This window comes from Uloborus diversus, chromosome 4 (genome assembly GCF_026930045.1).
Source record: "Uloborus diversus isolate 005 chromosome 4, Udiv.v.3.1, whole genome shotgun sequence".
Classification (NCBI taxonomy): domain Eukaryota; kingdom Metazoa; phylum Arthropoda; class Arachnida; order Araneae; family Uloboridae; genus Uloborus; species Uloborus diversus.
In genome coordinates, this window is record NC_072734.1 from 89,782,094 (window position 1) to 89,854,182 (window position 72,089).

Consider the following 72,089-nt stretch of genomic DNA (forward strand, 5'->3'; position numbering starts at 1 on the left):
GTAAACTTTTCTGAAAAGGCGTTGGTAAGCACTTTTCTCCCCCCCCCCCCCCCCCGCTCATGATTTAATAAACAATAACAATAATATATATCAGCGAAATGAACTTAGAATTGCAAAAGGGATAGTAAGGGTGGGGGAAAAAATATGATCGCTTCAGCTAGGTTACCAACTTCAAAATTATCACCATTTAGGGTCTGGCGTTAAACCTTTATAATGACTTGATTAGAAAATATTCTCATCATTTTACCAGCTGGTCAATATTTGCGTTTTTATGGTGCAGTGCGATGTTTAACTGGAATTTTGGGAGAAAATTATATGGGTTTGATTTTTCGATGCTAACAAGGATGATTAACTTTAAATAAACTTTTACTTGCCTTTTTTTTTCTTTAGATGTCTACATTTTGAAAAATACAATCTTTTAACATCCGATATGATAATCATATTTTGTCCTTTTTTCAAGCTAACTTCGCTTGATTAGGATGCAAATAAATAAAAAGTCTATTTTTGTTAGAACGCTCATTTCAAGTTTTTAGAGCAAAATTCCATTTTCTTTTATGAGTCAAAAATTTAAATGCGGATTCGATGGTTTGATTAATTAATTTTTTTTTTTTTTTTGCTTCAACTGTGTCCACAGATATTAATGATATGTTTATCATAGCACTCTAAAATGCAATTTTAAAATAATTTTATGAAAAATATTTCTTTTACAAGCCGTTTTTATACTTTTGATGCCTTCACTATAAGAATAGCGATATCTTTGCATCTGCTATGGGAATCCAATTTTTTGAATTTTTGATGTTTAGTACGCTTTGTTAAGTGGTAAACAAATAAAATTTCTTTTTATTTTTGTTAAAATCACGGAATTTATAAGTTTTAAACGAAATTCTGTGCTTTTTAAGAGTGTCTTGGGTCAAAAAGTTAAATGCTAAACCCTTGTCTGTTTTTTTTTTTTTTTTTGTTACAATTATTTTAAGTGCTGTACAGAAATATTTCTAGTATAATTTAACATAATGTAGAATGGTAGATAAATATTGCTACTTGAGAGAGCGATTCCCCCCCCCCCCCGCCAAATACTAGAAAAACACACCAGAATGATTCTCAACACAGAAGAGGAAAACACTCAACTTTACGTTTAAATGATGCAGTTTGTGCCCTCTCTAAATTATAAAATTTTGTTTTAACCAAAAAAAAAAAAAAAAAATTCCTTTTTTTTTTGCAAAATTATTTGATTTTTTGCAAAATTAATTCACTTTTCACAAAATTATTTGATTTTTCACAAAAAGCGGACCCTGTGAAAAATCCTGGACAGACCCCTGCATATAAATAAGCATAAATACATACTTATTGAAGTTGGCCTGGAAAAAAAAAAAAAACAGAATATACAAGAAGTAGCAACAGTCCATGGAGACAAGTGAAGTTGTATTCTCATTTTCTTTTCAAAAGTTTTTAGATAGCTTATCAGGGTTGGTGTAAAATCTTTTTTTTTTGAACAACTCCCTCCCCCTTTAGATTTAAAACAGGTTTTTTTTTTGTTTTTGTTTAAACCGGGTTTATTTGGTTTAAACACTATTTGTAAGAAAAACAATTCTATTTTTGGAAAATCTTAATTGTTATACCTAATTTCTTCATAATTAAATAATTAAGAGTAAAATCTTGTAATTTCATTTCCTCATACTTAGAGATTTAAATGCGAGTACTATATTGTTTGAAAATCTTTAACTATTATAAAAAATACAATATGTAAATGGGTCTTGGTATACATCATCAAAGAAATTACTGTAATAGTTCAGAGATTACTAATTACAAATAACTAAGAATAAATTCTTGCAAATTAATTTCCTCATAATCATACCTATCGACTATAATATAAATTAAAAAAAAAAAGTAAAATTAAAATCATGCATTCTTAAACATAGAAAAGATCTTGCAGTATCTACAAATAAATCATAAGCCTGATTGATGTACATTACACAACTTTAAAAATCAAAAGATCAATGCATATTTTGTTTAAAGATTTAAAAAAAAGTTACAAATCATGAAATTTATTTACCTAATGTATCAGTGACAACAATTATAGAAACAGGACAAGTAGTAGTATCATTATGTTTTTTCCTTTGTAAGCATTACTTAATCTGGTTTAATGCCTTTAGGAATACAATTGTTTTATTAAAGAAAATAAAATTAATTTTAATTAAGTCTCAGTACAAACAAATGAAAATACTCTTGTAACATATTTTAATAATGAAGACTCATTAAAATTAATGTTTATTGATTCTTCCACCATTCAAACCTGAGACTTCTTTTATTATATATATCGGGATCAAAAAAGTTCTTTGAAAGGTGAAAATTTGGTATTAATTTTTTTTAAATAAGAGCACTAACTATATGAATATTTTGTTGTTTTCATAATTTATGCATCGTCTATCGGGGATGCAAAAAGTGAGAAGGTATAAGTGCAATTTTATGCATATTCTACTTGCATTACCTTAAAAAATATAAGTTTCTAAGTTTATTAAATCTGTAATTTATCTAGAAAGATTTGCTATTTGCTTTGCAATAATAAGATTTTACTCTTTGCAATAATATGCAAAATTAATGAAAACATTTGGAGAAAAACAATGAAATTTTTGAAAAAAAAAAAAGTTTTTATATAAAAAACACTTGGTTTAAACCAAACAACCATGTAGCTTATAATTTTGAACTGTTAGAAAAAAACTCATAACTTACAGTTGTTGTAACCTTTTAAAGATAAAATTATATACGTAATAAGATCCAAAAGTTTGGGGACAAGTTGTATTTAGCCTTATATTAAATAGTTCACATCACCGAAGAACATCCACCTTCAAAATAGTACTCTTGAGCGACTATGCACTTCTGCCAACGTTGGCATAACTTTTGGCAGCACTCCTGGAAGGCTTTTTCACAACATCCTCCAAGGACTCATGCAATCCTTGGAGGATGTTGTAATCTTTTAACTTCATCGTGGTGAAGAAGGAGACTTCCATGTTAAGGATGCAGGCTTCGATTGGATTTCAAACAAATAACGCCAGGTTTTGTTGGACTTAGCTCCGTGTGACTTTTACCTATTCCCAGCAATTAAAAAAAAAAAAATGCAGGGACGGCGCTTATTTTCCTCTGATGAAGTTAAAGATGCATTGCAGGTGGCCTTACACGACGTCATGAAAAATGGTTTCCAGGAGTGCTTTCAAAAGTTATACAAATGTTGGCAGAAGTGCATAGTCACTAAAGGTGACTATTTTGAAAGTGGATGTGCTTCAGTGATATGAACGATTCAGTCAAGTTTAATATACAACTTGTCTCCAAACTTTTGGATCGTACTACATACAGTCGACTCTCAATAATTTAGTGTTTTCAATTCAAAGTTGTCTCTATAGCTCGAATGTACTTCTTTTGAGTCTTAAGTTTTTACAAAAGTTTCGTTTTCATCTTACGAGAAGAATTCAGCCAAAAAGATAAGAAAAAAAAAGTTTATTTTTCTTTTACCACATTGCTTTGCTTAGCTTGCATGAGAACTATGAATAAACAGTAGTAGTTAATAACTGCTTTAAGAGCTGTAGTTTCATAAACATCAATGATAACAAAGCTAAAGCAACCAATGAATAGGATCATTTTGAAATCTTTGTTGATATGGCATGACACTTTTATTGAATATTTAAGAAAATGTTACTACAAGTGAATCTTTGTTCCATAGACTGATTGTGTAAGCAGTTTGTGGAGTCTGCTTTTGCAAACCATTTACAACTAATCAGCAAATATCAGATTTTTCAAATACTTTACTGCAGTAACTGGAAAATTTTGAAAATGTGGAAAAGTTTCAACTTTTTCGTTCATAAAATCTTTTTTGATTTATGTGTAAATATTTTAAATATTTTCTAACAAGAATTGATAGTTGAGACAATATTAAATTTTTGACTTACTTTTTCTAGTTTACAGTACATATGCAATATAGTAACAAGTCTCATATGGGTCATTCTCCAGAAAAGGTAACTTTTGAACGCAAATTTTTTTCAATTTCGAAATGTTTTGTTTTCATTTTTTTTTCATTCTTACATGAAAATTTACTAGAAGCAACCACAAACAATGGCCCACCTAAGTTCCCATTACTTTACTCATAAATAATAAAATTTTTTGAAAATATCTTGTTCACGGAAAAGAAAAAAACTTTGAATGTTTAAAAATAGAGGCAAATTTAATATCAAAGTAGTAATTTTGTTAATTGTGCAAACAATGAGCTATTTTAATGATTACTAAGAATCTAATACAGTTGGATCTCTGTTTAACGACGCTCTATTTAACGACGTTCTCTATTTAACGACGGCTGTTCAAGGTCCCAGATGGTCCACTGTAGTGTTAAAAGCATTCTATTTAAGGATGTTTTTTACTTACGGACGATTTTTTGTGGTCCCTTGAAAGTTGTTAAACAGAGAGCCAACTGTATTAAGCTCTCTAAAATAAAATATGGCTTAATTAATAGTTATTTTTTTTTAGTTCAAATGTGTGTTAAAAAATACACTTGGTTTTTAAAACAAAATCTATATCTTGTTTTTCGACAAAAATCTCACAACTTGTTTATGGCTGAAAATAAAGAAGTGGGCTTCCTTGTATCATGGAAAATAAAATTTGATGTCATTACTGCCATGCGTTAATCAGGAATGGCATTTTGTGTTTAGTAACGGAGGTGAGAATTTATTGTGTGAGATGACTCCTTATTCTACAAAAACGAACTAAAAAACATTAAAAAAATAAATATAGTTATATAGTTAATATTTGAGACACTTGTGAAAGTAATAATAAATAAAAAAGTATATATAATGAAACAAGTTATTTAGCAACATAAACTGTCACACAAGGTGTGACAAGCCACAGAAGTGAAAATTCACATGTTGTGAACCAAAAATACACTAAAATAAAAAATATTATTAAAAAATTGTTGGCAGGTTTAAATAGATTATTTTTGACAAAATTAAAAACAGGGTGGCGACAGGAACTGGAAAAAAAAGTTCCCTGACTTTTCCCTGATTAAGTTCACCAAATTTCCCTGATTTATGTTACCAATGATAATGCTTTTCTTTCTTTGCCCTACTTGAAAAGCATTGCATATTAAATAAAATGCAGTGTTTAAAACGGTTTAAACTGTTGATTATAAATATATTTTGAAAAGATGCGTCTTTTTTTTTTGGTAAAAATTGTACATTAAATTATCGACAAGATGTTGCTGCAAGAATAACAAGTGATAGTTAAAGTATGGAAATAATGTAGTTTTACTTACATAAATAATACTGCCATGTGTAGGTAAACGGCAGTATCTGCAGAAATTAGTTTTCGAGGTATTTGAAGAAATGTGTGGTGGATTCAATACTAACAATAGGAAAATGCTGAAATAAGACGTCTTTTTTTCACGCCTCTTTTTCGCGGAAATCAAATTAGCGAGTATGTACAGTAAGGATAACGTACAATAGATGACAAAAAAAAAAAAAAAAAGTGCAGTTTTTGCCCTTTACCTGCACATTACAAAATCAACATATTTATGTAAAACAAATTAAAATCTTTCAACAACCAGTCATATTGAGCTATTCTCTAATCAAGAACTTAGGTTTTAATGAATGAATACAGCATTTTAACTATTAAAAAATAATAAAAATATTTACTTATGTACACAACTTAATTTCAAATGATTTCATTAGTTATCAGAAAAAAATCTTAGATTACTTTAGTAACAAACATTGAAACGCAAAACCAATCATTAATTTCAAAATGTATATGATTTTGAAACAAAAGTTTTTAAGTCTGAAAAAAAAGAAAGGGAGCAGTCGGCATGACAGCTTCTTCTTTGCCTGTAGGGTTGTTTATTTTACATTGCATGCAATGCGTGAAGGAAAATTCAAGCTAGGTAAAATAAACAACTTTATAGACACAGAAGCAATCTTATCTTCTTAATTAACAGAAGCTCATCCTAATTGAATACCTTGACCTTGAGGAAAAAATATACACAAATATGAGGTACTGTATAATCGCACCGCATTAATTTTATTTTTAAAAACAAATAATTGGCAGAAAATTCGTAGGGAATCAAAGTACTTCATTTTTCAAGGGAAATTTTTTTTTTTCTTCATTTGATGAATTTTCCCTGAATTTTTGTTATTTTTTTAAAAATTGATATTTCCCTGAGTGATAAAGCTCCCTGACTTTTCCCTGATCTCCCTGATTTGTCGCCACCCTGTAAAAAACATTGTTAAATGAATTGTTCCTTAAAGTTTTTACTGTAAGAGGCGTGTGACAAAAAAGTTAACACTTTTTGAAGAATGACCCATATGCGATACTATGCTCCAAAAACTAAACTCAGTGGGTGCAAGGTACACTGTGCCTATCTCTGTTTACAAGACCAAGAGCTCTGGAGTGCAAGGCAGATTATTTGTTTCACACTTTTATTTCATTGTATTGGTATTTGCTGTTATGGGATTTTACTGAATTGTACAAAACACATATAATGCAAATAATATAAAGAATCTTACCAATAAAATAAGTTGATAAGCCCTGAGAAATCAAGATTTTGATTGAGTAACTGAAAGAAATATTTAAATAATTATAAAGGTAGTTTTACAAACAGTTCATCTGATTAATTAAGAAAAAAACTAAATTCTCTTAAATTGCTTTACACATTCAAAAAAGTTGGATATTCAAATGAAATTACTCTAATTCAAAGATGGTCTTAAAGATATCTTCATATTTTTAAGTCAAAACAAAGCACATTGATTCCTTCTGCATTTAAAATAAGGGCAAAATGTTTTTGCACAAGTATACAATAAAATTTGCATAACATGCAAAATTAATTATTGGTTTCAACTTCACATTAAAGTAAAACACTTTCATAAAAAAAATCAAGAATTGAAAAAATAAATTTAAAAATGCAATAAAGAAGTTAGTTTGAATAGTAGAATGCTGGTGGTCGAGGCGGGTAGTTATAGATATGTTACTTGATTGAAATTAGGATCTATTTTAAATCATGGTGAGCAAGAAAAATTCCAAATCATCAATGGTTTTTGGACAACTAAATAAAATACATTATAATGAGACCAAAACCATGTTTTATTGTTTCCAATTATTAATTTCTATAACCTACTCAAATTTTGGGATCGATGAAACTAATGGCGAACTAATTTAAATACCGATTTAAATTGGGTTTTTTTCATAAAAACTAATTGAACACTTAAAAAAAAAAAAAGATCTCTCGGTAATAGAGTTATCCCAAATGGCTTCAAATGCTCTGTTCATAACCAGTCAGACAATGTGAATACGGAAGAGCATGAGGAAAGAACTTAAAAAGGATACCCAGCTTGGTTTTCTTATGTATGGCCCCTTAGATAATCTAATTTATTTATTTATAATCTGAGAATACATAAATACATAAAGCCCCAAATTGTTCCTACTTTCAAATATTTTTTCCTTGAATAATTGGATAATCCAAACTAATGTTTAGTCTCCTCAAATTTTCCAGTCACCTAAAATTTAAATTATGATTTTAATTAGAATTATTTAATGTAGTTTTTGGTTCAATCAGAATCTGATCAGCAAAATCCATAAGAAAAAAAAACTTTTTTAAAAAACAACAAAACCTTAAGTTTTAAAATAAGAGTTTAAGAAAAGAAATTGATTGACTACAAACTGTGAAGAGCTTTGTTGAATTGAACTAACTTTAGAAATGAACTTTTTCATTCCATAAATGAAGAAGATTTTGTCCATGAAGTAAACTTAACTAAGCAAAGTGAAACAACCAGTTATCACACAATTATTTTAGCGATTCAAAGTTGAAATTAATGAAGCAAAAGTGTATGGCACTTAGTTACATTGACAAAAATTTTATTTACTAATTTATTTTTTAATTTCCATTTTCAAGGTGTTAGTAGAAAAGTTGAAAAAGATGTTATTGGTAACAAGAAAGCAGAGATAAGTTTCTTTTTATTACTATTCCTTTAATAGATTCCCGAATCCCGTATAACTGGCTCAAATGAGACCAAGGGTAACCGGGATAAAAGAAATATTATAGGGGAAAGTAAACTATTATATGCATTTTTAAAAAATGTGTTATAGCATTGATTGCCTCAAACAACTAAAAGCAGTTTCTTAAGTGAATTTCTAAAAAGCTGTTGAAAACCATTAGGAAGAATGTATAAAAAATTCACTCATGGTTTTACTGCTTGGGGGGCGGGGGGGGGGGGGGGAGTAGTTCGACGGCTTTATGCATAATTTGGGCATTTTATAAAAGCATTACATTAATGAATGAAGCTGATGTCTATTGTTCCATACAGCAAAGTATCATTTCTAATGCATTGGACAGGGTCTAGATTGTCATCCGTTTTAGAGTCATAGCCATCATGAACCACATCAGCAACCCCTTGATTATTACAAATCAGTTGAGAAGAGAGTTTTACATAGTTTATCTAACATAAGCTCTAGTCACCTATCTTTATTTTGAAGGTTTTTTTTTTTTGTAATTATAGTACATAATAAAGAACTTTTTTTTACAACTTGATTTTTGATTTTCATACTTAAAAATTAATTACACCTGGTTAAAGCAGAGATCCGGTTAATCATAAGCCAGTCGATAAAAAAAACCTAAAATTCATTTCTGATTAATTAAAATTTTCACAATCAAGAATTACAAATTTATTACAGAAGACTATCATAATGCACACCTTGGGGGCAGAGGTTTTGCATTAGATACATCAGCCGACAAAAATCAAATATAATATTCAGCCTCCATCAATTTTGCACATGTTTTAACTGCAGTGAATATTAAAGCTTAAATTATGCAATTTAATCCTTATTCACAAACAAATATGTTTCATAATCAAAAGGAAGTGTATTATCCTGCACTTTCACTTTCTTCAAGGTTTGCATAACAGCTGCATTTTCACGAACACTCTTGAACTTTCTTTTCACTGTGAAAACTAATTTTCATTTAAAAGTTTTCAATTAGAATTAAATTATGAATAACTATTTCAAACTATAATTTGCCAAATTGGTTATGTTTGCAAGGTAGAATTGAAGCTTTTTATAGCTGCAAAACTTATTGTTTACATCTGAAAAGTTGTGCAGCTTATATAGGGAATTGCATTTTATAGGTTACCATTTTAAAGTACCCCGGGTATAGGTGATTTTTTTTTTGGCGTTCATTCTACTTGGCAATTTTTTTTTTTTTGAAAAGGAATGATTATGATGAAATTATTTACTGTATGGCAACATTTTAACTTTTCAAAAGAAATCTAGCAACACATGTACCAGGCTTAACAACCATTTCATTTATCAAAATAAAAAAAATGTGTTTGTAGCGAGTGATAAACTTCTTTCTAGAAAAATTTGCAGGAAGTTTAGGAAAATTTTTGTTTGGATTTGATACAAGAATTTTCCTAACAGAAAACTCAAAAAATAAGTAAATTTTAATATTAACAAAAGAATTATAGTACTTTTAGTTACAGGGGGTAAAACGGGTATAGCTAAAATTTATATAATAATTATCCAAGTTATAAACATTGAATTCATGAAGATTGAATAAACAGGAAGTACCTTTGCGAGAGGTACTGTTTACGTTTGAAAATTTAATTTCTAAAAAAGGCTATAAATAAGTACTCTGAATATATCAGTTCTATTTATTAATTTAATTATTATAACATATGCCAATTTGTTGTTTAAGGTATTAAATTTTTTGATCATTATAATAGTTCATTATTAAGGGTTAGTAATTTACACCAGGTTAATTATTATATAAGGTTCATTGATACATATTATATGACATAGTATGTATTGATAGCTAATATATTATTGTCTTTTTTTATATCATTTTCAAACCAACATGTCCAGAACATAACCTAAATGCAACCTCACACCAATCATTACAGAATTCTAATGTCCCATAGCTAAGTTGTATTGAAACAAATAATTTTCCTGCCACACCTCTTTTTTTTTGAAACAGCTAAGACAAGCAATCATTAACACCCTTTCGCCACAGCTATATTCTATCACTTGGGAGGCTATGAACAATTTACAAAAAAAAAAAAAAAAAGAGTGCAAGCAAAAATGGGAAAGTTTTAACTACAGAGAAGGTGGCTGCAAGATTGTACTCGGAACAAGCACGATAAAAAAAAAAAAAAAGATAAAACACCAATGGAGTAAAAAGTGCGACTCTGTGGTTCTCCTAGTTGTTAAACCAAGCCAATGGCGACTGGGTTGTTGTTAAACTTGTGGAAGAATTCTATTCAAATTCACGGGTTTAATTACTAAAATCTCAGCTGAAAGTGAACATCCTGAGAAAGTTTGCTAGAAAACCATTTTCCAGATCACCCTATATGTTCCTTGAAAAAGATGACATTACTGATAAGCAGGCATCACAAACTTTAAAAATACTATGTGAAATTAACCAAAATTCAATTTTTTTCAGCTTTTTCTGCACATTGCAATGTTTTGTTTTAGCCTAGTTATTTTTTTTGTTATAAACGTGTACTATGCAGCTCTTTGTTGGAAATGCATAATGCAGTTGTATTTCAAGTTCATTAACAACCTCACCACCACAAGGAGGTGGCTGCATTTCGAGTTTCATCTGCCCTTCCCATCTACTCAGCCAAGTTATTTACGTATTTTCGATTACTATATGACTTTAAACACATTATGTGTACTAGATATGTGACATATCTACTTTTGAGTACAGGTTTGAAGTTGAATTTTGAGTCAGTTTTAGCACTGATGATTACAAGTATAATGTTTGTCTTATAAATGTGCTCTAAATACCAATTTACCTACTCTTTAACCAGTTTCATTACCTTGAGCAGCCGGAGTGTGAAATGGCTACTATGTCAATTTGTAGAACTTGTTATTGGTCACATTGTTCATGGCAGTGAGTGACAGTTAAAATATAAAGATGTTGAATCAGAGAAAGGCATAAGAGGCAAAAGATCAGGTAGACGCAAGAGTAGGAAGAGCAACTTTATACTTACGATCATAATACCAAAACTGAATCATTAGTACAACTTCATACCCTGGTCAAACTTTGAAATTCGTTTAAAATCATGCAGTAAGTGTAAATGTAAGTCTTGTAATGACTATCCTTTTTGGTTGTGTGGATGGGAAGGGCAGAGTGAAGCATGAACAGCAACCACATCCTTGTGGTGGGTTCTCGATTTTTGATGCATTAAATAAATACATTTGCATTTCCAACAAAGAGATGCACAGTGCACATTTATTGAGGAAAAAAATACACTGGATCATAAAAGGAGAAATATTGCTATATAAGAAAAATGGTTTTAAAAAAAATCGATTTTTGGTTAATTTCCCGAAAATGTACGGTTTATTCGCGTAGTAAAAACTGTAAAGGAATATAGTTAATCATAAAAATATGTGACTGAAAAGAGTGTCAAAAGGAAGCATTTAAGTGGTTTTAGAATAAAAATTTCAAATATTTGTATTTTCATAAACATTTTTGGAAATTGTCATTTTTTGGCCTTTTTTTTCTAATCTTTAAACTTGTTTCCTGGTAGCTAAACCTTAATATTTTTCAAATATAATACTAGAAATGAATTTCTTGGGAGCAAATACAGTGCATCCGAAATTTGCAAGTCAAAGTAAGAAAAAAAAAAGACATACCCTACCTTCAGAAGAAAAAATATTTGCAGCCAAAAGAATTAAGAAAAACAAAATTTCATAATAATTTCGACTTACCTTTAAAAAAACACCAATGCATTTATAAATGGCTTTAAAGCATTTACCTTAATTCTCAATCGAAGTGCTACTATGCTGTATTACACCATGAGGACTTTCCTTTTTCTTAACTGCTGGCATCATGGCCTAAGTAAAGCTATTGAATGAAGAATTTTGTAACAAAGTTAGTGATGCAGTATTTGAAATGAACATTTTAATGATAAATAGTACCTTCATAATATCCATTTTATATTGTTGCAAATATATTTAAAAAATTGATCAAGCTAATCCAGTCAAACCTAGTTTACACTGCACCCGAAAGTCTACCATTTTTTGAAATTCATAAATTTGTGGCATATAATGTTGATGTTCAGCGAATTTTGATTTCACCAGTGCTTTAGTGTGGAATTCTGGCTTTTTACAACACTATGCTGCTTAGATACAATCAAACCTTTCTTTTATGACTGAAAAAAAATCCAGCATCTTAAATACTTGAAAAATATTGGAAAGGATCATTGTCGGAGTTTCTGACAAGCAATAAAAGATTTTTACTACAAGTCCAAGCATGCCATCTACTTTAAGAACTAACAGTGGGTAATAGTACGGAAGTCCTAAAAGTGACAGGTTTTAAGAATCTTTGACATGAGGAATAATAGTAAGTAATGTTTCCCAAGACCAAAAAGGGGCTATTCTTTTTTTAATTTTATGATATACTACATGAGTGGATTGTGATGCAAATCTAACTGCTCGTGGTGCACCATGGTAACTCTTGAGTGGCTAAAAGATCTACAATTTCGCATGTCTAAGAGCAGTAATACTCTCCGATTTTAGAGCTGCTCTGATGCTTGTAGCTGATAACCGCCACTTGATACATTACATACTGGATTCAGGGGTGCCCACCACCCCTAAGAGCAAGGGCGCATTCCCCCCCCCCTTAAAAGGAAAATATGCATTAAAACAACCTTTCAACAGAATTTCAATGGCGCAGTTTGCGCCATGACCTCCCCCCCCCCAGGTGGGCATCCCTGCTGGATTATCATCATCACCTCTGGAATCTAGCGACTCAAAAAATCTTATAGTCCTGCAGTGGATTCTTGCTCACAGTGAAATACCTGGTAATGAGATTACAGATTACACGGCCAAAAGGGTGCTCTAGTCACGGAGTATTCCTCGACCAATGTCTTTTTGAGAGTGGTTGTAATGTAATATGTAAATGACGATTAATGCTGAATTAAGTGTGTGCAAACTAAACCAAATTTTATACCTTGCACTTCCAGCTTTGAAATTGTTCATAAAAACATTGAAAATGTTGCCAATAGATAGCACCACATTGTCCTGCTGCTGGCAGTTTGCTTAATGTAACGATTAACGTAGAAAAGGTATGTCAGTCGCATCCAAAAACATCAGTTTCAATGTTTTTTTCTAACATAAAACAATTTTTTTCATGTTTGCAAATTTCTATTTTGCTTCTGATTTCTTAAATGTTACTATATAAAAACATTTCATAATGATTAATTTATTTCAATCATCGAAATCAGCAGTAAAAATGACTTTTTAAATCAAGTCGGCCAGAAAATATACTTCGACATAGTTCTAAATGTTTCAATCACCTTATCCATTATTGTTTGATATTTAAATGTCGACCTATGTCGTTTCTACGTCAATCAATATTTTTGTGCCAGTTGGGCCAGAGTTCGACATTTGCTCAAAATTTTAATATTGAGGAGAAGAATCCGCTTCCCTCGCTCTGGGTAACCAACGAATGTCTCCTCCCAAGGTAAGAAAATTATATTTACAATAAAATATCCCTCTATTGCGGACGAATTTTTTTGTCCGCAATAGAGAGGTGTCAGCAGGACAGGGGTTTAATAATATTATTTGCATTGGAACTGGGGAATTAAAAATTGTCTGCATAAGAGGGGTGTCCGCCTTTGAGGGGTGTCTGTTAGGAGGGGTTTTATTGTATATAATTTTGTTAATTAAAAATATTTCTTTCATTTGCATTTCATTCCAGCTTTCTTTACTACTAATTATGCTTATAAGTTGTTCAATGCGGCACTTATGGCAGGTGAAGCGCATATATTAATTTTTTTTTTTTGAGAATATATTTCGACATGGCCCTTACTCCCGAAAATACGGTATATCATTTGTTAGAGTAACTTTGTTGTTCACATAAATTTTAGCCAGGTTTTTGACAGAAATTTATGTTTTTGTCAATGTTAAAAACAGTATCAAAAAAGATTTTTTTTAACATGACTGTAAAGACTGTGGTTAAAACCACCAACTGTCAAACACTTGCCAACCTGGATGAGTGTATGAGGGAGGCTGTTTTAAACGATTCATCGGAAAATATTGTGCGCTAGTCCTAAAACAATGCCCTGGATACCAAAGAGGTTGGTGACAGGGTGAGAAAGAACAAAATTCCTGGCTTGGATATTTCAAAAAGGCTGTTTATTAGTTCTTTGTAGCAAAACCATGTTTTACTTTTAAGCTTTTTTTTTTATCAAGTTCATTATCTCTAAGGCTTATAAATCCATCTCTAACAGGTTCCTGATTTTTTAAAAAAATCAAAAAAGTCGGATTTTTCTGATTTAAATCAGACTTTTTTTATTTTTTAAAAGTCTTCAAAAATTTGTAGTTATTAATTACTTTACACCTATAAACATAATACATTTCATACAATAGATGAATTCATTCAGCTTACTTTTAAAACTAAGATAAGTTCTCTAACTATTCACTAGATTTTTAAGATTTATAAATATGTTATTTTACTTAGATAAGAAGTGATTTTATTCTTTGCTTAAAAATAAAGTTTCCATTATCAAGTATGCTTTAGTGAAAAAGAATATGCTGAGCAATTACTTTTCTTAACTAGTGTGTGTGTAACTTAGTGATTGTGTTTTAGAAAAACTGCAACTTTTTATTTGGTACTATACTGAATTGAACTGTAATTTCGTAGTAAAAGCAATATTGCAAGAGTGAAATCTGTTTCACACACAGAAAGAGGGATCCATGTAGTTTTGCCTTTTGAATTTAAGAATATTTTATGCAGTGTAGGGAAATTTAAAGCAAAACATTCTAAAAGTGCAAAATTAATTTATACAAATAAAATGAACCGATTCAAATCAATTCTTTTTTTAAAAAATCAATGAACCCTAATTTCAAGTAGTCAAAAAATATTTTGTGCCGCTTGGCAAGTGTTGTTAACACTTCAAGACCTTTTTATTAATTTCATTTTGAGTAGCTAGGGAAATTCCACCACAGCAAAACACTTTCATCTTCTGACTTTAATGCAAATAATTTTTTAACTATTAAAAAAGTACTTTAGGATATAAATAAAGCACCTCGAATTGATCCTGGAACTTTTAGAGACTCAGGTTTTCAAGATTCTACTGTACAACTAAATGAAATTGCAAATGGCAGTTCGGTCTAAGAATATTTTCTTCCACAGCTTACCTTTTTATTTTCATAAAAAAAATAGTCCTGGAAAAAGTTGACTGCTGATGATAAAAAAATGGCTATAGAAACAGAAGTCTCTACCAGCCGCTGACCACTTACTAAAAATTTGAATTTTCAGGTCATGGCATCGTCTAAATAGACGAAGTAATTTTCTGACACAAACACAATCTAGTTCACCTAGTGAAAAAGTTCCTAAAATAGTTAAGATTTGTTCAGTTTCATTATTCTCCAGTGTTTTCCCATTTGGTCGAAAAATTTCTCGTGGTTTTGACTGACAAGCTTATCTTGATGTGTTTGACAGTTCGGGCCAGTTAGAGCCTCACCTTATTCCCCAACCCCTCTTAAAGAAAAAAGAAATTTCTCCTTTTGCCTGCTTTTATGAAACTTAAATTTTTAAAAAAGGTTTCACTACTGGCTAGAGCGAAATTACCGGCAGCATTTCTAAACTTACATTTTTCAGATTTCTTCAATATTTTTCTCCTTTCTTTTCAATTTAAAGCACATAAAACTTTAAATAGAGACAAAGAAGTTTTAAAGATTGAGAAAGCTGAAAAAAAAATTATAATATATATATATATATCTGTGTGTGTGTGTATATCTAATTTGAATTCTGACATTTTGAATTCGAATTATGTTTTTCGCAATCACGAATTGCGGCAGGACCCTACTCATTGGAGGCTATTGTTTCTAGAAACGGCTCATGTCCTACCAAGCCTGCTCCTCCTCCTCGGCGGTTACGTGCGTATGTGTGTAAGGATTTGTTTGTGTGTATGCAGGACATGGACGCCACTGCCTAGGAGGAGGAGATTCCGGTGGACAGTGCTGCTAGTGAAGGCTAGGACCAGAGGAGCGGAACCGTCCTATGCTGGACGGCGGTGCTGCAGAGGCCCCTGGTCCATTCTGAAAAAGGAACCGGACATCAAGGATGGTCAAATGAAAGCAATAAGCAATCGTGATCGCTCAAAAAAAGATAAATATATGATGAATTAACTAGTACTCGGTTTGAATAAAAAGGATTTTGCAGATATTTCATTATTTTTTCAAACAGATAAGCAAGTGTAAGATGATTCAATTCTGAATGGGCAGGCAAAGGGTAGCAATTGAAACTTTTTCATTTTAGCTATCTATTGCACCGTTAGCTTTATTGCACAAACGTACTTGTTTGGTTTCAGCTAAAAGTAAAGTGTGATAAAACTTTCTAACATCTAAGATTCCACTATTGTAAGTATTGAATTCAAAATGAGTTTCACAGGGTTCATACCCTTCAGAGAAAAATTAATTCAAGCACTTTTCAATGTAAAACAATTTTTTTTTCAAGGCAATATCATAAATTTGTACTAAAAATATTGTGTGCAGATTGCATTTACTGCAAACACACATAGAAAAAAGGCAATAATGCAAAAAAATATAGAAAAACAAAATTGCTTTTTCTACAACAAGAGACACTGATGAAAATCGACTCTGTCGAAAGTTTTTCTGAAAATACTTGAAAAGTTCGGTCATTAAGAGAAGCAGATGCCAAGAGGTTTAATTTTGAAATCACCACATTCAAAGAAGTATATTTTCTAGAATCAGCAAATTAATATTTAAAAAAGTCAAAAAAACCTGTGACCCTCTTCCTCTAATCAACTCTAATTTGAATTCTGAAACTTTGAATTCAAATTATGTTTTTCGCAATCACGAGTTGCGACAAGACCCTACTCATTAGAGTTATTGTTTCTAGAAATGGCTCCCCCCTCCCCAAGCATGTCCCTCCTCCTGGGTGGTTATGTGTGTATAGTTGTGTGTGTGCAGGCTTAAGTGCGTGCACATAGGCCTGTGTATGTGTGTAAAGGCGCTCACGTGTTGGCGAGTGTGTATGAGCATCCATGTGTAGGATATGGACGCTACCACCCAGCAGAAGTGGATTCCGGGGGACAGTGGTCAGGACGAGAGCAGCCGTGCCGCCGCCGCGCCATTGGGCGGTGGTGCTGCTGGTCCAAGCTGAAAAATAATCCCAACGTCAAGGACTGTCAAATGAGAACAATAAGCAATCGTGATCGCTCAAAAAAAAACCTCTTTCATGAGTGCTTTTAACTTTTATGGGAAAAGAAACCAAATTACCCAGGTTCAATGGCAGGGGGAGAGGAGTTTTTTAAGTCGCCCCCCCCCCTCCCCCTTCTGGTTTCAAAATTTATCTATATATATAAAAATGGATGTATGTTTGTGGGAGTGTGGGTATATGTGTATGTTCCTTATACAAATCCACAGTTTTCTTCGGATTTCTTCCAAATTTGGCACAAAGGTAAATTGTTGCTCAGGAATTCCTATAGGCGGGTTTTTGAAAATTTAAAAAGACCCAAAGAGGTTCAATTTCATATTTTTTGTCATAAAATTGCTCTTTTCTGCACGAACGAATTTTTATATAGTTATGATTTTAGTCTAAATGAAAAACCCGTAAAAACTACTCTAGATGAAGTTTCTTCAAAGATTAACTTTAATCGTTAAATTTGTGAACATTGGTTCAAAGCAAATGCAAACTGTTATCAACATATAACCACCAGGAGCTATTTTAAAAGCAATCAACACAAAACGTATCCTAAACGACAGCCGGCAGTGCAGTTTAGCGATGAGCATTAAGCATGTTTGGCGAGAAAGCGGTAGATATAAGAAATGATGCTGTGCATCGTTTCTTGAACTGCAACCAACGAAGCCAAGGGGTCCATTGATACTACTCATGGTTCTACTTAATTTGAATGCTACCGTTAAATTATAATTCTTAAACATTGTGTAATTATGAAATCCACAACAGTAAGGGTTGCGTGTAATTTTTTTATAAGTGTTTTTCCCATTAATAGCAGAGAAAATACAAACATGAGTAAGGAAATAATATTGCATTCAATATTGACGTACAGTCTTCGACTGTTTCAGCATTAGACTACTTTTATTAAACCACATCTATTTCATCCTTGCAGCAGAAATTTAATTTAATGTTCTATGATCCTTATGAAACCAATTTGCAATATATAAATTTTCTTTATGCTATTCCTTGATTAACGCCAAATCTTTAAGTTATTCGGTTCAACTATAACCGATAACCTATTTTGATTTAATAGAAGTCGCTCAGGCTGTCAAAAAACAAGGGTAAAAGTACTAATCTATCTATCTATATAAAAATGGATGTGTGTGTGTTCCTTATACAAATCCACATTCGTCGGATTTCTTCCAAATTTAGCAGAAAGGTAAATTGTTAATCAAGAATTCATATAGGCGGGTTTTTTGAATTTTAAAAAGACCCAAGGTGATCTAAATTCATATTTTGCGTCTCAAAATTGCTCTTTTATACACTAACATATTTGTGTATAGTTATGAATTTAGTCTAAATGAAAAGCTCGTAAAAACTCCCCAAGATGAAGTTTCTTCAAAGATTAACTACTATCGTTAAATTTAGAAACTGATTCCAAGCTAATAAAAATGGTTTGCAACTTATAACCACCAGGAAATATTTTAAATGCAATCAAAACTAAAGGTATTCTCAAAGTTGGTTGTTAATGCGTATTCGTGATTAGCGTATAACATGTTTGGCAAGAAAACCAAACGAAATCGAAATGCTGCTGTTTAGCGTTTTCTGAGTAGCTTCCGGCAAAGCCGGAATGAATTGTGATCTCCGACGGTTCTATTTACTTTGCATGCTTTCTTTTGGTATTTCCGTTGTGGTAATGGTAAAACGAAATTATAGATCAGTATTTCCCACATGAGCAGCCCAGAAAATGCCAAAATCAGCTTGGTATCAATAATTTATTCATTATCCATGTACAAGCTTCAACAATTTAATGTTGGGTGATCCTTAAAACCAATACGCATATGTTCTTTATACTATTCCATGAGTTACGTCGGATCTCTACCTAATTCGGTTCAACTAAGTTTAATCGCTGAAGGCTAACAAAGAACAAGGGTATAAAATACTAATTTCTCAAATAAATTGCAAAATAACCATATTTGTGCGTAGGAATTTGTAGCGTATCTGGAATTTGTTTTTCAAGGGGGAGGGGGGATGGTCATGTTTCTTACATGCACATAAACTACCATACTAGGATTGCCAGAGCGTGCTAAAATTAAAGATTGTGTACTTTTTTACCCGCAAAACCACACGGAAATATAATTTGGCGGAATTCATACAGCTTGGGAGGGTTGGAGTTTTAAGTTTGGAAAAAATGCAAATAAATACTAATTTAAATGTAAACTTTTTTAAAATGCAAAAAATTGCTATAATGCAAAAAATTGCTAATATATGAATGGAAAATTATCACTGTAATAGAGGGATAAGGTGAAACACTTTGTATCTCACGTGTAACCACAATGGACGATTAAGTGCTATAAATGTATTTGAGATATAACTATTTTCGATATAGATATGTAACTTTTTTTTTGCGATATAGATAGCTTTATGTTACTTGCTCAATGTTGGTTTCACTCACAAATGAAATTCTTCTTGCTGGGAGGGGGACTAAGAACAATATTTAGGAGAAAGTTTTGAATTAAATTAATGAATTAGAAAAAATTGAATCATTTAAGTTTAAATTTTTAGACTACGTTTCGAAACGCGAAATACATTTTGTTTGCTTTTAAGCTGTGGACAAGGACAACAAAATATGCAACAAGATTCTGTAAAATAAAACAAAAGATTTGTCTATTATACAGTTGTAAGTACAAACAAGACGATTTTTTTTTTTTTAATTTTCCGGCCTGCAAATAATTAAAAAACAAAATCTAACACGTATAGTGACCAAAATGCGCACGCTTACTTCTTTCTCTATAACGCAGTTTAATTGATGGTTTTTAAATATTGCGTTCAATAAGTTCACGTGCACCCATTTCCATTTTTAATGTTTTACATAACTTAAAATGATGACTAATGTAGTCAGTAGACTCATTCCCACCTCTCACAACGACGGTGTCTCTATAAATTAAAATTTTGATGTTCTCTAAAGAATACTCTGTCTAAAGCAACAAACTTGAATACGTGCTCTCTCTACCTGCATCAGTGTGAGATATCATGTATAACATTTACGGCAAGTATAACGTTTTAAAATTTTGAACTAGAACTTAAATGTAGACAAATTTCAAATTGTTACAAGACATTAATATTATTGTCTAACTGTCATTTTTACCTACGAAAATAGAAATTTGATGTCAATATAAGAAAATAAAATGTAGCTGACGTGCGTCTTTTTAGGCATGTTACACTTATCCAATTTTACTCTATGGCATGGCACTAAATAACCTCAGAAAGAGCGATCAGACACATTTTGTAAAGTTTTTTTATATCAAGAAAACTTTTTCTGCGAAATGTGCTTGACTTAAAACATACAAAATAACCTACCACTTGATACCTTCATTCGAAAAACACCGCTAAAAAATCCGAAAAACAGAGTGTTATCGTCTATTAACAACACTGACTGAATTGTTTTATTTTCTGTATGGTGGACTGTCCTTTTAGCTTTTGGACATTGAGGATGATTTTAAATTAATCTGAAAATATTATGACTGTATCCAAGAAGACTATTTTGTATATATTTGTGCCTGATAATAGGTATTGACTTTTTTTTTAGGTAAGCTCACTACACTTTCTAAGGAAAAAATCAATGATTTATTTCCGAATAAAATGTACGTGAAAAGTGCTGTTGCATTTTTTAAAGTCTTGCAGAAAACAAAACCTACAAAGGCAGCACAACGCTTTTCTTTCGAAGCATCACGTAAAAGGTTGTCCTACAAGATGTGCAAAAGACAGTCCAACAGATATGTTGCATTAAAAAGCACCCGGGCAATGCCGGGTAGTAAGCTAGTTTCCAATATTAATACAGTGGTTTATTACAATATAAGGGCGGTCAGGACAAAAACACCACCCAGAAAGTAATTTCAGGTTGCTCTATTAAGTTCTAAAATATTAGAGGTTCGCAAATCAGTCATAAGTATAAGTATGCAAATTAATTATTCGCCATATGTATGTATGCAGGGTTGGGTTTTTTGCCGGGACAGTGGAAAAAACCATGGCAAAAATGGAAAAAATGGCAAAAACCTAAGTGCAAATAAAGTAGCATTATATTGTTATTTAAGAAATAGTGACAATATAATATAAATAATGAACTTTAATATTTTAATTATGTCTCACCATGTTATTTCTAATTTATAAGGTGAAAAATAAATAAAAAAGAAATCTTGGGTTTGCAAAACTTAAGATTTTAAATGTTTGCTAAAACAATTTTTTCAGAATGAGCTAATTCCTTCAATGCTAAAACAAAGAATGTTTACTTAAGCTTAGTAAATTAATAAAAAGATTGAATTCTAATTTTATATATGTATATAAACATACATATGTTTAATTAATCACTTTTTTTCATCCCACTAAGATTTTTAAGCTATTTAATTAATAACAGAATATTTACTTGAATATAGAAAAATATTAACTTTTCCTCACTAAAGAAACAATGCATTTACATGCAGTACAATACCTAAAGATTTCTGCACACTAGTCGCAACTCTTCAAATGTGTCCTGCAAGTTCTGGCTGCAATAGAGAGATATTTCTCAAATTTTCCTTTTATACAATCAAAAATACGAAACCGTTTGTCAGTTGCTTCTCTCACAAAACTAGTTTATTGCTATGCCATGCTTAAACAACAAATAGGTTTTGATGAAGATGGTATAGACTATGATGATTTAAGTGATATTTCAATCTAAAGAAATGTGTATTTTGCTTTTTAATTACTTGTATTTCTTTTATTTTATAGTTGTATCCTGATTAAGTATACTTTATATAGATATTTAGGTATTCTGTAAAAAATGCTATAATAAACAAGCTAATTATATTTTCAAAGTTAATTATTTGTCTTAGATGTCACAAACTGAAATTTTATGTTAATGTTTAAAAATTTAGAAGTAAAAATGCTCCATAACTTTAAAAGTAAGTTAAACCTTAAATTTTTTTTTAAAAAACTATAGAAATAATTGAATTAAAATTTTATCAAAATCTTTTCATGCATTTACTTTTATATAAAAGGAAAAAAACTGTACGTAAGTTGTTAACACAAAATCTATTTTTGCCACTTTGGAAAAAACTGGCAAAAACCTATTTTTGCCAGGCGGTAAAAACCGTGGTTTTTTCCGCCCCCGGCAAAAACTTGCCAACCCTGTATGTATGTATTATTTGTTCAACCAATAAGGCATTTCAAATGTCCAAGTAAATTTTTAAATTAGTAAATAAGAAAAGTTTATGAAAGTCCACAGTCCAGTCTCCACACCTCAAAATATGCAAAAGCTGCTTAAGAAGTGATAAATACCATAGATACACCCATTGGATTGCTAAGCCTGGCTATCAAATTAAGCCGGAGTGGATACGCTTATTCGGCATTCCAAGCATTTTATATTATGATATGAATTTGCCCATTTTCGTAACTTTTTATTGCTGATCCACTCTTATTAGTCATAGTGTGATGTTTTATAGCCTTCCGCCATTAATGGACTATTCAACACAAGAAGAATTTTTAAATTCGAACCAGCAGTTCCTGAGATTAGCACTTTCAAACAAACTCTACTGCTTTATATTATTAATACAGTAGAAGATCGTTATAACGCCGACCTGTATAACGCAATTCTCTATAAACCGCACTACTTTTCAGAAGTAAACAATAGGTTTTGAAGATTAAAACATCCCTCTGTTTCGCTTTGCAAAAATAAAAATTGTTAGGCAAATTAAATTTTGAAAGTTTTTCATCTTTCCATCTTATTTCAAAGCTTTTAAATTGAAAATTAGTACTCATAGTAAACAGAAAACACCAGATGGCTCTTGAAAATGCAGCTGTTATGCAAACCATGAAGCTAGCAGAAGTACAAGATTTTGATTGTGAAACATATTCATTTGTGAATAACTAATTGTAATATTGGTGCTTTAATACTCAGCAGATAAAACTCATTCTGAAGTGCTAATATATAGATATATTCTGAATATTAGTTTCAAAATTTGTGAAATGATCTATATAATGCAAAAACCTGTATAAAGCTCTTGTCCCAAGGTGTGCGTTATAACGGTCTTCTACTGTATAGATGTAGTTTTTCAAAAATATCTTAAACAAGCAAATAGAAAATATTTCATTAGAAAAATATTTTGTTTTTCACTTTGCTCCATGAAAAAAAAGGGAACAATTTCCACCTTATTTTAAAGGTACACATTTACTATCAAAAATAATATTTCAGTGCAAGTTTTATTATAAAACAGTGTTCTTTCTTTGTGTACCGTAATTTTCAAAACAAATTTCTAATTTGTTCATTTTGAAAAAAATAAGTTATCGAAACCATTTTACTTTGCCCCACATTCCCTTACGTTCACTGTTGGTATGTTTTCCAAAAAGTATTTTTTTTATTATTTACTAAAACTAAACATAACTAAAATTAAACATAAAATTTGCTAGTCCAAGATAGCATATGTGAAAACAACATACGACTGCCCATAATATTAAAATATTTACAAGATGCAAAAAGATTGAAATCTTAAACACGACAAGCAATTTTCGGCGGAGTAAGTATGATGTTACCATGGTTCCAAAAAAAAAAAGTAGTTTATTATTTATTGAAATGAAACATAAAATAAGCTAATCTAAGGTAATGCATGTCCAAATACCTTCTGAATGTAAAAAATACCAAAATATTAACAAGATGCAAAAAGATTGAATTCGCAAACACAGGATGCAATTTTTCATGATGCTGCACGTGGAACACAAGTTCAAAAAATTGCACGGATGAAGTATTATTGAAAAATATCTAAGCACAATTCAATGATTTTCTACCGATTCCAAGCACTAAAAATAAAAAAAGTGCACATTTTTTTCAAGGTTTTAAAACTTTTTCAAACATTTGAAAATGAAATTATTTTTTCAAGCACTTTTCAAGGTTTTTCAAGGTCGTACGAACCTTGGAGAAATATCGGTATCCACACCCTGCTTCACGATTTAAAATCCTAACTACATCCCCAAACCTCTCCATTTGCTAGATTTGCATGCAACAGCAGTTAAAGGGGGAGTAATGACGTTAATCTGAAGCGAAATAATACGGGAAAGTCAGGTTCAATAGAAAAAGGTGGCGCTGCTGCATTGTTTGGGCGTAACCAACATCGACACACATAATGAAAACTTTTAAAGACTGATTTGGTACAGATGTGATATACCCCCCCCCCCCCATTTGGCAACATCTGATTTTTTACACAAAATTGAAATATTTTTCTCGCCAAAGAGGCGATAACTTTCTAAGCACGGCATCCCTGGCTAAACTAACCTGTGTTTGGCAAACCAAAGGCAATCTTAGATCTGTTCAGACTTGTTTACTTCTTAGCGGTCCACGTTACATAGATTCTTGTTTTTTCGTGCAAGATAACTTATACAGGGTGGCGACAGGAACTGTGAAAAAAAGTTTCCTGACTTTTCCCTGATTAAGTTCACCAAATTTCCCTGATTTACGTTACCAATGATAATGGTTTTCTTTCTTTGCTCTACTTGAAATCCATTGTATGTTTGTATAAAATGCAGTATTTTAAACGTTCTAAGTTATGTAAAGTTGTTGAATTAAAGATATGTTTTAAAAAGATACTACTTTTTTTAATAAAATGGTTAAAAAAACAAGACTATTTTGGGGGGGGGGGGGAATAACATATTATACAATGGAAAGATTATAGAAAATTAAAAAAAAAAAAACTTTACATCCAGAAACCAATTAGCATAAGAATTTTAAGAAACTATTAAAATTACTTTTAAAAACATATGTATTTATGATAGAACTAAAAAGTAATTGAAATTATTTTGACCTAAGTTTTCAACTGTATAGTAATTGTTGCAAGAATAACAAGTAATAGTGAAAGAATAGAAGTAATGCAGTTATTCTTATTATAACTAATTGACATATTTATGCAAAACAGATGAAACCATTTGACAAACATTCATAGGGAGCTTTTCTCTAATCAAGAACATAGGTTTTTAAAGAATGAATACAGCATTTTAACAATAAATAAAATTAAGATATTTACTTAAGTACACAAGTTAACTCTATTTCAAATGATTTCAGTATGTAACGAGAAAAAATCTTCGATTGCTTTTGTAACAAACAACTTTGAAATGCAAGGGGGAAAAAATGAAAAAAAAAAAAAAAAAGCAATTAGTTAATTTCAAAATATATAAAAGAAGAATACAACTTGGTTATAAAGTTAAAGAATCACTAAAGTCTGAAGAAAAGAAAACCTTTATAATCTGCGGTGACAACAAATAGTATAACGGCAAAAACAAAGGTTTTTTAATTGAAAGTTCAATTTTAGCAATTAAATTAAAAACGCGAAGAAGTAATAACTTTCAAGCTTTTATCAGTATTAATTCAAAAACCAAAGATTTCTTTTTGAAATCGTGATTACAGTAAACTAATTACTTCGAGACAATGGAATAAAGGCAAACGAGCTAAGGCATAATTGAAGGCTTCCTCTTTGCCTGTATGGTTGTTTATTTTACGTAGCATTGAAAGCGTAAAAGGAAACTTCAAGCTAAGTAAAATAAACAATCTAACAGACACAAAAGCAATCTTAGGAAGTTCATCCTGTGGTTAATACATAAGATTCAATACTTTGACGTTGAGGAAAAAAGATGCACAAATATGCGGCAGTATAATCGCACCTGTAAGTAAAAGTAAAATCAAAATCATTAAAAGTAAAATCATTAATTTTACTTTTTTTTGAACAGATAATTGGTGGAAAATGCATAGGGAATTAAGAGTACTTAACTTTGTAAAGCAAAAAAAAAAAAAAAAATTTCTTCAAAAAATCAATTTTCCCTGATTTTTTGTTATTTTTTCAAAATTCCCTGATATTTCCCTGACTTTTCCCTGATTAATAAAGTTCCCTGACTTTTCCCTGATCTCCCTGATTTGCCGCCACCCTGTTATAGGAAAGCTTATTTTGTGTTGGCTTAGATTTAGTAGTTGTGTTTTGATGAATAAATATTAGAAAATGCCAGTTTCTTTAAACTTGACCGTTAATTAAGAATAAAATCCAACTTGGGGCGTGTCTCAGTAAGGCGCATTGTTTCATATGTTGTGTTTCAGACTGAGTGTGAGGATTTATACAACAAAAACGTAAGTTTTTATATTAGAATTAAAAAAAAAAACTCTTACTTCCAAAATTCTTTATGTTTTTACGAAATCTTGAGGGTTTCTTGTAGTTTTTAACTTTATATTTATTGCATGTAAATTTATTTTACCAAAAAAGTACAGTTATTTTATTCTAAAAGTTAATTCTTATCGATGCCAAGAACTATTCAAGCATATTCTGTAAATGTGCGTCCTTTAGAAACTGAATTTCTGAAAATAAGTTGACTATACTTTATAAAAATATGAAGGTGTTATTTATGTAAACTATGGTAGATATTTTTAGTAGGTATATTTTGAAAGAATTTTTGAATAGCAAATTAATGTATGGTATTTTTGTGTTGTTTATGTTTGGGATGTTTTGTCGAGACATTTTTACTTTTCATGCATCAAAATTTGAATAACTAAGCATTTTTTTTTTGGATGAAATAGTTATATTTTGGGGATGTTTTCTGCTTTAAACATCGCACATTGAATCGCTTTGCTCTTTTTTAGTAGAGTATAAGAATTCTTTTTGTTCGACGAAATGCATGTTGGAAAATAGCTTTTATTGCTATTGGTACATATTTCTTTGGTGAGCTGTGATAGTAATTTGTTAATTTGAGCATTTTAAATACCTACTAGTAATTTTTCTTTGTGTGCAAAAACTTTCTAGTTTCTGGTATTTTTGAAGCAAATATTCGAGATGTTTTTTGCTGTGGTTTTATGTTGTTTTTATGTATATTGTTTTCTGAAGTGCTTTGATCATGTTTTTTTATCTGAATTTTTCCTGTTGGCGCTAAAAAAGCATCGCTAAGAATGATGTATGACATATGTCGTCATACATCGTTTTCTTGGCGACGCTTTCAACATTTTATTGCAGCAATAAAATCGCTTGGGACATAAGATTTTCACATTTGCAACATAATTCAGTTATGATCGGAAAGTTTACCCAAGGTAGCACCAACAAACCAGAAAGGAAGGAAAGGTGGGGGAAGGGTATGCGTGACTAATTATAATAAATTGGCGCCATTCCCCCACACAGTCTTCATTTGAAAAAGAATTCTTTTATAAGATAACAGGTGGTGAAATTAGCCATAAAAAAACCACTTCAGTGGAGTAGATACATTTTTTAAACGAGGTAGTTTCCAATATTCATTAATTAAAAAAAGCAATAGGGGAACTGAATCCTCACCCCAGGGAGGGGCCCCGAATCACATCCCTCTTAAGGCACTCAAATATAGTCTAAAGTAGCGTTTTAAATATTTTGGCATCAAAAAATTTTCGGAACAGAACTCCTGAACCCCTTTTTTTGAATTCCCCACAAATATCCTAAATTTGAGTTTTAAGGCTTTAGTTTCTAAATTTGTTTTTAGGAACAGTACCCCCCCCCCCAGCTATAATCATGACTTCTGACCGCCTAAAAGTTTTAATACTTTAATTTCGGAAACTTTTTGAAAGAAGCTTCCTAATCCCTTTCCCCTTAAGTCATCCAAAGATAGTCCAAAAGAGAGCTTTTAAAATTTCAGAAACAGAAATATTTCGGGCTGGGCGGCAAAATACCCCCCCCCCTCTCTTTGTGGTTATTAAAGGCAGTGTAAGTTAGTGTTTTAAGATTTATTATTCTATTGTAAGAACAACTCCCCTCCTCACATCGCCAAAGACAACCTAAAGTTTTAAGACTTCAATTTCGAAAATGTTTCGAGAAAGACCCCCCCCCCCCCCCCGCCTCCGAATTCCCCAACTCTTAATTCATTCAAAAAACGCCAAAATAGCTTTTCAACATTTCAGCATGGAGAAATCCCCCCCCCCCCCGGGGGAGAGAGCTCCCCCCCCCCTGAATTTTGTGCTCCTTCCGGAACTGATGTGATATACCCCACCCTTGGCGACTTTTTCCTGATGGCGCCAAGAAAACAATGTATGACGACACATGTCATACATCGTTCTTAGCGATGCTTTTTTAGCGCCAACAGGAAAAAATTAGATAAAAAAATTTGATCAAAGCACTTCAGAACACAATATATATAAAAACAACATAAAACCACAACAAAAAACATCACGAATATACGCTTCAAAAATACCAGAAACTAGAAAGTTTTGGACACAAAGAACAATTACTAGAAAGTATTCAAAATGCTTAAATTGACAAATTACTATAACAGCTCACCAATGAAATAGGTACCAATAGAAATAAAAGCTATTTTCCATCATGCATCTCATCAAACAAAAACTTTTCTCATACTCTGCTAAAAAAGAGCAAAGCGATTCAAATTGCGATGTTTAAAGCGGAAAACATCCCCAAAATCAATTACTATTTCAGCCAAAAAAGCGCTTAGTTACTCAAATTTCGATGTACGAAAAGTAGAAATGTCTCAACAAAACATCCTAAACATAAATAGTACAAAACTACCATACATTTATTTGCCATCCAGACATGCTTTCAAAATACCTATTATATATTACATAAAATAACACCTTTATATTTTTATAAAATGCTGGAGTCAACTTATTTTCAGACGTTCAGTACCTAAAGTTAGCACGTTAATAGAATGTCTAAATAATTCGTGGCATCGATAAGAATTGACTTTTGGAACAAAATAACCGTACTATTTTTGTAAAATTAATTTACAAACAGTAAAAATAAAGTTAAAAACTACAAGAACCCCTCAAGGATTTGTAAAAACAAAGAATTTCGGAAGCGAGAGGTTTTTTCTTAATTCTAAAATGAAGAACTTACCTTTTTATGGTATAAATCTTCACACTCAGTCTAAAACAATACATCATATGACAATAGCACGTTACAGATAACACACCACGTTGGAGTTAACTTTTAGTTAACGTTCAAGTTTGAAGAAACTGGCATTTTCTAATGTTTTTACTTCAAAACATAACTACTGAATTTAAACTAACACAAAATAAGCTTTCCTGTAAGGTATATTGCATGAAACAACACGTTTCGAAACAACCCAAGTAATCAAGTTTGAACAGATCTAACTAGCTTGCCTTCGGGTTACCAAACACGGGTTAATTTCGCCAGGGATGCCATGCTTAAAAAATTATCACCTTATTGGAGAGAAAAATATTTCAATTTTGTACAAAAAATCGGATGTCGCCAAATGGGGGGGGGGGGGGTATATCCAGGGGTCTGGCCAGAGGATATTTGGGTCCGTTAACGGACCCTTCACAAAAATCCGATCAACCAAAACGGACCTTTCACAAATTTCCGATCAAACAAAACGGACCTTTCACAAAATCCCGATCAAACCAAAACGGACCCCTTCACAAAATTCTGATAAACAAGATCGGATCTGTCAAATTGTTTATTGAAAGAGTAAATCTGAAAGCAAAATAACGCATAATTTCTGTGTATAAACCGATAATTTTTGGAACCTTTTTTGTTAAGTCAAATTAGAGGGATCAGCTTATACAAAATCGGCTAATTTTGAAAAAAAAAAAAAAAATCAGCACTCTTGGAATGCTTCTTGCAAGCGATAAATAATGGCTACTGCCAAATAAATATAATGGTTGCTTGTTTTATCACAGCTAATTAGCAGCGGTGTTTTTGTAAACTTTTCTGAAAAGGCATTGGTAAGCACTTTTCTCTGCTCATGATTTAATAAACAATAATAATATATATCAGCGAAATGAACTTAGAACTGCAAAGGGACAGTAAGAGTGAGGAAAAAATATGATTGCTTCAGATAGTGTTACCAACTTTCAAAATTATCACCACTTAGCGTCTGGCGTTGAACCTTTATAATGACTTGATTAGAAAATATTCTCATCATTTTGCCAGCTTGTCAATATTTGCGTGATGTTTAATTGTTATTTTGGTAGAAAATTATATGGGTTTTGATTTTTCGATGCTAACAAGGATGATTAACTTTAAATAAACCTCTTTTAATTACCATTTTTTTTTCTTTAGATGTGTACATTTTGAAAAATGCAATCTTTTAACATCCGATATAAGAATCACATTGTTCTTTTTTCAAGTTAACTTCGCTTTATTAGGATTCAAATAAATGAAAAGTCTCTTTATTTCTGTTAGAACTCATCTCAAGTTTTTAAAGCTAAATTCCATTTTCTGATATGAGTCAAAACTTAAAATGCTAAATAGATGGTTTATTTTATTTTATTTTTTGGGTCAACTGTGTCCACAGATATTAATGATATGTTTATTATAGGACTCTAAAATGCAATTTTAAAATAATTATTATCAAAAATATTTCTTTTACAAGCTGTTTTTATACTTTTGATGCCTTCACTTTGAGAATTGCGATCTCTTTTGCATCCCGCTATGGGAATCCAATTTTTTCGAATTTTTAATGATTATTACGCTTTTGTTAGAGAGGTAAACAATTGAAATAATCTTTTTATTTTTGTTAAAATCACGGAATTTAGAAGTTTTTAAAACCAAATTCTGTGCCTTTTTAAGGGTGTCTTGGGTCAAAAAGTTGAATGCTGAACCCTATTCTGAATTTTATTTTATTTATTTATATTTTTGTTACAATTATTTTAAGTACTGTACAGAAATATATCTACATGGGTGCCACTCTAAAAATTGGCCAGGACTGAAAAGCGCGTGGCTCCATTTCGCGACATCCAAAATGTTAGCGCTTAGTTTGTTTGATGTTTTAGACATATATATAATGCTAATTTTTGATGTTGTAACTATACAGTAAAACCAAATTGTGTAAGATAAATTAAAAATTAAAACCTAAATAAAAAAATAACATATCATTGTCTAAGAGTTTTAGGAGGGAAAAGTAGAAAAAGAAAATAATAATAAAATACAATAAAAAAACTTACTATTTGCTATGCAGAAAAAAAGCTTCAGATTTTATAGTTCATGCTACCTAAATAGTTCACATTTCATATAAAAAATAGTAATTAAGTGACTTTTTAAATTATTTTTTGGAAAAAAAAACAGCTTATCTTTTTAACTTTAGCAGATGGACCAGTTTTTTGTCTTCAGAAGCATAAGACCTTTTTTGAGAGTGAGAGATTCAAAAGTAAAGATTTGTTTCATCTATAAAAATCATTTTGTACATGGAAAAAAAAATCCGATGGCCGAAATTTTTGAAAAGACGGAATTCCGTCCCTGGGACGGAAGTGTGGCAACCATGTATATCTAGTATAATTTAACATAATGTAAAATGGTAGATAAATATTGATACTTGAAAAAGCGATGCCCCCCCCCCCCCCCCGCCAAATATCAGAAAAAAAATCCAGAATGATTTTCTCGACGTAAAAGAGGAAAACACGCAACTTTAAGTTTAATTGATGCTGTTTGTGCCATCTCTAAATTCTAAAATTTCGTTTTAACAAAAAAAAAAAATTTTTTTTGCGAATTTTTTTGATTTTTCCTAAAATTAATTCATTTTTCACAAAATTATTTGATTTTTCACGAAAAACGGACCCTGTGAAAAATCCTGGACAGACCCCTGATATCACATCTGTACCCTCCTTCCCAGTGGCGGATCCACAGGGGGGGCGATTGGGGCGATCGCCCCCCCCCCAACAGACCTCGTGGTTTTTTTTTTACTATTAGGTTGCATACCAAAATAAATCGTTTTTGTTTGAACACTTTCTGAAGAATAATCTAATTTTTTTTCAAATTCAAAATTTATACATTAAATATTTTTCATTTATGCTCAAAATTTAAATGATAAATGTTAAAAATTGAAAGCGTATTTCCTTCTCAGCGTTTGTTTTATATCGTTCGAAGGTGTAATCATTCCTGCATATTTATAACTGGTGCCATACATACGTTTTATTTTTGCTCCAGGGGGGTGGGGTATTACATATTCCCTTAATTTGCGGTTTTTTAGTTGATTGATATGAAAATACAGGTTTTTTTTCTCCTTTATCTATTTGATAAATTTAATTATTTTATATATAAATGTGAGTTGATGAAGTCAGTAGCATTGCTACGGTGGCGCGGATGGGTTTGCCCCAGGTGGCACCCGAAATTGATCTTCAACTTTTTTTGAAAAATTTAAATGCTTCAATTCTAAAAAAAAATTCCCCAACATTTCAATTTATATTAAAAATTATTTTGCAGGGCAGGGCTAAGCCGGGTGACACCCCCTAGAGTGTGACACGAAAATGAATATGAGAAATTTCGATGTTTCAATTCTGAATTTTATTTCCAACATGAAAAAAAAAATATTTTTTTTCTGTCAAACATATTGGTCTCACTAGAAGGGCATTTGAGGCGGCTGGTACTCATATGGAGTGGAGCGGGGGGGGGGGGGGGCGGAGACACCCAAAACGCATGGAAGAGTTCCGGAAAAATGTAAATACCAACAGAAATTCGCATATGTTTTATAATCTCTCAAATGCATTGGTATCAATACGAGGGAAACGTTTATTTCGGATGATATCCCTCTCGGGGGGGGGGGGGACACAATTTCGTTTTGTTTATGAATATTGTATGAACTTCGTTTCTTTCATCGAACATTGAATAAGGTTTTTTTTCGCCTTCGGTTGATGGGGAGGGGTGAGGGGTGATAGCCCAGATTACCACCCCGGTTGACATCCAAGTTTGCTACGCCACTGATTAAGTGTAATTTAACAATGCTGTAACAGAATATGGTTTTTTAACAGATCAATTTTTTTTTTAATTGTTAAAAGATCTTTTCTGTCTCTTGTATTTCGCATTTCCTAGTAAAATCTTATTCAAACAAAAGTAAACTACACTTAAAACGTTTTATTTTGATCCTAAATTTATTTTAATACTGGTTACAGGCCCGTGTACAGGATTTCATAAAGGGAGGGGTTTTTGCAGGCTTGTCAGTTCAAAATATTTTTTAGGGGGGGGGCAAAGCATTTGCTCAATACATTCTATCCAGAAAAACAACAAAATACATACAAAAATGCTTAAACTCATCACGTTTGCAGGGATGTGCCAGCTGTGTCAAACTGCTTCAAAAGACTGCTAAATGAATTTTTCTGCCCCAAAATCGGACAAACTTGCTCCAAAAGTGCGATTTTGCATTTAATGTTGCAGTTCCTTCAGCATATCTGGCAGTTTTTGCAAATTATCATCAAGTTTATGCATTTGGAGCTTGTTTTTACGATTTTTTTAATATAGTCCCGATTTTTACGTATTTCAAAATCCGATTGCATCCGCTTTTGAAAAATTCGATCGCTTTAATTTATAATGTGATTCGGTTCTTTTGAGTTGAAACATTTTGCATTGACCATTATTTTCAACCATTCTTATCTTTTGTTTTCAGAAGAAGAGGACTTGTAAGTTCGTCTTCTTGCCACGCCCACTCAAAAATGTCAATCCAGTTGCATCCAACTTGATCTAAGCAAATGCCATCTGTAAAAATTAATATTGTTCACCAGTTTTTTATCTTGGTTTCTTAAGATTTTAGGACAGAAAATTGATCCCTAATTTTGGTTGGAGACACATAAGATAGCAAAACTCGGGAAATTCTAATGCTCTGGCGATGAATATGCAGACATTTAAAGTTTCTGAGATTCAAGCATCATTTTCCATATTCTGAGCCTGCCTCAAAAAAAAAAAATTCATATATTTTTTTTCACATGTATTTTAAAATTCCTTTTCTTATGACATCATTTCTCAAAGGCATTTTTTTTCATTGTAATTTCATTATTAATTTTGTGATTAAATATCAATCAGTTAAAAATAAAAGGTTTAATGGTTGCCTTTGCTTGATCTTCAGATTTTTTAATCAAGTAGCTCAGTATGTAACATATATGCCTACGTGTATAAGATCAAATGTAAGTAAATCACTTACAGGTACCAAAAAAACAAAAAAGATTAATTAATAGCTCTTTAAAACTCACTTGTAACTTGTATTCAGTAAATTACCGCCCATTAGCCGTACATAGCCGTGATACGTGAAATACATTAGCCATGTATTTCACGTATCACTTGTAACTTGTTGAGGTAAAGTTTTTAAATTGAACTATTCTTTTTTGCTTTTCTTTTTTAAAGCCTTTTTGAATATGTTTTTGAGTTTTATGCATATATATATATATATATATATATATATATATATATATATATATATATGAACTACATAAATGCAAACGAAATTTAAAAATAGATATCAAAGGACCAAAACTTAAATGTGAACTAAATTTAAATTAGTGTAAGAAAAAAGTACAGCAGGACATGACTTGTTTTTTGTAAAAATTATTAGACAAAAAAATATAAATAAATAAATAAATGAAAATAAAAATTCAAACAAAATAAATAAATGTAATTAAGAGAGCTTCGTGGTTTTTTACATCCTTTATCTTCTTTTTTAATATTTTATCATGTCACACATGTTTCTGTGCGTGAAATATACATAGTTGCTCCAAATTTGCAATTTTACTGCTTCATGCTGCTCCAAATTTGCAATTTTACTGCTCCAGGCTGCTCTAAATTCACCGTTTTACTGCTCTAAACTCACCGGCCATTTTCCTTCTCCCAAGATTGCTCCAAAAGCGAGTTTTGGACGGCACATCCCTGTGTTTGTAAAATCCAGGGGGAGGGGTAGCAATTGACCCCCCTGATCTCCCAAACGACGGGCCTGCTTTTGGCTTCAATTATTTTCATTCTTAGCTGCATTGTCAGGAAAGCACGACAGTGTGCAAATAATTCTTCACTGTTTAATGATCATAATGAGGGGCTTGGGGGTATGGAGGGGGGGGGGGGATGGCTCAAATTCGCAGAAGAATAAGTTTTAAGTAATATACTACCTATTCTATTAATGCATTTTACACACAGCAGAACCTTGTTTATTCAGCCCCCGTTTATCCGGATCAGATTTGTAGAAAAAAATATATTCACGTAAATAATCATTTAAAATTATAATTTCAAGAACGGAATTGCCTTTGGTCCCATCTAGTCCGGATAAGAGGTTGCAGTGTACATGTAAGGATCTTATGAAGCCCACCTCCCAGAAGGAAATTTCTGGTTGCGCAAGAAAACCTCAGTATTTATCCATTTCCCTACTAGCAAAATTTCTTGCATCAACCTTGACAGATCTTGATATTATACTGACGGCGTCAATATTGACGTGTATCATACTGCATAAAGCTTGCATAAAGATTAAAAAGCAATATCACAATAACAACACGTATGCAACATTGCATTCATCTTAAAATATCAAAATTAATATTGCCTTACAATAACAACATTGTATACATGTTGACGCCGTCAAGATGATATTGATTTCATGCTGTCGCCGTCAAGGTAATTAGTACACAATAGAACAGGTGGACCTTCGTTGATACTTGCGCATGCGCACAGTTCTTTCTACCCAGCGTCCCTCGCACTGCTGACACATCTTCCTCCTTCGATCTTATTCGATTCAGTCGGTTCAGAGAGGAGCTGCACGTGGCGTTGCATTCTTTTAGGCTTCGTTAAGTTGGTTGCTTAGTTATTAGTGTGGAATAATATTGTTTTAGGAATAACTTATGAATGACCTATAACTGCATTTGTTTATTTATATAGTACTAAACAAGTAATATCGCAGACGATGTGCGATCAATGTTAGAAATGGCCGAGAATAACTTTTTTGTCCCTAGACTTTGAAACAAAGGACATGAAGCCCAGAATTTCGTATTATCACTTCAATCTCACGAGTAAGATTAATTTTATTCAATGGTTATTTATGTTATTCTTTAAGATAAATTCATATGTTTTGTCCATGGGATATTTTCAGTGCTGACATCCATTTGGAAATGTACTTTATTGTATTTATTTATTCATTTATTATTTTGCTATCTTTACTCTTAAATGTGCTATAAAAACCTGCGCAATTATTCCTAACTAGGCATTTTATGTCTTTATAATACAATTAGAAACATGAATTTAAAAAATAAGTCAAGTATTACACAAAACGAAGAAACTTTCATTTTTCAAACTAAATTGCGAGTACTATTGATACCTTTATATGAATTTTCGATTAGATGTCAGCTTTAAGAAAATATTCTTAGGCTAGAAGACTATCTTGAAGAATAACAGAAATAATTAAAGAATGAAATTTAATTCTCGAGTTTAAAGTGAAAACAATACAAATAAATAAATAGATAAAACACCTTGCAAACGTGCTGATTTTCCTGTCATATCAGTACGTATGCAATATTACAAAAGCAAGATCATCTTGTCTAGACCTTGATTTCATGCTGTCATGATAACATCTTGATATTATCCTGTCATATCAATACGTATGCAATATTACAAAAGCAAGATCATCTTGCCTAGACCTTGATTTTATGCTGTCATGACAACATCTTGATATTATCCTGTCATATCAATACGTATGCAATATTTTACAAGAGCAGCCTACCTTGATATTTTCCTGATATTATGCTGCATACACCTTGTCAGTCAATATTGTGACAGCCTGCTGGCAGCATAAATGGAGTAACATAACAAGATTGAGGCAGCATTAATGCAAGATGATTTTTCTTGCATGTCAATATGCAATACTGAGGCAAGATATTTTGCTTACTGGGATTGCTTATTTAGATTCAAACCTATTATCTGTTTACTGTGCAATATATTACAACAAGTATTGAGAAAATTTCACAAATTCTTTTATGACATATGTTTTCAGGTTTTAATATTCTAAGATAATGCTTAGCAAACTAAAGGGGAAGAGTTTCGATGCAGATGTAAATTATATTAACAAACGCAATTACTATGCATTTACAGAGCGGCAACACTCATCACTTTTTGTGAAACGCCTCAGATCAAAACTCCTTATGAGAAACAATATTAAATGTGTATTGACAGCCCATTCAACTATTCTTCCATCTCTGTTTTTCCAAAATATGATTTTAGTTGATTACGAGAAGACAGTCGTAAGTTGCCGGGCAACTTCAAAGAGAATGCTTTTTAAAAAAAAGTTCTGTGCACAAATATCAACATTAAAGCTAATTTTAAGTCAAATATGCCTTCTTCATTCATTTTTTTATTATTTTTTCCGCAATGGGAAGGGTTTAACCCCTAAAACCCTCCCCTTGGACACGGCTCTGACTGGTTAAATAGTGGAAAATTATGTTTTGTATAACGAAAATTAACCGCTTTATTTGCTTCTGGTTCTATCATAAAAGCAATTTTTGTTACAAGATTTATTTCGTTATATCTTTATTTAAACTTTTGTTTCGCGTTTTTTACTGCCGCTATTTGTAGTTATAGTGAACTTTGGTAGTTGCTTGTTTTCATTTTTTCTGCAATCATTAGACATTATTTTTATTCAAAAATGTATTACCGAGGAGATTCATAGAAATGCCTCATAAATCCATGTCATATCGATCTCTGAAAATCCCACGTTACATTAGAATGGTATTTTTTTTCATTCCATAATAGGATGAGAGAAAATATATAAAAAATGGCGATATAAGGGAATGTATTTCCTTTATTTGTAAGACTCAATTTAAAAGCTCATGAATGATCTTCGCAAGGAAATAGCTTTTGTGCGTCCGATACTTTTGAGCGCATGTGAGAACGGATGGGATGGAATCATAGGCGGCTCGTGGCAGTGGCGTATCCAGCCGATTGTTTTGGGAGGGGCCATCCGAAATTTTTGAACAAACTCCCCAGGACCGAATTTAGCTCCATGCCGCCCCGAGGCAAATTTGAAATCTGTCGTCCCCTCCCCCCCTAAAAGAATCCCTAAAAAATATCCTTGACTCAAAAAAAAAACGTAAAAAAGTGTTCCCCAGGTTCAAACTGTCACAGTTATGAAGAAATGATGGCGTTTCACATTCTGAGGCTCCCCGATGAAATGATCACAGTGATCTCCAGAAAAATTTTTTATTCGGCAAATTTTGCTGACGATTCAGCAAACACCATGATTGAAAAACATTTGACTTTCAGAAGATGTGTGAAAGTAATCATTATTAAATTACATGAAAAATTTGTCTCTTCTGTGGAAAATGAAAGAATGCTAATATTTTACTTTCAAGAATAACAATTTAATTCAAAAAATGTGCATTATAATAGCAAATTTGCCGCCGCTAAAAAGTTTGCCGTCCTAGGCAGCTGCCTACTCTGCCTATTGGGAGATTGGGCCCTGATAACTCCCTGGAAATTTTATTAAAATGAAGTTTTAAAACTCAATTTTCGGGGTATCGAGACATTCGGTGAGGGGGTGGATTTAGGAATCTCCCTCGAAAATGTTTCAAAATTTAAATTTCCGTGTAATTTTTGAAAATTAGGAAACTAAAAACGCATTTTGTCTATTTTTGATGTACGGAGAAAGGAAATGTTTCGGGCGCTGGCCCCAAAATCCTTTTTGAAAATAAAGCTTAGAAACCAAAATGTTCTATCATTATACATTGAGAAGTTAGAAGAGGAAGGGTGCTCTTCTAACTCTCCAGCTGCCCAGCCTAAAAATGCATCTTTAGGTAATGTTTGCTTACATTAAAGGAAGTGTGAAGGTGCTTAGAATCCTTCCTTCCTGGAAATATTTTGCCTTTGAGGCTCTAAAAATTCGATTTTTAATTATATTTATACATATTTTAGAAAGGGATGGCAGATTCGTGAGCTCCTCTAATAAACCTCCTTTTAAAGCTATCATCACGATATATACTACGGAGGGAGGGGGTCCTATCAAAACTCGTTTGTAATTGAAGTTCCAAAAAAAATTCATTAAAGTTGCTTTTAAGCAAGTTAAGTGATAAGGGCTGGATAAGCTAGTTTCCGCTGACATTTTTTCCCACTAAACACTTAAAATGCAATTTTTTGCTACATATCAAGGCATTTGTGAAAGGGCATGGGAAAAGGGGGTTCTCCTCCTATTTCGAAATTACCGTAAAATCCCGAAAGTAACCCACCCCCTATTGATTATACCCCCCCCCCCCTTTTTTGTGGAAAGTAAAATCTCATTAAAATCCTGATTATACCCCCCTCCCCTCCCTTCGCCTGAAAATTTTCCGATCATCTTCATTTGCCACTCCCTCCAATAAAAGAAGGATAACATTTTCTGCTTTACTTGGAAAGCATTAACAAAGGTTTAGTTTCCCCCTCCATGTGCAGTTTTGCTTTTCTAAAAAAAAAAAAAGAAAGAAAGAAAGAAAGAAAACAATGATTTAAACAAAAAAAGAAAAAAATGGTCTCCATGGTTTATTCCTTCCAAAATGTCTAGACTCCTTTTGATGCAAGGGCGCTTTTTTTTTTGTTCATATGTATTACAAAAGAAACTTATACGATTGTAATGCATTTTTTTTTCCTTTTGGAAGGAGTATTTTTGTTCTGACTTGTGAAACTGAACGATCTTCAACACGGCGCCATTTTGAAAACGTGACGCCATTTTGGAAAATTGTTGCTTAAAAAGTAGCGCGAAACTTAACCTTTTAAAAGGAGAAATAATGTAATTGAACGAGTTTAGGATCACAAGAAATGTAAATTTTACTAAATTGAGTAAGAGATTTGTCTGTGTTTGCGTTCACGAACTTTGTAAAGCTCAGTTTTCGAAATTATGATTTTCATAACGATTTTGCGGCCGTGATTGCGATTTTTGCTTCTATTCTGAAACAAGAACATAAAGATTTTGTTTCTTTTACTGTAACCTTATTACATTCAGTACATAATGAATTTTTAAACTATAAACTATAGGGTTTTGCCAACTTAAGGTGCAAAATCCTTTCTTTCGAAAACAAATGGCGCCCTCATGCAATTTATTACTACTAGAAAATTATGACATGTTTTTATTAATTAATTTATCTCTCTCTTCATTAATATTAACTCTTTTTTACTTATTATTTCTTTTCTGTACTCTAAAATTAATACTACTAAAAACAATTATTTTGGCTAATTTTTCAGAAAAATCTCGATTATAACCCCCCCCCTTCTGAAATCAACAAGTTTTGTTTTGAAAATAGGGGGGGGGGGGGTTACTTTCGGGATTTTACGGTAAAGTCGTAAAAACGAAAATTTAGGCGCTCTTTGGTCTCGTGAACAATAGGTATACTCTGAGAACGGCAGCATTTGCAGATCGTTCAAGTGTCTGTAGTTGGAGTCAAGAAATGATGTAAAAGATGGAGAAAAATTTTGGAAATATAAGTTTTGTTTTGAGAATAGGGATATAAGGTATCTCCCAATTTAGGTCTATACTTCTTTTTCAGTAACATACATGTGTTAAATTTTGTTATCTTCTCATAGTTTTTTATTTTTTTTTCCTTAAAAAAATTCCTACAATCACAAGGCTTTGGGAGGGGCCATGGCCCCCCCTCTATATCCGCCCCTGGCTCGTGGGGGCAACTGCCCCTCCTTTTCAAAAACAAAGGGGCGCTGCCCCTCCGTTTTTCTAACTTCAAAGTTATAGATCGACTGGAAAATGCTGGTGCTGATCGATTCACGTGTTTAAAGAAAGAATCGACTTAATAAGGGTACTTTAAATGTTTGTCACGTTTTTTGATGAAGATTAAATTGGAGCTTTGAATCGAAAGAAGGAAGTCTACTGTTGATATTTGTCTCGAGATTTCAGGTCGTGTCCCTAGGTTTTTTTTTTGAGACGATCATTTAACCAACAACAAAAATACCATAGCCCAATTTTATAAAATTTAAAATAAAATAATAAATAAATAAATAAGGGCGCTGCCCAAATCCCCCCTCCCGTGACTTCTCTGACCCCCCCCCCCCCCCCGATTTTTTGTGGACCAATCGCCCCATGGATAAAATCGCCCCCCCCCCCCCAAAACAGGCCTCTGGATCCGCCACTGCTCCTTCCCCTAAGTTCACTAAATTTGACTTAAACTTGCGGTTCCCCCCTGTTCATCACCGATGTTTTAAGAGCTTAAGTTCTAAAATTTATTGAGAGAAAGTCTTTGAAGATTATCTAAAGCTGAGGTCTGAATGCTTCAGCTTTGAATTTTTTTCGGGGAAGGGGGACCCCGAACCCCAAGATGGTCTAAAGGTTCGCTTTTACGTCTCCAGTTTCAGAATTTCGCCTAAAGAGAGCCCCTTCTCCCCCCTCTTGACATTGCCAAAGACAGCCTAAAAGTTTTAAGACTTCAATTACAAACACTTTTCGGGAGAGTTTCCCAAATTCCCTTTCTATTAAGAAATTTAAGTATAGCCTCAAATAGTTTTTAATACATCAGCAACAAAACATTTTTAGGTTAGAATACCAAAACCATCTCTCACCAATTCACCAAAGATTGCCTAAATTAGTATTTTTAAAAAACTCCATTTTCCGATTTTTTTTTAATTTAAACCTCCCCCTCTCCACTTTTACATCATTAAAGACAACTTAAACATTTTTGACTTTTAAATTTTTAACAGTTTTCAGAGGAAAAATCCCGAACCACTCCTAGCTTCAAAAATGACTTTCAATTCAATTTTTCGATATTTCATTATAGAGCCCTTGAGTAGCCCCTCCCTCTCTTAGATTGTCCAAAAGGCAAACGTTTTAGGACCTCAGTATCGTGGGTTAATTTGCGAACTAATCCTCTTTGCAAGAGCAGAGTTTTTTTGTAAATTCGTGCTGCCGTTATTTTTCTCGTTTCTTTTTTCTCCTCTCCCCCTCCCCATATTTCCATTCTAGCGAGTGTTAGATTGAAAGACATTGGAATTTAGTGATTCCTCAAGTCTTAGATTATTTTATCAGAAACATGTCAAAACTGCAGTAACTATTGCCCATCAGTGTTTCAAACCAGCTTGAAATTTCCCCCAAAATTTCCATTTTCATTAAAATCTTTAAAGTCCCTGATAGTTCCCATTTTGCCTAGTATGTGAACGCCTTTGCTGAGACATAAACATTTCATCCCGTCTGCAATCACTCTCAATCGTTGATTCAGATGCAACTCCAAGACATTTTTTGCAAAAAAAAAAAAAAAAATGCAAATGGAAAAAAAAAGCCGAAAGGATGATTGAAAATACAAAGAGAGAAGGCTTAATTTTTAAATAGAGACGATAAATCAGGGAGAATAGTGAGCAACTCCGCGGTCTGCAATGCAATGAGTTGGAAATAACAGAGCAACTTAAAAAAAAAAGTTAAACGGCGCGAGTCTATAGCTACTCCTCCAGAAGCACATGCAGCAAATAAAACAAGTCCATGTCGGAAAATTGAGAGAATGTCGATGTAAATTCCTGATTATGAAATGGTACAGCAATATTAAAGCATATTTTTCAAACACTCAATTTTTCTTTTTTGAGTAAAAACTGAAGGAAAGTCATTGAATTTCTTTCCGTCCCGACCCCCGTCTCGAAAATTTTGTCCAAGATGGAATTCCGTCCTGAGACGGAAGGTCTTGCACCCATGGTGCATATCAAGGCTTTGACTGTATGTTGTTTATTTTACATAGCCTGAATTTGTAAGAACTTTAAAGCTATGTAAAATAACCAACATACATGTAGGGTTAACGATCTCTAGGAAGAACATTCAAGCTATGTAAAATAACCAACGTAAGGGTAAGGTTTACGATTGCTATTGGCGAATCCTGCTGGAAATATTCAGGTTCAATGCGTTGGTGTTGAGAAAAAAAATGCAGATATTACGCAGCAGCATATAATTCGCACCTTGTTAATTTCCCACTTTTTAACAGATAATCCACGGATTATACACAGGAAAATTCTAAAAGCGGACCAAATGACCTGAATCGAACCAAAATGATAAAAAGCTGTCTCGAACGGACTTTGGCTGGAAAAGTGGACCATTTGGGAGCCCTGCATATATGATTCAGTCTAATTCTGTATCTGACAAAAGTGGTCAACTTAGAATTTACAGGTTTTACTGTAGGGGCATTCCAAGGTATTTTTGACATTTACGTAGAGTCCGTAATGTGACCTTTTTTGCCATAACTTTTTAATTTACTGTTTGATTAGCATATTATTTTATTTTTATCTTTTCCTACCAACACACCAGCTCAAAATAAAATAATTTGCAAATCAAACGGTAAATTAAAAAGTTATGGCAAAAAAAGGCCACGTTACGGACTCTACATAAAAATACTGTGGAATGCCCCTGTACTGGCTTTCACTTGCCCATGGCAGAATTCTACTCTCCACATCTTTCAACTAGATTTTTTGCTGTTTCCACATTATGTTATTAATTTAGTAGAAATAACTCACCTTACAGGAAATTCAAAATAACTTTCATTAGCAATAAAAACTCACCATTCAATCAAAATAACAGGGCAATGCACTTAAGCTTAATTCTTACCTGAGAAAAAGTGATCTTCATAATTGTCTCCATTCTTCAGTCTCATAAAGTTCAGTTAAACACAGCACATGACTCATACTTAATTGTCCAAAAGGTTAAGGCTTCACAAGGATGGAAATGGAGGAAAATGTAAAAAAATTTTTAAAAAATTAAAAAGGAGAGAAAGACTCTTTACTTGAATCCTGAAAATGTCCATTTCTTTTCTAAACTAGCACCAATGCCAGTGGACTCTTCTTTGAAAACCAATGGAAAACGCTTCATTAAACTTTCAACATCTCTAGCTCTAACAGTGCAATCAATCTGATGCAAGTAGGAACAAATATAATCAATGCTAGCACCAAATGTGGTGAACATTTAAAAAAGTAGAAATCAGGCCAATTAAGCGAGCTTCATGCTCAGTGATGCTCAGGGTAACCGATGAAGCGACAAAATTAAACGAATCTCTCTGTTCAGTATCACGATCATGCTCAACTTTTGAATCTTCTTTTCCTTCCTCTCGTAATAATGATTTCAGACTCCTCAACTCTTTCAGTTCTGCTTCATCCTTTACACGTTTTTGATTCAGTGACAGAATCTCATGTTGTAATCCTTGAAGAGCTTGTTTCAAAGATTGAATTTGATGATCAGCAATTGTCACGTTTTTGATCAATTTCTGAACGTACTACCATTAATTCATTTTGGGAAGCTTCCAGTTGACATTTCAATGAATCACATTCTTCTTTTAGCTTGCTTAGTTCTTCTTGCAATTCTAGTTCATCATTTTTTCCTTTTCCTGGTAGCCTGATTAGGAGAATCATCATCGCTGACATCCATTTCGTCTTCAATACGATCATTTAAAAACTTCTTCCAAATGGGCATTCTTAATCTCTTCTGTTTGTTTTTTCCACATCTCAATATTTTTTCGTTGAGCTTTTGTAAAGTGATCCCAAACTTTCTGTAAACTTGCAGGCAGAGAAAACTTTACCAATTTCATTAAATTTGTAATAAAATACCCTGCATTTGCTGTTTTAACATTATTTTCGCTTTGTTCAACTCGTCTTCATACTTAAGCTTTTCATTCATTAATCTACGTATATGACTGTTTGTACTTTGGATCATTGAATAAAAGTATCCAGCATTCCTCTTACTACATTCTCCTCTTTCTAACCATGTTATTAAGATACTAACCGCTTCTTGAAATGTATCTTCACCACGTAATTTTTCCCCCAATATTGTTGCTTCATGATCTGAATATTGTACAACTGGTGGGTGGGGTTGGAACCACGATAAGCTTCCTGTTCCATTTGCTCTTTATGACGAGCTTCTCTTTGTGCTTTTCTTTGTCGACATTCATATTCATATTGGTCATCCCCTAGCATTAGCAAAATCGACATGTACTCTGTTACAATATGCTGCATCATCCTTGTTTTCAATTTTAAGTTTGTAACCAGACAAATAAATAGCATTATCAACATGGCATTCTTCAGTAAACCTTATGTGACAGAAATTTTTCTTACTCATACGAATAACTGATATTTCTCACACAACGCTCAAAAATTTCCCTAATAATTTCTTCAGTAGTTTTTTCCGGTAACCCGCCAACAAAAATTGTTCTGCATCCAAGAGGTCTATCTCGTATGGTTGGGGGTTTGTCCTTGGGCTCAGGCGGATACATAACACTTTTCGTGAGAGTGATTATTTCTTTTGGAGGAAAAATGATACCTGTTTCTGCTCCACCTATGCCATATTGGCAATAATTGCCCATACCCATCATACCATACATACTGCCATCCCCAGACATGCCCATATAAGCATAAGGATTCATACCTGAGCTAGTACTAGGACCCATTTCTATACCAGATGTAACAGGTAAAAGCAGTTGCAACTGAATTGAGAGACATGTCCATGGGATTCATAACCCCAAGGAGCTGGATAATAATTATAGGCAGGCATCATGGAAAGTGCTCTCCTGTTACCGTCTAGATATGTGTGATCGGCTTGATTATACCCATAAGCTGGATAAACGGGCGTAGAAGTTGGCTGCTGAGAAGCAGGCAATGACTGAGACGTTTCCTGCTGCAAAGGTTGTTGTACCTGTTGAGGTTCTTCTCTACTACTAGTTTCAACACTGTCATCATGGGGATTATCTAAATTTTTTCCGTGGTATGGTCGACTTCTATTAAATTCGCGATGCCGACTACGATCACGATCAAATTTCTTACCATTTCTCTGCTCTCGTTGTCCATCATTCCATTGGCTACATGTACTGTCAGAAGTTGAGCTTTCTCGAGGTAACGTATTACCAGGATATGATCCACAGAGACTTTCCTTAGAGTCAGTACCGTTATTTATTTCCTTCCATAATAAGGGTAAAACCACGTAAAACAAAGATGGCGACAATGCTGGCGCCAACCTGGAGACTACAACAAATTAATTCATCGTTTATTCATTTTTAAAACTTTTAATGATAAGTAAATTCAGAAAGAAAATTACTTTGATTAGAGCGTTATGCCAAAACAAACAAATTGCTTGTCTTACGTCAACAAAACGAAAATAGCAACTAATGAGTTTTTCAATCATTAAAAACTCTGTAATGATTGAGAAGTTGAGATGAAAGCAGTAAGCGACAACCAGGCCACCTACGAAGATTTCTTTTTTCCTACTACTGTTGCTCAAAAGCCCTGACGGCCGGCAGGTGTCGCTTATACAGATGAAAACCACGGAGTAGGAAGAAGGAGAGAAATGTCCTACGGGATTGCTAGTGTAAAAGTGGCAACGACTGTTCACTTTTTTAGAGGGCGCTGTCGGCGAACCGCTCCCGTCAATCACAGCAAATCAATGTAAATGATGCTAAGTTTCTCATTTTTTTAGAGGCAGTTATTAAAGCAAAGAAAGAAAAAAACTACTGGAAATTGGTTGTAATAAGGGGCCAGTATAGTTGACAATGTAGGGCTTTCGTCCACAGGAAGTTAGCGCAGTATTTTGATGAAAAAATTTATTTTATTTTTCATAACCAACTTGCCGAATTCGTCTGCTATTAATATTGCGCTGTGCGATGTTTTATTTATTACGAGTTGGAATTTTTCTATTCCTGTAAATAATTGACGAAATGAGAATGTAGTAGAATTATTTACGTAAATATATTTTTTTAATTAGCTGTAAATTTCGTGACATTTTTCGAGAACTACTTAAAGCGAAAAATTATTTTGCTTTCACGACCTTTAACAGAAAAAAAATAAATGTTAATGTTCTATTTACTTAACTTCAAGCTGATATTGATTATAATCATTTTATTCATGTATTTACTCACTGCTTAGACATAATTGTTATCATTATTTTTTTTATTATTATTGCCTTTTTTCTACAACCAAATCGAAAAAAATCGGGAAACCTTTTTCATTTAAAAATATATGTACAAAAAGAGTAAATTGTAATTTTTAAAAACATTATTATTTCAACAGAAAACCCCACAAACTATCTCAAAAAAGCGTTCCAATGTATAAATTTTTGAATAAATAAGGTTTCTCGATTTTTTTTTCCATTTGGTTGTCGAAAAAAATTCAATAATAAAAAAATAATGATAACAATTCTGTTTAAGCAGTGAGTAAATTATTATAATCAATATCAGCTTGAAGTTAAGTAAATAGAACATTAACATTTATTTTTATCTGTTAAAGGTCGTGAAAGTAAAATTTTTTTCGCTTTAATTAGTTCTCGAAAAACGTCACGAAATTTACAGCTAATTAAAAAGATTTATTTACGTAAATAATTTTACTACATTCTCATTTCGTCAATTATTTACAGGAATAGAAAAATTCCAACTCGTAATAAATAAAACATCGCACAGCACAATATTAATAGCAGACGAATTCGGCAAATTGGTTATGAAAAATAAAATAAATTTTTTCATCAAAATACTGCGCTAACTTCCTGTGGACGAAAGCCGTACATCGTCCACTATACTGGCCCCTTATTACAACCAATTTCCAGTAGTTTTTTTCTTTCTTTGCTTTAATAGCTGCCTGTAAAAAAATGAGAAACTTAGCATATTTACATTGATCTGCTGCGATTGTCGGGAGCGGTGCACATACAGCGCCCTCTGGAAAAAGTGAACGAACGTTGCCACTTCTACATAGTAAAGATTTATCTCCTCCCCTTTAACCTCCCTGATGAAAACGCTACTATAGGGAGCGCTGCAACTACAGTCTAATGGCGGATGAAAAAGGTAAAACAAACAAATGTTGAAACTTATAACTGGCTTTGAAGCTTAGTGAATGACATTATTTTTTCATCGTGTTTGTTGGAAGCTTTCATTTCTATTCCTCAAAAATTACATTACACCACAAACTGTCTGAAGCCTGTAATTTATAGAGTAAGTAATTTACAGAAAGAAAACACTTGGAACGCAGTGTTTTCCCTTTTTCAGTAATATTGTTAATCACCGCAAGTAGCGTACTCGTGTACTGGAGTTCCGAATTAGATCGCTTTATATATTATTATAGTATTCGATGTACGCATATGTTTTACAAATTCTGAAATCACAAGAGTTTTAATAACTCGAATCAATCTCTGTCGAAATATTTTACAAATTACGTTATCGCTGGAAGAACAAGAAGCCACTAATATGTTCCCTTCAGATTTTTATAGAAGTAATTTAAAAAAATAAATAAATAAAAATTAATTTGAATTTTGACATTTGGATTTCAAATTATGTTTTTCGCAATCACGAGTGTGTGTGTGAGGACGATCTAGGAAGATTGGGCGCCGGGAACTTATGTGCTCCGGGAGCTTTGGGCACCAGAAGCTTTGGGCGTCGGGAACTTCGAAATGGGAAGATTAGGCGCCGCATATTGGGCGCCAAGCATTTTGGACGCTGGGAACTTTGGGCGCCGAGCATTTTGGGCGCCGGGAACTTTGGGCGCCGAGCATTTTGGGCGCCGGGAACTTTGGGCGCTGAGCATATTGTGCCCAGTATTCCCGGGGCCTAAAATGCTCGGCGCCCAATCCCAGTAAGCAAAATACCTTGCCTCAGTATTGCATAAAGGTTGACATGCAAGAAAAATCATCTTGCATTAATGCTGCCTCAATGTTGTTATGTTACTCCATTTATGCTGTCAGCAGGCTGCCACAATATTGACTGACAAGGTGTATGCAGCATAATATCAGGAAAATATCAAAGCAGGCTCCTTTTGTAATATTGCATACGTATTGATATGACAGGATAATATCAAGATGTTGTCATAACAGCATGAAATCAAGATCTAGGCAAGATGATCTTGCTTTTGTAATCTTGCATACGTATTGATATGGCAGGAAAATGTCAGGATACATTGAAATGACAGTATGAAATCAGCACGTTTGCAAGGTGTTTTATCTATTTATTTATTTGTATTATTTTCACTTTAAACTCGAGAATTAAATTTCATTCTTTAATTATTTCTGTTATCCTTCAAGATAGTTTTTTAGCCTAAGAATATTTCCTTAAAGCTGACATCTGATCGTAAATTCATATAAAGGTATTAATAGTACTCGCAATTTAATTTAAAAAATGAAAGTCTTCGTTTTGCTTATACTTGACTAATTTTTTAAATTCATGCTTCTGATTGTATTATAAAGACATAAAATGCCTAGTTAGGAATAATTCCGGAAGTTTTTATAACACATTTAAAAGTAAAGAAAGCAAAATAATAAATAAGTAAATAAATACAATAAAGTACATTTCCAAATGGATGTCAGCATTGAAAATATCCCATGGACAAAACACATGAATTTATCTTAAAGAATAACATAAATAACCATTGAATAAAATTAATCTTACTGATGAGATTGAAGTGATAATACGAAATTCTGAGCTTCATGTCAAGTAAAAAGTTATTTTCGGCCATTTCTAACATTGATCGCACATCGTCTGCGATATGACTTGTTTAGTACTATATTAATAAACAAATGCAGTTATCTGTCATTCATAAGTTATTCCTAAAACAATACTATTCCACACTAATAACTAAGCAACCAACTTAACGAAGCCTAAAGAACGCAACGCCAACGCCACGTGCAGCTCCTCTGAACCGACTGAATCGTAGTCGAAGGAGGAAGAAGTGCCAGCAATGCGAGGGACGTTGGGTAGAGAGAACTGTGCGCATGCGCAAGTATCAACGAATGTCCACCTGTTCTATTGTGTACTAATTATCTTGACGGCGACATCATGAAATCAATACATCTTGACAGCGTCAACATGTATGCAATGTTGTTATTGTAAGGTAATACGTATCAATATTGATATTTTAAGATGAATGCAATGTTGCATACATGTTGTTATTGTAATATTGCTTTTTAATCTTTATGCAAGCTTTATGCAGTATGAAACACGTCAATATTGACGCCGTCAGTATAATATCAAGATCTGTCAAGATTGATGCAAGAAATTTTGCTAGTAGGGAATGTTATTATGAGTTAGTTAACCACGTGACAGCTAATGATCACGTGCTCCAATCAACTGCTGAGAACGGTAACCGGTTTATCATAGAACGCTGCGGTTAGTAACCGGTCGACCGGTGAGGTTTGTCGAACGCAAGAATGCTTGCGTTCGCCGAGCTCAACTGGTAGCTACCGGTTATACGATAACGTGACATCTAATGATCACGCAGCGGTTAGCAACCGGTTACTCAGTGGTCGACCGGTTAGGATCGCCGAAAAAAACCAATTACAGTACATTGGCGAAATGAGAAATAAAAACGAGCGCGTTCTATTAAACAGCATGGTGACCTGGATACATTAAAGCAACCCCGAGTAAAATGTAAACAGAGCCGCCCCTTTAAATTGTGAGGTAGAAATTGCAATGCGAAATATTGCTGTTTAAAGTTTTAGTTCGTTTTAATTTCACGATTTACTGTTTTTTGTGTTGAAAAATATTTCCGTTTTCGTAGGGTTTCTTCTGAATCTTAATTTACGTCTGTATTGTTGTTATGTTTGGAACCCTTTCCCCCAACTACCAATCACTTCTGAAGAGCTCCAAATTCAGAGTTAATTACAATACAATATGAATAGCAACCCCTTCTGCACGTTTTCCGGATTTTTCGCATGCCATGAATGTAAGGGAAAAAAACGGAAACGAACAAGTTCAAAGGGTGCAAGAATGCACTAGCCAAGGGCACTCACTTTGGCTCCCCTCCCCCCTCTAACTTAACTATCACAGGTGCTATGAATTCAAAGTCAATTATACAATATTTGCTGTAAACTTCTTTGATAGGGAACATTTTAATATAATTAAGATTTTGGTGCAATCTGCAAATTGTTATCAATTATCAGTTCATTCAGGCAAAATTAACAAGGCCAAAAAAAAAAAAAAATTTTTTTTAGAGCTCTGAATATATTATTATCATTAGCATACAAATCTCACACCTATTAGACTATAATGATTTAGTACAGTTAAGGAGTGACACAAGCTCGGAGCATAAAACAATCGAAATGGAAAAGCTTACAGTTCCTGGGGCCAATGACTACTGATTGCGAGTAGTTGGTGGTATCCAAACGTGTCATTTTAATTTTTTCTAGGAAATGGGGAGGGGGAGTGTGCAAAGGCTGACACTGGTCGCTCAAATTCTCACGAGCCCCACAGAGCGTAGGAGCAGTGACTCAACATCTTCCCACCCATCCTTTCCCCTTTTTATTATTATTTTTTATAAAATTAAAAACTGAGACAGATGAAGGTGAAATTGAATTAAATGAAAAGGATTTTATTCTTTCCTGAGATAAAATGTATTTCTTAGATCATTAAATGGTAGTATTTTTTACAGATTTTCTCACGACATTTTTATTGTTAAACAACTTTATGAAATAACCAAAATCTTCAACATATTGTTCAGAGAAAACCAATAAATTAAAACATCAACAACATAAGAGAAGCGCACTCAGATTGTATTTCAGTTACTATTCTCAAGAATATTAAAAAAAATCAACAGTCAAAGAAACTCATTTTGAAACAGCATGTATTATCTACCATGTTAAAATCTGTTCTGCGTCTCTTTCAATGTGAGTTTATTGCGAATGTTTACAGCAAGCAGAATTTTCCAAACATAACAACAATACAGACGTAAATTAAGATTCAGAAGAAACCCTTCGGAAACGGAAATATTTCACAACACAAAAAACAGTAAATCGTGAAATTAAAACGGACTAAAACTTTAAACAGCAATATTTCGCATTGCAATTTCTACCTCACAATTTAAAGGGGCGGCTCTGTTTACATTTTACTCGGGGTTGCTTTACTGTATCCAGGTTACCATGCTGTTTCATAGAACGCGCTCGTTTTTATTTCTCATTTCGCCAATGTACTGTAATTGGTTTTGTTCGGCGATCCTAACCGGTCGACCACTGAGTAACCGGTTGCTAACCGCTGCGTTCTATCATCAACCGGTTACCGTATTAATATAAAGCACGTGATCATTAGATGTCACGTGATCAATTAACCGGTAGCTACCAGTTGAGCTCTTCGACGAACCTCACCTGTCGACCGGTTACTAACCCCAGCGTTCTATGATCAACCGGTTACCATTCTAAGCAGTTGATTGGAGCAGGTGATCATTAGCTGTCACGTGGTTAACTAACCGGTAGCTACCGTAACGTAAGCATTGAGAGCGCTTCAAAATTCGCCGCCGGGAACATTGGGCGCCGAGCATTTTGGACGCCGGAAACATTGGGCGCCGAGCGTTTTAGGCCCCGGGAATACTGGGCACAATATGCTCGGCGCCCAAAGTTCCCGGCGCCCAAAGTGCTCGGCGCCCAAAGTTCCCGGCACCCAAAATGCTCGGCGTCCAAAGTTCCCGGCGCCCAAAATGCTCGGCGCCCAAAGTTCCCGGCGCCCAAAATGCTCGGCGCCCAAAGTTCCCGGCGCCCAAAGTGCTCGGCGCCCAAAATGCTCGGCGCCCAAAGTTCCCGGCGCCCAATAGTCGGCGCCCAATCTTCCTAGACCGCGGGAACCTTGGGTGCCGAGCATATTGTGCTCAATGTTCCCGGCGGCGAATTTTGAAAGGCTCTCAATGTTTGCGTTCGACGAGCTCGATCGGTAGCTAGCGGTTAACCGATCACGTGACATCTAATGATCGCGTGCTTCAATCAGCTTATCAACAGATTAATACGGTAATCGGTTGATGATAGAACACAGCGATTAGCAACTCAGTGGTCAACCGGTTAGGATCGTCGAACAAAACCAATTACAGTACATTGGCGAAACGAGAAATAAAAACGAGCGAGTTCTATGAAACAGCATGGTAACCTGGATACATTAAAGCATTCCCGAGTAAAATGTAAACAGAGCCGCCCCTTTAAATTGTGATGTAATTGTGATGCGAAATATTGCTGTTTAAGTTTTTAGTTCGTTTTACTTTCACGATTTACTATTTCTTGTGTTGTGAAATATTTCCGTTTTCGTAGGGTTTCTTCCGAATCTTAATTTACGTCTGTATTGTTGTTATATTTGGAAAATTCTGCTCGCTGTAAACATTCGCAATAAACTCACATTGAAAGAGACGCAGAACAGATTTTAACATGATAGATAATACGTGCTGTTTCAAAATGAGTTTCTTTGACTGTTGATTTTTTTTATATATTCTTGAGAAGAGTAACTAAAATACGATCTGAGTGTGCTTCTCTTATGTTGTTGATGTTTTAATTTATTGGTTTTCACAGAACAATGTTGAAGATTTTGGTTAGTTCATCAACTTTTTTAACGATAAAAAGGTCGTGAGAAAATCTGTAAAAAATACTACCATTTAATGATTTAAGAAATACATTTTATCTCAGAAAAGAATATATAATACTTTTCATTTAATTTGTAATTTCACCTTCATCTGTCTCAGTTTTCAGTTTTATAAAAAAAAATAATAAAAAGGGGAAGGGATGGGTGGGAGATATTGAGCACTGCTCGTGTGCTCTATGGGGCTCGTGAGAATTTGAGCGACCAGTGTCAGGCAGGTACCACAGTACTTGGAAATTTCTCACAGCCACACCACTATGCTCAGTTTTTAGAATGAAGCCAAACTAATTGTTCCCTGCCCATTAAGCACATGACACGATAATAAAAAGAGCAGCTCTAAGGCATTTGACTTTATTCGTCATTTAAATTTTTAACAACGAGCGTACATCTTAAGCACAGGGTTGTTTTTAATATCGTCAGCCTCTGTGAGTCCGGGCCCCTATGCATTTGCTTCCTCTGCCCCCCTTTATCGTCGGCCCTGCCAATGAATGATGAAGTAAAAATATTTACGAAAAATGTCATGTTATTTAACAAGAAAAATAGTGTTTAATAACAAATAATTTTATTAAAATGAAATGTAAACTAAGTAAGCAAACATTTAAGCAGTAAGTGACGCCCCTAAAGCAGTGCAAAAGAATTTACCATAGCTATTCAATAAATAACAAGAAGTTCTGTCTAGAACTAGACGAGCCTACTTTCCCGTATACCCATACTACTTTCTAGTACCCGATCAATAATCTCAAAAATAGCTAAAATCGCAAATTTTTTTCAAACATATTTTTAAAATACTTTAAGCTGATTTCTAGGAATAAAATATTCCTCACTCATCTAAAAAAATTAGATGCGTAAAAAAAAAAAAAAAGAACAAATAAAATAGCAGCAACTTTGAAACAAAGCAGCTAATACACTTTTTCCCATTAAAAAAATCTTTAACAGCTTTCAAAACGAAAGAATAATAATTAAAAATAATAATCTCATTAAAATGAATACATGATATCAAAAAAAAAAATCGTTTCTTTTTCCCCTGTTGCCAAAAACATCATTTTAAATGAATTAATGCACTTAGCAAAACAAAAAGAAAAAAAAAAACAATAAAATGTAAACTTAAAGAAATAATTTTCTTTGTCAAAAAAAAAATCGTCTGCGCAATCTTAATGTAGAAACATAAATGACTTCGAGTTTATTCGCCAAAAACTGAGTACCTAAATTGTAACTTTAGCGTAAAAATAAAAACAAGTCATATCAACAATAATTATTTCGCAGTTAAAACCATAGCTGCGGAGTCGGAGTCAATCTCATTTTGAGATAAAGGAGTCGGAGTCGGAGTCAGTCATTTGTCCTCCGTGTATAAATTTTTGCCAAAACTACGAAGTCAGAGTCGAAGTCGGGGAGTCGGAGTCCGATTAACTGTCGGGCACAGGAGTCGGAGTCGGAGTCAAGTGCCCCTAAATTCTCGGAGTCGAAGTCTGGAGTTTGGTGTCAGGAGTTATTTAGAATAAAATTTGTTTGAAGTAAATCCGCCTTCAAGTGCGGAGTCTACATTGACTTTCAGTTTCCCCGTAGGCGCTATTGTTAAGCGATTTGAACTGTTCAAAATTGAAAGGAAAATTGTTCAAATAAAAAAGATATTTTATATACAAGTTTTTCATCAAAATCTTTTTTCTACAAAGCTTGTTTGAAGCAAATTCGCCTCACAGTTCGGGATTGCCTTGAATTTCCCCGTAGGCGCTAATGTTAAGTTTTTTTGAACTGTTCAAAATTGAACAAAAAATAGTTCAAATCAAAAAGTGAAATATGGGAATGAGGTGTCCTCGCCGAGATCTTTCGAACAAAAAAAAGTTTTTTCGAATCGGACTATTCATTCAAAAGTTATTAGGGGGGGACAGACAGACAGACCGACAGACAGACCGACAGACCGACAGACAGACCGACAGACATTTTTCCCCATCTCAATACCCTACTTTCCAATTTTTAATTTTTCAATATTTATCTAATTATTTTATTTATTTTTGCCTTTTTTTTGTTTTTCGGGATATTTTTAAGATGCATTAAGCCTTCTTTCATGCTTTTTTCTTCTTTCTCTGACTTTTACTGGGAAAGTAGGCTAAAAATTAAACTTACTTTTCTAAAAGGAACCTAAAAAAGTGTATCTATAAAAATTATGAACAAATCGCAGTAACAATGATTGCTTCTGAATTAATTACTTTATTGACAAACTAGCTGCGTTGCCCGGCCTTTCCCGGTTCACCTTAAAAATAAAAATTGTGTCAAGTGACGTATATTGAACAATCAGGCGTAAAAAATAAATAAAAAAACCATCATGATTTCCCTTCCAAACAATGACGACAGATATTGAAATACTTTTGAGAAATTAAATCCAGGAAGATGGATTTAAAATGCGTAACCATGGAAACACAAAATAAAATAAGTTTAAGAAATTAAAATGCGAAAGAAAATGGTTCATATTTTGAATGGAATCGAGATTTCTTAAACTTGATTTAAAAAAGGCTTGTAACTTTTTTTCCTTTCGAGCTAACAGCTTATTTTTTCGACCATAGGTCAAATTAGATATGGAGTAAAAAAGGTCGCTTTTTCCAATGGCGTCAAAAAGAAAGCTGTGGGACAATTCCTTCACTTTTTATTGATTTATTTAATGAAGAAAGTAGTACCGAAATTTCTGCTAAGCCTATAAAAATTGGAGCTAAAAGCCCAAATAACTCCCGCCGTAATAAAATTAGAGCGTTGAAAGAAATTGCGTAGAACGCGGAAAATTCTACCTTTTCTAACGATATGTAATATTAATATGTGCAAGTAATTTTTCACCCCCATATTTGAGAATTTATGTGAAAATTGGACGTAAATTGGAATAAAAAAAAAACTATTCATCGAATTTTATTCAAACTGGTCTGCAAACCTTTTCAGGACGTAAAGGAACAAACTGTGAAAATTTCGGCGCTATCGGCTGGGTAGTTCTCGAGTTTTGCGAGTTCAAACACACAGACGCTTTTTGGGGACTTCTTTTTATACTAAGCAGAGATAATTAAATGGATTAATAATAACCTACCATAAATAACAAGCTCATATTATATGCATAACGCTTTTTTTTTTTTGAAAGAAGGTTACTTTCGGTATTTTTTTTCCTTGCAGTGGTTTGCTTTTTGATTGGAATTGAATGGGGAAATTTATTTTTGTTTTGTTGCAAAATAAACTTCAAATTATCCGGCATGCCGGAAAATTCAAATTTCCTGGCATGCTGGTCAACCTTGCTTTTTTCCTGCATGCCGGATAATGAGGAGTAATACGGCAATTATACAACCTTTGCACGCTCCCCCCCTCCCATTTCCTGGAAAAAATTGAAATGACACATTTGGCTACCACCAACTACTCGCAATCAGTAGTCATTGGCCCCAGGAACTGTAAGCTGTTCCATTTCGATTGTTTCATGCTCCGAGCTTGTGTTGCTCCTTAACTGTACTAAATCATTATAGTCTAATAGTTGTGAGTTCATTTTTATGCTAATGATGATAATATATTCAGAGCTCTAAAAAAATGTTTTTAGGCCTTTGTTAATCTTGCCTGAATGAACTGATAATTAATAACAATTTGCAGATTGCACCAAAATCTTAATTATACTAAAATGTTCCCTTCTAGGGGGCTAATGGACCTTTTGGCCCATGGGCCTGTGCACCTTCATTTTAAAAAAATATACGTTCAAAGTGTATAGAGCAGCCCTACTCAAAGGAGTTTACAGTAAATATTGTATAATTTACTTTGAATTCATAGCACCTGTGATAGTTAAGTTAGAGGGGGGAGGGCCCTCGGTACTGCATTCTTGCACCCTTTGAACTTGTCCGCTTCCGTTTTTTTCCCTTACATTCATGGCGTGTGAAGCAATCCGGAAAACTTCCAGAAGGGGTTGCTATTCATATTGTATTGTAATTAACTCTGAATTTGGACACTTCAAAAGTGATTCGTAGTTGGGGGAAAGGGGGGAGGGAGGCTCTTGAACCAAAGTAAGCACCCTACAACTTGTGAGCAACCCATGTTTTCATTTTTAGGTTCAAAGAAATCCATATAAGTTTGCAGAAGGAGATTGCAGTTAATATTCTTGCATCATGATTAATTTTGAATTCATGGCACTGAGGAAGTTCAAGGAAAATTGGGGGAAGGGCCAGATCTGAAGCCTAAGTGAGAGCAAGATATACTTCTCCACGACATTCAATCGTCTTCTCAACTTCATACTTTACGCAGAATAGGGAGATGAATAAGATTCAGAGCAAAAGATTGTGAGAGCCCATGGTGCGCCTATTAATCCTTACACCCTTATGAATGAAGAACCTTTCAACAGAATACATTTTGTCAAAACCTTACTCTTTTCAAAGTCAAAGAGTTAGAGTCATTTTCCCTCCAATTCCTCAGCCCTGGTTAACACCTGCTTTCTCGACACTAGCTGGCTTATTAGTAATGGCTGATTAAATCAATTAAATTTCTGTCTTATTGGTAAACTTGCTGCTTGTAAGTGCATTTCATTTAATGATAGTTGCTTCGAAAAAAAGACTTCTTGCAATTGCTAATTAACAGTGAAATAAGAATCAAACAGATCAAAGTGACGTGGCATCAAGAAAAATTGAAAAAACTACAAGACTGGCACGCATACCTCTCAAGATTTAAGACAGGAACTTAACATTTTGTTTGATTTCAGCTTCCAATTTGAAAGTTAATGATTATTATGAGCAAGATTTGAAGAAAAGCATTTTTTTAACACATTTGTCAATTATGCACTGTATGACATCCAGAGACTGCAATTTCATCCTTGTTATGGACTCACCAGTCTGGAATAGTCAATCACCAAGCTGAAAGCAGACGTCATCTCATTGAAGCTAAGAGTGCCAACAAACTCGTAACTAAATTTAATTGAGCAAATCACAAGGGTTCAGAGCAGTGGTGTGCTTCAACTCGACAATCAAAGGCAATGCATGGGTATAAAGCAGAAAGTTATCGCCCTTAAGACTGGGCTAGGGCAGAACTACATGCAATAAACTGACATCCCAGTCATGATATCCAGAGACTGCAGTTTCATCCTTGTTATGGGCTCATCAGTCTGAAATGGTCAAGAACCGTGCTCGAGGCAGATACGAGACGCATTCAACTTCCAATGAGATGATTTCTGTATGTTGCATGTCGTTCTACCTTAGCCCTGGCTAAAAGGTGGTAAACTGCTTTATACCCATGCTCTGCTTTCAGTTGACGGGTTGAACTGGACATTGCTGGGGACTCTCGCTGGTGTGTTAAATTTAATTTAGCTACCAGTCTGTTGACACTCTAAGCATCAATGAGATGACATCTGCCGCCAGCTTAGTTATTGACTGTTCCAGACTGGTGAGTCCATAACAATGACGAAACTGCAGTCTCTGGATGTCATTACCATGCTGTCAGTATATTGCATGTCTACCTTAGACCTGGATAACTTACTGCTGAATATGATTGTTCCATACATGTTTTTCTACAACGATGTAATTGTCTTTAAAAGTTGTGCTGTAACTAAAGTCACTGAAATAAAGTACTTTTTGAATACATATCTGTGCATTAAAAACTTTTCAAAAACTAATTAAAAAGTATTGCAAAAATCAAATCATCTTAGAATCCTGATTTTGCTTCATTAGTTTTTTAAAATGAAAACCTGGACACTTTAACCACTTTAATTTGGTTTTAAAAAAGTGGTTCATTATTTACATAGTTTAAAATTAATATGAAGTGTTGGTGTTCAATAATTTTCACGGATCATTCTTTTTGGAACACCCTGCATTATGATTCATTAATTTTGTTTATTTAAGGGTGTATTTTGGGGGCTTGTCAAAAACATCTTATTCCAACATTTCCCTATTGTTAGTATTGAATACAAAACAAGTTGCTTCAAATATCTCGAAAACTACTTTCTGCAGATACAGACATTTACCTGCCCACTGCAGTAAAAATGTTTAAAGGTGCACTGAATTTTACTAGTACCAAACTCGTCAGTAAAAACTTGAAATTGAAACAACCATCAATCAATTAATTTTTAGAAATATCTTGTTTTTTTTTAATGTTTTTTATTTTTGAAATGGGACACATCTGCTCTTTCTCGATACCATCTGGATGTACCCAAGTCTTTATGCACGATATTTAGTGTTATGTAGCAAAATTCTGAAAATAGGACTAAATTTTATGCATAAGGATAACATTAGAAACACCATCACCTCACTACTATTCTTGATTACAAAAGCTTTAATTTGTCAAAAACCCCAATCCAATTTTATTTATTAAATTTATATAAGTCTTGCATGTTTATATTCTGATAGCATTGAAACTTCATTGACTCGACAGGCTTTTGTGAGCCCAAGAATCTTTTTTGTACAAAAATATTCTTTTTTTCCTATGTCTTATACAAAAAAAAGTACATTTTAAATCTTTTTTCATTATCTGCTGAGTATTTTCTTAGAATTCAATTCAACTTTTTAAACCTCTTGTAAGTTTAAATAAATAATAGTGCACATTGTTTTTTTACCCTTTTTTATGAAGTAATGAACTGAAGTTGAAAATTTTGAAAACTCATTATGCCCTTTCTCAAAATTAATAAATTTGATTCAATTATAATTACTTTCCCAATGAAATAAAAATTTTAAAATTATGAAATAAAAAACATTTCAATTTAAACGGCATTAATTTTTACTATTTAAATTCAGGGACCTTTGGGAGTCACTGTAGACCCCTTGTCAGCAAGGGGTTGCCAGCCCTCCATAAACATATCACTTAGATTCCAAGCTTGGCCCACTATAATTGGGGCAAACCTAACCTGGGAATATTGTGAAGGCTTCCCAAATCCCAATCACAGCATTACAAAGCTGCCAGTTTAGGTTTACCCCAGGCAGACATGGCCTCTTGTTAACCCCGTCGGAATTTAAACTCCCTATAAGCAGACCTGTCATTTAGGAGGGTCAATTGCCTCAACGCTAGCTTTGAGAAATTAATGTATAAGGGGTTGTAGTTTTTGCAATAAAATTTGCATTGAGGAAACACCCTCCCCAACCCCTCAAACCCTGAAAAAATTCGAAATGACAAGCCTGCTTATACGAAGTGTTAGCAGTTCAGAAATTCTAAGAAATTAAGAATTTCTGTACTTCTTGAGCAAACCAATGTAATTTTAGCCAATTGTAATACTTACTGTGAATAAGAAACAATTACCTTTTCACAGATTATAAGTAATTCAAGTATTTGGTAAATATTCACTTTAAATTACTTCAGAGTTACCAGAAGATGAGTTTTCAGTGGCTGATTTTTGGGCTTAAGTTGAAATATACTTTTGGTGACCCCTTTGTCTATAATTATTATCATAAATTGGCTGGATAGCCCACTGCAAGCTTTGGCCTTCTTCAGGAGATCCCGCTAGGCTGTCCTCCTCTTTGTCATTGACCTCCAGTTATTGAATTTTATGAAATCAAAATCAGTGTCCACACAGTCGACCCGTCTCGTTTTTGGTCTACTCCTTGGTCGCTGTCCAAAAGGGACTGCATTGGAGACCGTCGACGCAGCTCTATCATTTTCCATTCTTGAGCGATGACCAGCCTCTCTCATTGTTTAGTTTGGTAAATTTGAAAATATTGATATTTCTAAAAAGTTTATTAAGTATTTGTCTATCATAGAACTAAGTAAAAAAATAATTAAAAAAAAAGAAAAACGGCTGCAATTTTGAATCATTTTTATAGCCTTATAGTCCTGGGAGCCCCTTACAATTGCAACATGGTAGATCTGCCACTGCATCTTCAGATTTTTTTTTTTTTTTTTACTTGTCTTGATGCTGTCCTAGATATTTTGTCCAAACTCGGATTTTTTCAATACAAAACCAAAATACATCGTAGCTTCAGAACAACAGTAAGACATCTAATCCCAGATATAACACTAAGATATCTTACTGTTGCTTTGAGGGGAGAACATAGGGTTTCTTTCAAAGAAACTCAACCGAGATTTTATTAGTATTTAAAATAAATTGATATGATATTCCGTTATCATTCTTTATTTTCAACTTTAACTTTTTAATCATCAGTAGAATTGCTGGAAAGGTAGGAAAAATTCTTAAAATTTTTTGACTTTCCCACAACCTAGTTTTTAGCCTACTTTCCCAGCAAAAGTCAGAAAAGGAAGAAAAAAGCATGAAAGAAGGCTTAATGCATCTTAAAAATATAGCAAAAAACCAAAAAAAAGTCAAAAATAAATAAAATAGTTAAATTAGTATTGAAAAATTAAAAATTGGAAAGTAGGGTATTGAGATGAGGAAAAATGTCTGTCGGTCCGTCGATCTGTCTATCTGTCTGTCCCCCCTAATAACTTTTGAATGAATAATCCGATTCGAACAAACTTTTTTTTTTTTCGAAAGATCTCGGAGAGAACACTTCATTCCCATATTTCACTTTTTGATTTGAACTATTTTTTGTTCAATTTTGAAGAGTTCAAAAAAACTCAACATTAGCGCCTACGGGGAAATTCAAGGCTATTCCGAACTGTGAGGCGAATATGCTTCAACCAAACTTTGCAGGAAAAAGCTTTTAATGAAAAACTTGTATATAAAATATCTTTTTGATTTGAACAATTTTCCGTTCAATTTTGAACAGTTCAAATCCTTTAACATTAGCGCCTGCGGGGAAACTGAAAGTCAATGTATATTCCGTACTTGAAGGCGGATTTACTTCAAAGAAATTTTGTTGGAAATAGCTCTTGATACCAAACTCCAGACTTCGACTCCAAGAATTTAGGGGCACTTGACTCCTACTCCGACTCCTATGCCCGACAATTAATCGGAATCCGACTCCCCGACTTCGACTCGAACTTCGTAGCTTTGGCTAAAATTTATACACGGAGGACAAATGACTGACTCCGATTCTTAGATATTCGACTCCGACTCCTTTACCCCAAAATGAGATTGTCTCCGACTCCAAATCCGCAGCTATGGTTTTGACTGTGAAATAATTATTGCTGATCTGACTTGTTTTTATTTTTACGCTAAAGTTTTAATTTGGGTATTCAGTTTTCGGCGAATAAACTCGAAGTCATTTACGTTTCTACATAAAAATATGCTCAGACTTTTTTTTTTTTTTTTTTGACAATGAAAATTATTTTTTTAAGTTGATATTTTATTGTTTTTATTTATTTTGGTTAGTGCATTAATTCATTTAAAAAAATGTTTTTGGCAACAGGGGAAAATGAAACGATTTTTGTTTGATATGATGATTTATTTTAATGAGCTTATTAATTTTAGCATAGACTAATAATAAGAGTAGACCGAACTTTCTCGTTCTTGCTGATGAAGAAAATTGGTTCATACATGTCTCATGTGACTAGTGGAAGGGCTTGGCGAAGACTTTGGCAGCATGGTTGCTAGATGGCAGCATTATCTATAGTTTGGCACTCGACATGTATTTTAAGACAATGTGTTTTCATTAAAAAAAACTTCCAGGTGCAGAGATTGAACTGTTTTTCTTTTAGTTATGCATTATTTTGACATTAGTAATAGTTTTTGATCAGTTTTTGGTAACTTTTATTTCGTTTGGAGCTGTCAGCGTTGGCGTGAACGAAATGGCGTAAACGTTTTGCGTTAACGCAAAAATGTACTAATCGGTATCTTAAATTGAAACTGTAGGTAAAAATCTTACCGTTTGCTGATTCTTCTTAGTCGCTTGCATAAGCTTAGTCGCTAAGCTTATTGCTTAGAGAGTTATTGAAATTGACTAAAGAAAATGCACAATACTATCTAAACGAAAAACTCACTATATTAACAAAATATTTACAACTTAGAATAACAAATTTACAAATCGGACTCCATAAAAGATCATTCTTCCGTGTTCCATAAATTCTATTTATTTTATTTCGCGCTGGCGTTGATCGTCTGCTACGATTAACGCCCGCTGTTGCTAGGATATCCACCAGTCACATGGTTTGGTTTATGAGCAGCAAAAGGGTTGCCATAGCTCGGTCTACTCTTATTATTAGTCTATGAATTTTAGTTATTATTTTTTCGTTTTGAAAGCTGTTAAATATTTTTTTAATGGAAAAAAAGTGTATTAGCTGCTTTGTTTAAAAGTTGCTGCTATTTTTTTTTCTTACGCATTTAATTTTTTTAGATGAGTGAGGAATATTTTATTCCTAGAAATCAGCTTAAAGTATTTTAAAAATATGTTTGAAAAAATTTGCGATTTTAGCTATTTTTGAGAATATTGATCAGGTACTAGAAAGTAGTATGGGTATACGGGAAAGTAGGCTCGTCTAGTTCTAAACAGAACTTTTTGTTAACTCATAAGTAAAATGCATTTTCATATTTTTCGGAAAGTATAAAAGGAATATCGTCCGCAATTTGAATTATGCGTAATTTTAACACAGAAGAATCAAAATGAAGTATATTTACGAATTAAAATACACTGAATCAATACTGAATTAAAAGAAATGTCAAACATATCCCAAAAAATCCATATGTTTTTTACATTATATTAGTCAACAATATAACAACTTTTTAGTAACGTTAACAAATTTCGTGGTTGTTTCACAAAATAAGATTGTATGCGACAAAACATAAGTTTCAAGGATTTTTCACAAATTAATTGTGCAAAGTACTGAATATAATACGAGCTAAAATATGAAAGTCATAACGTTTGAAGATGAAGCAAAGCTTTCACGACTTCACACGGATCATTTGTACACAAAATTTATAAGTCTCAATAAAAAATTTAACTAGCGTAATCCATCCACGACTTGCAACATTTAAAAATTTGATTCATCTTGTGTTCAAGTAATTGTTTAATTATACCAAGAATATCTCGTTCAGAGATTAAAAAATACAGAACTTTATGACAATCGCGACTCATTGCGCTCCGCAAAGAGCAGCACTGCGAAATTCTCGCCAATCATTTTGGCAGTTTTCGAATTTCACCAATGCACTGTAATTGAGAGGATTTCAAAATTCACTTCCTGGCGCCCAAAGTTCCCCGCTTCCTAAATGCTCGGGGCCCAAAATTCCCGGCGCCCAAAACGCTCGGCGCCCAAAATGCCAAGGCGCCCAAAGTTCCCGGCGCCCAAACATAGATCTTTAATAAAAGGGATAGATAGGCCTTTCTCCTACAACGCAGCGTATTTCGCCCGGAGAAAGTGGGGTCATCATGATTCTGCCGAGAATCACGTGATCAAGGGACATGGCGTCTCCCTCTTCTCGGGCAGCAGTGATCTAACAATGCGAAGCGTCGTTAAAAGTCTAGGATTATCTGAAGATTTTCATTATACTTATAGGAGAAATCTCTATATGTGTGAATCTGAGATTTTCTAGTGAAAGAGGGTTTGATGAATGCGATGCTGGTGCCAATTTTATTAAAAAATATAGACATAGTGGACTTTCTGAGTAACAGAAATCTTTCTTTCTGCTAAAGGCAAAAAAAGTCCCCTGCAGAGTCGAAATTAAGAATATTTTAAGCAATTTATTGTAGATGCCGAACATTATATTAAATCACTAAAAACAAGTGATGGAAAATTAGTTATAGTATGTCCTCGAAAAACTGGATTTTTAAGTTTCCTAATTTCTATGAAAAGTGTGCTGGGAACATATGAAAAGTATGTAGGTGCCCGAATTCCAGTTCTAAACTGCATAATGACTTATAAGCTTACTCAGGATCACCTTGAAACTTTTTTCAGTGCGATCAGGTTGTGAGGGGGTATTCAACAATAATCGTCGGACAATTTCGAAGTGCGAAAAAAAGATTATTCATTCATACGGAAGTTTAAGGAGTTCAGTTCTTTAAATTGCGCTGATTTTAACAACCTTCAAATGCTAAGATTAAATTTGAAGCGTAGCAAAAATGATTTGAAAGAAAGCCTTTTTTTTCCGATTCCTTTGACGACGATTTGGAAAATTCAGAAATCATCTCAGTTAACATGACGCAGTATATTAGTGATGTTTCTGACTACGCTGGATTTTTTGTCCGGCAAGTGCACTCTGTTGTGAACTGTGACGACTGCAACGCAGTCTTAACTACAATGAACTAAAAAATAGGCATAATAAAATTTAAGAATTTTGAGACACATTCAAGTATGATAACTTATTGCAAGATTGCAACCATTGAAATATGTACATTTGTGAAGAACAACTGAGCGAGAATGTGAAAAAGTTTTGGGAGTAAAACACAAAAATATAATGTTACTCATGAAGCCACAAGAGTTATGACAAAAATTTCTAATTCCGTTTTTCTAAGTTTAAATAAGCATATGTTGGAAACAGAAGCAGCAGATTTTCTCGTTAACAAGTTTATAAAATTAGTCGTTACTAAATATTGAAGCGTTGGAATGTATCGCGCAGTCAATTCAAACAATGAAAATAATTCACAAAGACCAATAAGTAGGAAAGTGACAAAATTAATATTGTTGAGAGACAATAATCACTAGTTTTCTTCACCCTCGACTTTAAATTGTCAAAATTGTCATATCCTGTAGGACGAAAAAAAAAAGAAAAGAAAAATTGGGGAGGGGGCGGAAGTCAAATGACCATTCATGTAGTTTATAATTGCAAATTAATTTATTTTCTGAGTACTTTAAAAAAAAAAAAAGAAAACACTGAAGTTGCTTAAAAATCAGGATCAAACCAAAGTTATTTGTTTGGCTAATAGAGTGTTGGTGCGAAACGCATGCGAATCTTAGGATATTATTTAATTGAGTCAATTGAGAATTGACATTCGATACTATTTACATTTGTATTTCTAATTGGTTTATGGTTTTAGATAGGGTTTTATGTTAAACTAGCAAAAATACCCGGCGTTGCCTGGGTCAGTAATAATTATTAGAAAAAATCATTACTTGCTTTTGTTTTCTGTTTTAAGTGAAAGAATTTAAAACACATCTTTTTGACGTGATTAAAAATCGAGTTTCTTTCTTACCCATAAAACTAAAATAGCAATAAGTATAAAGAACAAAGTAGTATTGATTTAGAAACGAAAGCACTATATTTAAGCATATACACAAATTTAAAAAACATGAAATTAATCTTCTCATGTTTAAAAAGATTAATCTGTTGATACTTTTTTTTAACATGGAGTCTAAAACCTTCTCTGTATGGCTAATGAAGTACGAAGTGATTAAAAAAAGTAGCTGCGCGCGTAATCCCCTTATACTTGCTTTAGTTATTTCGGGAAATTTCAATCATTGTGGCTCTTGGTGCGATTTTACCGAATTTGCGAAAGTCGTTTCGGGATACCTTCGATGATGCTCCCCCATTCTTTCCTTACTTTGTAAAACGATATATTAATTATCGTTACAGAGATATCGTCGCCAGATGCTGAGATATTTTTGGTCACCATAAAATGGCGCTAAACAGTTTCATCCGAAATGTTACCGAAATAAGTAATAAAATTTGGTGATTGTTTGAAATTGTGCAAAAAGGAAAATTAATGGAAGTTTTTGTGCTATTTATGGATTTGCCTAATTTAGTTGCTGGATTATTTAATACAGTAAAAAAAGTCTTTTGAAAATTTTTTGATTGGCGATATTTTGTTTACATGGTGAAAGCTGAGAAACATTATGACGTAGTCTTCGGCTTCAAAAACAGCAACGTTGAAAAAACTGCCCAATGCATCAGCTACGGAAATCTTTCTGCAAATATTTTGGCGATCTGCTGGTTGTTTGGATAATGAGTAAGTGTTCAATCAGCATAAATAATAATTAAAACCATTAATTACATTAAAGTTCCGTTTAAATGGAAAATCATCAGCCAAATCATGTATTATTTGCCAATCTTGTGCAAAAATCTTACTTCAAGATTTGACTTGAGAAAAGCCTTGAACAATCACGTAAGCAAAGAAAGTCAACAATACAACAATTGTCGCTATCGACAGGGAGTTGAGATGATACACTAAATACTGTATTGAGTTGAGGAAAGCCTTCGAACATGGATCTAAAAAGCTCATAACTCGTTTTTTATTCTACTTAGAAATTTCGAACAGGTGCCATTTTCAGCAGAAAAATCAGAGCTTTCGATGGACATATAATGTAAATATGTGCAAGTATTTTTTCATCCCAATATTAGAGAATTTATACAAAAATTGTGTTTTATTGCCCCCCTAAGGGGGTTTTGCCCCCCATAACGGGACGAAAACTACCCTATGTGTTATTCTGATGCATAAGCTATATTATTGTAAAGTTTCATCAAAATCCGTTCAGTAGTTTTTGCGTGAAAGAGTAACAAACATCCATACATCCATCCATACATCCATACATCCATACAGACAAACTTTCGCATATATAATATTAGTAAGATTGTTGCATTGGCTTCAAAAGTTGTGGGAAAAAGCACGCATTGAAACCATTTATCTGTATTTGAAAAATTTGATTGAAATAAAAGGAAATTTATAAGGTCAATTTTTGTTTAAGATTTTTGAAGACGTCTATTTCTACTCAGTATTTAAAGCACTTGAAAAAAAGTTTAAATAGCTTGTGCACCTGCTTCAAAAGTTATGATTGGGAAAATATCTAATGGACCATTCCATGAAAAAGCTGTCATTTTGTCCCACATTTCATTAAAATGTAATAACTTAAAAAGCAACAAAGGACATTTTTTGCAAAAGTACAACAAATACATTTGCGATTTCTTAATGAAAACAAAATTGTTACCTTTTTACTTTCTTCTATATCTAATATATAGAAGAAAGTATTGGATTCGTGCAAATTTTCGAATTTCGAATTTTGACGGATTCGAACGTTTTGAGGTGTGCTGAGTCCATTTCGACCATTTTTGGAAAATGTCTGTCTGTCTGTGTGTGTGTATGTATGTGTGTGTGTGTGTGTGTGTGTGTGTGTGTGTATGTATGTGTGTCACGTCTGTGTGTGACCAGTTTTTTGTGGCCGCTCTACAACAAAAACTACCGCATGAAATCGAACGAAATTTAGTACACATATGTGCCCCTATGTGAACTTGTGCCCATTAGTTTTTGGCGCGAATTCCTCCAAGGGGGGTGGAGCAATGGGACGTTTTTCGAGTTACGCGTACTTGCTATTCCTCAGGAAGTAACTGGCGGAATCAAACAAAATTTGGTCCATATGTTGGTATTAACAGGAACAGTTGCTGATTCAATTTTGGTGTCAATAACTCAAGCGGGGGTTGAGCTATAGAACGTTTTTTGTCGTCAATTGTGACTGCTGTATCTCAAGAAATAATGAACGGAATGAAAGAAAAATTTATCGGCAAGTAGCCCTTAGTGGGTATAAGAACTGATTTTATTTTTGTGTCAACAGTTAAAAAGGGGGTAGCGCAATCACCCGTTCTTTTTTTCCATTTTGAGTGCCCTATCTCAAGAAGTAATGCTACGTTCTGGTTGAAATTTGGAATATATGTGAATCCATATGTAAATAGGCTTTGGTTCTATTTTGACGCCAATCGCTCCAAGAGGTGTTGAATTTTTTTTTTTTTTTGCGAATAAAAATAGTTTTATTAATGCAACAATAAGAAAGATAAATCGTAATAGATTGTCGTCTGCGTATTTCTCGTGATTTTAATTGTATGGAAATGATCAGAAATATTATCCATAGACTTAGTCTATGATATTATCTCAATGATTTAAAATTTTTAACTGTTGCCATCTTATGTTTGTTAACAAATAAAATATTTGTAATTCATTCAAGCAAGGCTTTTAAAATAACTTTCAATTTTCGCTCTTTGCTTTGCTTTTGCAATAATTCAGACATTGGGATAGTCGTCAAGTTTTTGCATGTGTCATTTTGTTTTTGTTGGGAATATTGCTTCCTCGTCAAGCATGGGAGGGATCAGAAAAAAAAAGAAAAATATAGAAGAAAGTTTCGTGATGGCCACAACATACTAGTTTAATTATTACTTTTAGTGAAAAATATGAGGTGTTACGTGAGGGAAGGAGTGTTCCCCTTTTCTTTAATAATGGGTTAAATGCTTTAATTTAACCCATGCTTAAAGCATTTAACCCATGGGTTAAATGCTTTAATTTCCCTTAATTGTGCAAATGATCGCGGCGCAAAGTGATTCTCTTCGATAGGGGAAACAGCTTCTTGTGAGAGGTGTCCCTTGATCACGTGATGTCCAACGGGGGATGCTGACGCGCGCTCTGAGGAGAAAAGTGGGGAGAAGGCACATCTATTCTATTTTAAGATCTATGCGCCCAAAGTGCTCGGCGCCCAAAGTACTCGGCGCCCAATCTTCCCATTTCGGTGTGAGGGAGGGGTTATGTTTGTTTGTGTGTGGGGGGGTATGTGTATGTGTGTGTAGGCATGTGTGTTTGTGTGTGTGTGAGTAGTTGTGTGTATGTGTGTTTGTGTGGGGGGAGGGTATGTGTATGAGTGTAGGCATGTGTGTTTGTGTCTGTGTGCAGGCATGAGTGTTTGGGTAATTGTGTGTATGTGTAGGTGTGTGTGTGATGTGAAGGATGTGTGTGTGTGTAGATGTCTGCATGTATGTATGAATGTGTGTGTGTAGGTGCGTGTATATATGCACGTAAGTGTAGAATATTGACGCAACCTGGAAACGGTTTTCTCTAGTGGTCAGCGTCGTGAGACCGGCCGACGGTGATGCTGCAGAGGGTGCTAGCGGGAAAATAAAATGATAGCACATCAAAACAGTCAAGTGAGAACAATAAGCAATCGTGATTGCTCAAAAAAACATCCAATATTCGATTGAAACTTTTTTTTCTTGCATTTTTTCCAGCGCTCGAATACGCTACCTTGCGGTGATTTACAAAATCAAAGAAAAAGGTAAAACATTGCGTTCCACGTGTGTCGGTTGGTAAACATAGGCAGATTTTTATGAGCAGTTAACGCATTCGATGTGTCTTACGGACAGATTCAAGTGAAACACTACACAATCGCAATCAAATACAAATACAAATGCGACGACCAGCAGCAGGCTCTGGGCCCAGCTAGGCTGGTCCTAGTCAATTAATTAGTCCCCAATGAAGATCAATGGCCCTCTTAAAGCTATCCACTCCCTTGCCCATTACCGCCTCTTCCGGTAAGCTATTCCAAGTGCCCACGACCCTGCTAAAGTAGTAGTTTTTTCTGATTTCCAAGTTAGCCTGAGATTTAAATAGCTTAAAACAATGACCCCTTGTCCTGCTTTCCCCACAAAAATTTAATCCATTTACAGCTTTCATTTTGATTAATTTAAATAACTGAATCATGTCCCCTCTGACTCTCCTTTGCTCCAGGCTATACATGTTAAGCCTATTAAGTCTGGTATCATAATCTAAATCTGAGAGTCCCCTTACTAATTTAGTTACCCTTCTTTGAACCCTTTCCAATACAAAAATATCTTTCTTCAGATAAGGCGACCAAAACTGAACAGCATACTCCAAATGAGGTCTTACTAAACTCCTATATAAAGGCAGAAGAACCAGGGGCGTAGCTAAGGGGGGGGGTTTGGGGACAAACCCCCCCCCCCCCCCGAAACGTCAGTATCACAAAAAAAAAGAAAAAGAAGGGAGAAGAGAAAGAAGAAAAAGAAAAAAAGAAGAAAAAGAAAAAAATCAAAACGACTTTTTTCTGAGTAACAAAGGTCAAAAATTCACTTTTCTCCCCCCCCCCCCCAATGACAAAGAAAATCTGCTCCATGTGTGACCCTCAAGCATAAAGACGCCTCCCTCTGCTGCGACAATTTTTACTTTCTTCTATATCTAATATATAGAAGAAAGTATTGGATTCGTGCAAATTTTCGAATTTCGAATTTTGACGGATTCGAACGTTTTGAGGTGTGCTGAGTTCATTTCGACCACTTTTGGAAAATGTCTGTCTGTCTGCGTGTGTGTATGTATGTGTGTGGTAGTGTGTGTGTATGGGTGTGTCACGTCTGTGTGTGACCAGTTTTTTGTGGCCGCTCTACAACAAAAACTACCGCATGAAAGCGAACGAAATTTAGTACACATATGTGCCCCCATGTGAACTTGTGCCCATTAGTTTTTGGCGCGAATTCCTCCAAGGGGGGGTGGAGCAATGGGACGTTTTTCGAGTTACGCGTGCTTGCTATTCCTCAGGAAGTAACTGGCGGAATCAAACAAAATTTGGTCCATATGTTCGTATTAACAGGAACAGGTGCTGATTCAGTTTTGGTGTCAATAACTCAAACGGGGGTTGAGCTATACAACGTTTTTTGTCGTCAATTGTGACTGCTGTATCTCAAGAAATAATGAACGGAATGAAAGAACTAGTATGTTGTGGCCATCACGAAACTTTCTTCTATATTTTTCTTTTTTTTTTTTTCTGATCCCTCCCCATGCTTGACGAGGAAGCAATATTCCCAACAAAAACAAAATTACACATGCAAAAACTTGACGACTATCCCAATGTCTGAATTATTGCAAAAGCAAAGCAAAGAGCGAAAATTGAAAGTTATTTTAAAAGCCTTGCTTGAATTAATTACAAATATTTTATTTGTTCACAAACATAAGATGGCAACAGTTAAAAATTTTAAATCATTGAGATAATATTTCCGATCATTTCCATACAATTAAAATCACGAGAAATACGCAGACGACAATCTATTACGATTTATCTTTCTTATTGTTGCATTAATAAAAATATTTTTATTCGCAAAAAAAAAAAAAAAAAAAAAAAAAAAAATCAACACCTCTTGGAGCGATCGGCGTCGAAATTGAACCAAAGCCTGTTTACATATGGATTCACATATATTCCAAATTTCAACCAGAACGTAGCATTACTTCTTGAGATAGGGCACTCAAAATGGAAAAAAAGAACGGGTGATTGCGCTACCCCCCTTTTTAGCTGTTGACACAAAAATAAAATCAGTTCTTATACCCACTAAGGGCTACTTGCCGATAAATTTTTCTTTCATTCCGTTCATTATTTCTTGAGATACAGCAGTCACAATTGACGACAAAAAAC

The 72,089-nt window shown here is 33.5% G+C and overlaps 1 protein-coding gene across 1 annotated transcript; it reads right to left on the reverse strand.

Annotated features, from left to right (window-relative positions):
• Positions 1-6,533: 6,533 nt before the first annotated feature.
• LOC129220702 (ecto-NOX disulfide-thiol exchanger 2-like) lies at positions 6,534-45,666 on the reverse strand. Its single transcript, XM_054855131.1, is given in 13 exon segments — positions 6,534-6,583; positions 11,778-11,866; positions 43,442-43,786; positions 43,788-44,072; positions 44,074-44,215; positions 44,217-44,278; positions 44,280-44,387; positions 44,389-44,418; positions 44,420-44,689; positions 44,692-44,790; positions 44,792-44,959; positions 44,961-45,305; positions 45,643-45,666. Coding segments are annotated over 11 exon segments (1,707 nt in total). The 3' UTR covers positions 6,534-6,583; positions 11,778-11,866; positions 43,442-43,612.
• Between the last annotated feature and the right edge of the window lie 26,423 nt (positions 45,667-72,089).